The 62802-nt window shown below is 37.2% G+C and overlaps 6 protein-coding genes across 9 annotated transcripts; 2 read left to right on the forward strand and 4 right to left on the reverse strand.

Annotated features, from left to right (window-relative positions):
* Positions 1-770: 770 nt before the first annotated feature.
* LOC116165642 (membrane-associated guanylate kinase, WW and PDZ domain-containing protein 1) lies at positions 771-12595 on the reverse strand. The gene is made up of 4 exons (XM_031480249.1): positions 12153-12595; positions 6222-7842; positions 1625-1997; positions 771-1121 (listed from the first exon to the last, which is right to left on the reverse strand). The coding sequence occupies exons 1-4, from the start codon at positions 12359-12361 to the stop codon at positions 946-948; spliced, it is 2379 nt and encodes a 792-aa protein (XP_031336109.1). The 5' UTR covers positions 12362-12595; the 3' UTR covers positions 771-945.
* Positions 12596-17438: 4843 nt separating this feature from the next.
* Positions 17439-20091, reverse strand: LOC116165242 (solute carrier family 41 member 1-like). 4 transcript variants are annotated; one of them, XM_031479509.1, is made up of 7 exons: positions 19779-20091; positions 19641-19726; positions 19112-19533; positions 18795-19020; positions 18568-18747; positions 18226-18517; positions 17439-18176 (listed from the first exon to the last, which is right to left on the reverse strand). In XM_031479509.1, the coding sequence occupies exons 3-7, from the start codon at positions 19138-19140 to the stop codon at positions 17470-17472; spliced, it is 1434 nt and encodes a 477-aa protein (XP_031335369.1). In that variant the 5' UTR covers positions 19141-19533; positions 19641-19726; positions 19779-20091; the 3' UTR covers positions 17439-17469. The 4 variants fall into 4 exon arrangements, with proteins under 4 accessions (XP_031335369.1, XP_031335367.1, XP_031335368.1 ...); XM_031479507.1 differs by lacking the exons at positions 19112-19533; positions 19641-19726 and having other exon boundaries at positions 19858-20091; XM_031479508.1 differs by having other exon boundaries at positions 19112-20091.
* Positions 20092-24779: 4688 nt separating this feature from the next.
* On the reverse strand, positions 24780-27604 carry LOC116166040 (solute carrier family 41 member 1-like). The gene is made up of 5 exons (XM_031480862.1): positions 27265-27604; positions 26397-26721; positions 26173-26352; positions 25830-26121; positions 24780-25774 (listed from the first exon to the last, which is right to left on the reverse strand). Exons 1-5 carry the CDS (start codon positions 27315-27317, stop codon positions 25065-25067), a joined length of 1560 nt encoding a protein of 519 aa, XP_031336722.1. The 5' UTR covers positions 27318-27604; the 3' UTR covers positions 24780-25064.
* Positions 27605-34289: 6685 nt separating this feature from the next.
* Positions 34290-47589, forward strand: LOC116165806 (protein unc-79 homolog). The gene is made up of 39 exons (XM_031480497.1): positions 34290-34873; positions 34989-35108; positions 35160-35321; positions 35372-35542; positions 35593-35862; positions 35915-36147; positions 36201-36415; positions 36471-36706; positions 36754-36895; positions 36942-37242; positions 37297-37459; positions 37509-37873; positions 37922-38077; positions 38205-38322; positions 38374-38546; positions 38769-38917; positions 38961-39300; positions 39349-39550; positions 39639-39830; positions 39878-39985; positions 40196-40695; positions 40749-40890; positions 40936-41246; positions 41293-41839; positions 41896-41985; positions 42053-42379; positions 42429-42609; positions 44737-44877; positions 44925-45079; positions 45132-45226; positions 45274-45525; positions 45573-45683; positions 45736-45852; positions 46047-46211; positions 46262-46434; positions 46478-46721; positions 46767-46907; positions 46960-47082; positions 47339-47589. The coding sequence occupies exons 1-39, from the start codon at positions 34771-34773 to the stop codon at positions 47531-47533; spliced, it is 7929 nt and encodes a 2642-aa protein (XP_031336357.1). The 5' UTR covers positions 34290-34770; the 3' UTR covers positions 47534-47589.
* A 3994-nt stretch (positions 47590-51583) lies between these two features.
* Positions 51584-56847, reverse strand: LOC116165845 (conserved oligomeric Golgi complex subunit 2). Its single transcript, XM_031480539.1, has 6 exons — positions 56737-56847; positions 56458-56685; positions 55859-56406; positions 52518-53010; positions 51984-52435; positions 51584-51936 (listed from the first exon to the last, which is right to left on the reverse strand). The coding sequence occupies exons 1-6, from the start codon at positions 56782-56784 to the stop codon at positions 51669-51671; spliced, it is 2037 nt and encodes a 678-aa protein (XP_031336399.1). The 5' UTR covers positions 56785-56847; the 3' UTR covers positions 51584-51668.
* A 497-nt stretch (positions 56848-57344) lies between these two features.
* On the forward strand, positions 57345-58936 carry LOC116166114 (E3 ubiquitin-protein ligase RNF220-like). Its single transcript, XM_031480955.1, has 2 exons — positions 57345-57483; positions 57533-58936. Exon 2 carries the CDS (start codon positions 57610-57612, stop codon positions 58630-58632), a length of 1023 nt encoding a protein of 340 aa, XP_031336815.1. The 5' UTR covers positions 57345-57483; positions 57533-57609; the 3' UTR covers positions 58633-58936.
* The last annotated feature ends 3866 nt before the right edge of the window (positions 58937-62802 follow it).

Below are 62802 nucleotides of genomic sequence, written 5' to 3' on the forward strand. Positions count from 1 at the left end.
AGAAGTTTATTTATTTATTTAGCCTTTATTTTGAGTGGGCGGGGTTTCAGCCAAGGCTGCTCTACCAACCCAACCCACTATACATTTACAAATATCCATGCCCGAACCCGGATTCGAACCAGGGAGCCTAGCACCACAGTCCAGCTTCAACTTAACTGCGCCACACGAGCCGGCACAAGGAAGTTGCAGGTGCCTTACCACACCCATCGACTCCAAGAGATGGTTCCCCTAGAAAACGTCAGAATGTAAAGGCGGATCTTATTGATCAAAGATATATGATGGCCTCAATAGCTCAGATGAAATAGGCGCGAGGTACTTTTGGTGGTGGTCCAATTATTCAAAATAGACATCTCAAGGACTTTCAGCCACAGACCCGTGTCGAATCTCTTAAAAGCATGGTTAGAATTATTGGAGGACTTTTTTTCGCCCATTTAACCGTTCCTCTATCTGCGTTAGTTTGAAAGATCTCCAGGTTAACATCAGAGAAAAATATGATAAGAGGAGACAGGAAAACAGACTGAATAATCATGAAAGAGAATAATAAAAAAGTGACAGATGGTAATAATAAGTAACACTATACATTGCAGAAATGTGACAGGGCGAAGTAGATTTAAGTGAAGGATAGTTTAGATTAATATTGTAGGTAAAATATCGCTTTAACTCTGGTGACATTTTCTTTGGGTTCTACCACTAGTTGCTTCCTTTATTCATCTGTTACAGCTACAGGCTGTAGCATATACAAAACCATCTTTAAGTTACAACTTACACAATAAAAAACATATTCATATAATTATTTTATACAGTCGGTTACAATTGTAAACTATTTTAAAAAAATAGTATTCTCTATAACAATTAATATAATACATAGTTGAGAGTGTGGTACTTAAATTTTTAAGTATGATACATAACATAATGCTTACGGTTAATTTATAGTCTCAATTTCAATCACAGATCTGGGTTTGGCGCAATTGTGAGTGTTACAGACAAACCAGATTCCTTTATCAGATTCACAATATCTCCATGACTGAGATTCATTATGTCAATATGGTTAACTGCAACAATATAATCCCCTACACGTAAACGGCCGCAAGTTTCTGCTGGACTGTCTTCAATTAGTCTGCCTGTGTATAATACAGTATGTCAATAATCATGTTGATAAATGTAAAACTAAGATGTTCCCAGGAACGTAGCTAGAAACTTGAGGTGGTGGGTTTACTACTTGGATTATCTATATTATCATTACGTAATTTCTATATTAAGAAATCGAAATGGATAAGCCAAATAGTTGCAAAGTGAACCTGACCAACCTGTAGCTACGTCCAGGGATGTTGGACTAAAACCACGGGGGCCGCCATGATGTGCACTCACATGGCGCGAAATTCAAATTAACTAATAAACAAGCACTAACCCAACATTAACCTCACGTTTTCTAAATAAATTACTGTGACACATGTCATTTTCCAAGGCTGCAATAATCTCAAAACTTGAGCACTAGGAAAATTCCCCTAGAAAATAACTAAAACGTGCACATCATGGCCGCGCCCATGCTAGGGCCATTTCTACCCCTATGCAACTGTTTGATCAGCAGTCAATCTTAATTTATAAGTTCGTGACTAAAACTTACCAATCGTGGAACCAATTTTGTTCACAGAAGATATAATAACAAAACCAAATCCTTCATTTTCGTTCCGATTTACGACAACATCGTAAGTCGCTGTAGGATGAGGCACCGAATTATACACAATGTTTGGCGAATAATCGTTCACACTTAAATTGCTAACTGCCGGAGTATAAGATCCATTAATGATGGGGAAAGTACGGCGTCGTAGTACCAAATTTACTTGACCCCTTGCACCTGCGGCATTCATAAGTTGAACGACTTGTCGATGGGAGGCCTTTAAAACCGAATATCCATCTACGCTGACAATTTCGTCACCAGATCGAATGCGACCATCTAGATCTGCAGCTCCTCGTGCCACGATATGGCCCACAGCAACCTGAAAATCAAAAATAGAAAAATTCTCTCTTAAATTTGATTATGTAATATAATAACTTTGTATGCGCTACTATATCCAAAAAAATGTAATGCGTAAATTAGATTCGTAGCAAACTTTTTATAATATTGGTTTTGGATACCATAAAAAACTGCAAAAATGTCCAACCTGTATAAGTATACAAGGGCTACTTAAAAAAGAAAACACGCATCGAATTTGGTGAATTACAAATTACCATTTGATAATAGTGCATAATACTTATTCGCTAATTCTCAGACAGGCCAAGTAATTTGATTTAATCTATGTAAATAAGGAATGTTGACTAGGTCATAGAGGAGATCATATAATTTAAATTATACTGTACACCCAATGGAATAATCAATTCCACACAATATGGCAGCACTGAGCAATGACAGGTGGAACAACTATAAATGAATAAACAATATTTAACAAAAGAAATGATAATAGGGAATTAACCAACATCGTGTATTGGTATGTTTTGTGGGAGGATGTAAGCTATTTTTGTTTAAATTCTCCAGAACATTCCATACATTGCGCATGCGCAGCAAAACCCTGGGCAAAGGGCTCTGCCCAGGTGAGACCGCATTTCCGCACCATTCAGAGGAATTGTATGAACGACAATCTTAACAAACCCTTTCTAGGTTAAAACGCTGGACCAGCTCTTATTCGCAAGAAGAATAGGACTGGAGCACAAAAGGCAATGATCAGGAAGCGCCGGCTCAAGGGTAAAACGTCGGGCCAAACGGGCCCTGCATCAAAGCCTAAGGCTGTGTCTCTGAGCCTAAGTGAGGTGCATTATGACTGCATTGAATGCAGTTGCTGACGCGAGAGGGGGGGACCTCTTCCTAGGCTGGCAGAGTTCCACTAGAATCCACAGGGTGCCATTTAGGCCGAATGCGAGGACCAGTGAACCTTGGACTGGTTGGAGAGAACCCTCCCTCTTATTAGGCCCTGGGATGGCGCGTCTCTGAAAGTTCAAAGCCACATCCCTAGGGTAACCAAAGTAATGGCGGTGTTATACAAGCTCCCGGATGACATGGCCACAATCTTGAAATTCCTCCAGAAGCAAAATCCTGGTTTCAGGACGAGCCTATGGAGGACGCAAGAAGGGTCCTCTCACATTAGGTGTCGATGAGGCATCCTATCGAGCACTCCCGTGGTAGAACCTTAAAGCGCACGCGGGCGTCTCGCATCTCACATCCATGACGAAAGTGAGTGAGCAAGAGATAAGAGGGCTGGCTCCACTGGAGCACTGGGACCCAGTTCCGTTGCGTCCCTCGTTATCGACCTTGAAGGGCCGTCGGGATTACTTCCGGCGCCCTCAGAGACCAAGAATGGTGTTGATGAGCTTTCGACTCGTGTGGCAGTTCTAGGCTCCGACCAGGGGTCCAAACCGTCGGCATCACTAGATGATGGACGAGGTAACCTTCTCATAGAGCAATTTGCAGTACAGTAAGGGGACGACAATGGCATGGCTTTACTACCTATGATCACAGATTTATTATTCTGTGCTATGATGTAGGAAGTCGGCATTGCTGCTTAATCCTTCATTCATTTCTCAACGAGATAGGTATGCCTATGCATTCAATGCGAAATCTAATAGTTCGCAATGAGAGCAATTAAATATGATATGACATCCCACTGCACGCGATATATGAAAATAAACTTATGTTCCACAATTTACTTAGTAATTTAGTATGGTATTTCCCAGTCCCAAGTCGGTTCCATATTATGCCAAATACGATATGTGAGGGGGTGCCTTACGGTTCGCCCCTGTCAGTAGGGATGGTGGGCGTCCCGAAAAAGCAAACGCCACATTTCTTTCTAAAGTATTTTAATTCGGCGATCGGTAGACCAATTTTTTGTGTGTCTGAAATGACTAACTTTTTGAAACAAAAATTTCATCGTTGTAGAAATAAGTTCAATTGAATAATTTTTTATGCATCTTGCGTCGGTGGTAGACTTTGTGTTTACTCGTACTATCAAAATGGCAGAATATCAACTTTATAGAAATGAGTGCATAAAAAATGTCGCTGCCTCCTGGACTATAAGGTAGACCATGGTATAATAAAGGTAGACAGTCAAAGAAATCGCATCACAATCAACACCCACACAAGGTCGGAGCTTGTGAATAATACCAACACCATATGACAATACACAGTAGCCCTTTGTTCTAAAAATAACTGTGCTTTAGGATTTCGCAGGTTTATGGTACACATAGCTTAGCAAATTGTTTCTTGGCGGGCAATTTTTATTTCGTGCTTTTTTCCATTAAAAATAGTTCATTTTAGAAGTAGGGATGTAATTACAAACCAGTGTAAAGTCTACTATTGAAAAGAATATATCGAATCCATTTTTCATCCAATTAATTATAACTTGTGTACCTACATAATAGTATATCGCGCAACGAGTTTAATGGCACGACGCGAAGCGGAGAGCCTTTAACGTTGCAAGTGCTTTAAAGACCAATTATACACGTGTATCTTACAGTATTTTTTATTATACCTGCAGTATAATTTAAAAATAGGAAATACAATGAAATCATATTGACGTTATACTCGAATACATGTCTAATTAAGTGGGCTGGGTGTTCGTAATTTCACGATTGCCATGGAAATGTCACTTGACGTTTGCTAATAAAAATCATCGTATTTGTGAATAAAACGATTTCTGTTTTAAAAGATAATACACCGTCCATTAAATCGCTTGTTGTAGAATCTAAACAAACGTTGGTAGGTGTAAAATCCAAATCCAGTAAAGCTCATTATAAAGAATATGAAAAGTTGTTTCCATGAATGAATAGGAAGTTACTTACGAATAAAATCTTAAAAGCATCGATAATGCTGGCATCTATGAAGGAAATGTCAAAGGTATTTAAATCTTCTATCGTTTGGTGCATTCATTCAAAACTTCAAACTATGCTGCGATTAAAATGTGGAACAGATTTGGAAGCATACCCTAAATTACGCGCGTTTGTGAAAGCTTCAACCAAAGGATAGGTACAATCCAAAGAAATATTTTGCATTTACAGAAAGCGACCTAAGAGGATCTTTTATTTCACCCAGATGACAGTTTCAAAAGTCATACCTACTTGAAGTATCGTTACTTAGCAACTTTAAAGCACGTGTGTTTTAAAGGCCTTTTTTCGCACGCATTTGAGTGTTTAAAACGGGGATTGTGATTCAGGTATAATAAAAATCAATATTTTATGCTAGATTTTATGTAGTAATCTACTCCAAAATTTTTAGATACTTTAGCATAAGTAGGTATCTACCATATTTTGAAAAACGCTTGCACTTCCTCAATTATAGTTTATAGCATTTTTAAAGGTGGTCTAACGATTTCTTCAAATTTTTTGGCATATTTTGCGTTATGTTCTATACATTTTTTTCACCTAAATCATAAAAATTCAAATTCAGAATCCCGATTTTAAAGTTCTGCGTGACGTCATGCACCAACTAGCATAATCTTGTTTTCTTTATTTACATCCTGACTACAAAAGTACGTGCTTGTTGTAAATATAGCGAAAGTCTCCGAAAGTTTCCGAAGGACGCGGCAAATTTTCGAGATAAAAACAAGATACTTTTTAACAGTGCTTTCAGACAACATTAGCGCCATCTGCCGTTATCCGTCTGATTTTGAAATGGTAACAATATAAACTAAAGGCAATAAGCTCCCCCACCACTCTGGCAGCGCGCTCTTAAAGAGAACATAGTTTCACAAACTGTAAAACAGGATTTGCATAGTTATAACACAAGGAACAAAAAACACATTTACATAACTTTCCATAGGCTCAATAAAACAAAGGATGGCGTATCATATTATGGGATGAAGTTTTATAATGCATTACCCACGAAAACTAAAAACTTAGATTCACTATCATTCAAAGCTAGTGTAAAGGAATATTTAAAACGTCGAGCATTCTACTCACTAAACGAATTTTTGAACAATAGTTTCAATGACTTAGATTGCTGGCTCTGTTTGTGAAGATGTTGCTATTTGTTGTCTAAATGTATATTTATTTTGTCCTTTGCCATTTTACCTAATTGTCATTTGTCTAAGAAAATAGAAATATTTTACATTTATATTGTATTGGTAGATATTTATGGTCCATTATGTCTGTGATAAAATGACGTGTGAAAATACTTGAAGGTATAAATCACCAATAAAGCATACATACATACAAATAGTAAAAAAAAAACGCACCTGTGATCTATCTTCTATGCCGCCAACTATTCGAAATCCGAAACCGATATCCTGTCTATTAAGCGTAATAGCGGTTTCTATATACTCGGGCGTGTGCTGCATAACGGGCCACCATTCTTGAAGATTTGCCTTTTGCATGGTAATGGAATCGTACACGTTACCATTTTCGGGACCATTTGCACGATAGGCGTGGCACTCAAAGCATGTGCAATCGTACCTATGCAAAACAGGAACGTGATAAGAGTATTTAGGATCATTTCCCATTAGGTAATCTACGGGTTGATTGTTATGGTTTGGTGTTTGCGTTAGATCAAATTCATCTTCCACGTCGACATTATCAATGAGGGAAAGTTGCAAACCGGTACGTAAATCTTGATTATAATGATCGTTACTATAATTGCACTTAAATAAATCGTTATTATTCGCCAACTCCTTCACAGGTGTTTTTGACGGACTTCTAGTATCTACGAGGGGAGTTTTCGGCCGGCTAGGTAACACTTCACGCTGTTGCGTACTGTAAATATCGGCTGTTGGTGTTTTACTACGGTAAGCATTGCTCATGTCTCGATTAGCAAATCTATTGTCTAGTTTCCTCGGTTTGTTTTTCGTGTTTGTCATTTTATTGGTCGAGGAACCACGTTGAACACATATAGTAGCATCTGCATTATAAGGACAGTTCTTTAACACCTGCACAACATCATCGTGAGACATGCTGCGCAGATTAATATCGTTGATTTCTAATAGAATATCGCCCTCCATTAGGTTTTTACAACGTTGACGATCGAGAATTTTTTTTACCCGTTGCCCACAAGCGCTATCTGCAATTGTGAAACCGAACCCGAGATTGCCTTTAACTATTCGAACCTTAACTTCTAACTTGCTAACGGGCAAGTTGTTGATTCCCTTTATTAAATCATCGATATTATCTTCAGTCTCCTGCACATTTTCTTCGTTGTCATCTCTTTCCAAGAAGTTGTAGTTAGTATCTAAATTTGCCATCCTTTTGTCCGAAGCTAGACTTTGTAAATTATCGTCTACTGCTATCGTGGTTACTACTTCAGTGTTCGGATCGTTGGGATCAAACGGTAGAGGATATCCGCGACACACTTCTAAAGTAACTGTGGAGCCAATAGAAATGGATTGGAATAGCCGAACGATCTGATTATGTGTATAACCCAAAACGCAAGTATCGTTGACGTAGACAATTACATCACCAGTCTGCAACTGACCATCCAGCCATGCCGGCCCTTTTGGAACGACAGACTTAATTTGCAAAAATTCGTCAACCCCATCGTCGCCACCAATGATGGTAAATCCTAGCCCGCGAGACGATTTTATAAGCGAAGTGCAAAAGCGCTGACCGCACAGTTCGGTGGGATCTTTCGTAAATGACGTACAGTTCGAACGACCTGAAGCTTCCGCCGCAGCACGTTTCGCTTGTAGGACAGGATTTTCATATTGTGTTCTCCGATTTACGTGATCTATAAAGTATGTGCCATAATGTGGATCACTGATTTTTTCCCAACCATACGGCAATTCGTCGTCCATGCAGTCTTCTAGAGATTTTTTTTGAAATTTTGAGAGCCTGGGGTCAAGCCAATGTGATGTACCCGTCGAATGGCTGAAAATGTTAATACTTTATTAATCCAAGTGTTGTTGCAATATAAATGTTTTGCTCAAATAAGTCTTATTTTCTAAAAAAGCAGGTTTATTGTATGATAAAACCCCATTTTTGTCACAATGGGTTTAGTTATCTTTAAAATTCGGAAAAAAATGATCACTTATATCATGATTCAATCTTTTCAAGTAAATAAAACAACGAGTAAAACAACTTTTGAGTTTGTCAAAAAATCGGATTGCGCATGCGCAAAACAAATTTTTTTGATTCGACATTAGTTTTACTTTTATTCGAGGTGCTTACATACAAAATTTCATGCAATTCGGTTCATAACTAACGGAAATGTCAAAAAAATCGCATTGCGCATGCGCAAAACACATTTTTTATTCGACATTAGTTTATTTGAGGTGCCTACATAAAGAATTTCATTTAAATATCTTAACAAATCAAAAATTTGAAATTGCGCATGCGCAAAAACAATATTTTAACAAATAAAAAATTGGGGTGGGCAAATATAAAAGTTGGGTTGCGCATGCGCAATTTTTTTTAAAAATTCATCGCATAGTTACCTCTGAGGTTTAAGGAATATATACTAACACAGAAAACTGGACATTCATATGTTCTTTGTAACAAGAGTTATAAAAGAAACCCTTTTTGGAGGTTTGGGCAGTAACTTTTTGGCCCGTTGGTCTACGTAACTGAAAAACAATAGCGACCTTTCTTATATCCTGAAGAACATGTGTATCAATTTTCAAAGCGATCTGACGTTTCTACACAGATAGACAGATGGACTGACAGACAGGAATACAAAATTATAAAAAGAATTGTCAATTTCAGAATTATCCTATATTTTCTTGGTTTAAGAGATACAGACAAATGCGAGGGTTACTACGGAAAATTGTGTACACTAAATTAAAACATTTATTGTATTAACTGCATTAAATCACATTATCTTGCATTAATCGCACAGATGAACTGAATGATTTGAACTACATAACTGGCTGTTCTCAATGTCTTTCTTAGTTTAGAGTCCGGTGCAACCACGAACTTCATAATATAAGTTAGAACTGCTAATGCTGATTGACAATGACAACTACATGGGGGCCAGCCATCGAAATGTGCATTTATCTTGGCGCGAAATTAAAATTCAACTAATAAACTGATCACAACGAAATATCGAAGGATCTCAGTAATTACAATTCACTTTTAACGACAATTTAGTTTTAATCTTACATAAATAAATACATTTTATAGTCAACAAAAATGCCTCAAATTTCATGTCTTGGTCATTGAGATAATGCTCTTAATCTTGTTCCCATAATAATCTGCTCTTGGTGTTTTTCCCAACGATCTTGGCGTATAAAGAGTGATTTTGAGATGTTTTGATCAAAATCCATGTGGTCGCCATAAATAGATCAAATTCATGTCATTGAGATCATGCTCTTGGTCTTTTTCCTAACGATCTTGGTGCATAAATAACAATTTTGACATGTTTTGATCAAAATCCACGTGGTCGCCAAAAATGCATCACATTCATGTCTTGGGCATTGAGATAATGCCCCTAGTCTTTTTCCCAACGATCTTGGTGCATAAACAAGGATTTTGACATATTTTGATCAAAATCCATGTAGCCTCAGAAAAATAATTTAACATCTTTGAATCACACACATGCGGTTATCAAATGTGGACGTGATGTACTCTTTCAAGATAATGCGTTTGAAAGCTTTTACAACTCCAAATTTATGTGTAAAGAATAATTTTGGGTACATTTTGCTCTAAAACTTTTGACCTATACCACAGAGAAGAGTTATATTGAATTATTACACATCTAAGAGTCATAGGGAATAATCTAGCGAAAGTCCGAACTCGATACATGACCTAGGGAATGAAATATGTTGATTTCTATTATATTGAGCCCGCAGTTTTTTCTGTTCCCGATTCACTCGAAGCCCTATAACTTTTGTTCCTCTTGAACCAGCTTCCTGAAAATCAATAGCATCCGTCCTTAATGTCCAAAGTACCCGTACACCAAATTTCAACACAATCGGCCACTTTTAAAAAGAGTTAGAGCGCACACGGACGGACGGACGACAATACAAAACTATAAAGGATCTGNAGTAAATAAAACAACGAGTAAAACAACTTTTGAGTTTGTCAAAAAATCGGATTGCGCATGCGCAAAACAAATTTTTTTGATTCGACATTAGTTTTACTTTTATTCGAGGTGCTTACATACAAAATTTCATGCAATTCGGTTCATAACTAACGGAAATGTCAAAAAAATCGCATTGCGCATGCGCAAAACACATTTTTTATTCGACATTAGTTTATTTGAGGTGCCTACATAAAGAATTTCATTTAAATATCTTAACAAATCAAAAATTTGAAATTGCGCATGCGCAAAAACAATATTTTAACAAATAAAAAATTGGGGTGGGCAAATATAAAAGTTGGGTTGCGCATGCGCAATTTTTTTTAAAAATTCATCGCATAGTTACCTCTGAGGTTTAAGGAATATATACTAACACAGAAAACTGGACATTCATATGTTCTTTGTAACAAGAGTTATAAAAGAAACCCTTTTTGGAGGTTTGGGCAGTAACTTTTTGGCCCGTTGGTCTACGTAACTGAAAAACAATAGCGACCTTTCTTATATCCTGAAGAACATGTGTATCAATTTTCAAAGCGATCTGACGTTTCTACACAGATAGACAGATGGACTGACAGACAGGAATACAAAATTATAAAAAGAATTGTCAATTTCAGAATTATCCTATATTTTCTTGGTTTAAGAGATACAGACATCCATCCTTTTCAAGTCATTTAACAATCCTCGCTTCACTTCCCATTGAGAGAAAAGTGTGTTTCCCTTATGAAGAAGCCATAACATGAATAGTACAATGTTTAAAACAAATAATTGACACCAGTACTAAGTAATCACCTCGGTAATCACCACTCAACAATCATTGTATTGTACTGATGACACTTGCAAAAAGGGGAACAGTATGATCAAAATAGACACTTCAAGGTCACCCACCCTCGCCCAACTGCCATCAAAGCAAAACTACTATACAGGGTGGTGACTTGCGTAACGCATCATAGGGATTTCAATGTAAAATTCATAACATGCAATTATTGGCTCCCCAAATTATTTTAGAGCAAAAATGTATTAAGGTTTTTTGTCGAAAAAATTTTTTTACGCCAATTAACCGTATTAGTTTTCAATTTTTTTCATATAAAGATGGAAAATTGGAAAAATAAAACCCGCATCTTTTTCAATAATCTGTGATGCCATGGAATTTTATAATACAAAAACTACACCAATATCTGTCATGCCATGGAATGTCTGCTATAAAACAAATCAAATTCTATAAAAAAGTATTATATTTAGAACAGCGAATTCAACATACAGAAAGACCAACTTACTAAAAACGGTTTCCTAATATAACAATTTACAATAAATGTTCGAATAAGTCACCATTAACTGCAATACAGTAACCAAGTCGATCATAAAATCCATTCCGAACTGCTGCTAATTGATAACTGGATATCTTTTTGTCTTAGAAAATTCCATGGCATCACAGATTATTGAAAAAGATGCGGGTTTTATTTTTCCAATGATTGGCGTATAAAAATTTGTTCTACAAAAAACTTTAATACATTTTTGCTCAAAAATAATTTGGGGAGCCAATAATCGCATTTTATGAATTTTACAGTGAAATCCCTATGATGCGTTACGCAAGTCACCACCCTGTATACAGTCTGACAAATAGTATCTGTTTTGGCGTTGCCTGTTTAAACTAAGATCTATTGTATTTTCAAAATCAGACTGGACACTTCAGGCGGCAGAAAAATGAGAAGAAATATCTCTAGGAAAATACTACTTGACTTGTTCCTTTGTGAACTAAACCACATAATTGTACGTAAATAGTAGAGTAAATACTCGAGTAAATAGGTACCTATCAAAATTACCTAGGAAATTAAAAAACCTTTGGAAGTATTGGAAATCGTCTATCTGCAGTCTTTTGAACTGCATGACTCTTGTATGTCCCTGAAAAGCATCAAACATTCTTGCATCACTAGAATGCCCTAGCCTATTCTCCCAATTTTTACATAGTACACCATGCCTTTTGCGATGTAGTGAATAAATACTTAATCACAATTCTCTACTTGCTTACGAAAAACGACTAGATAGGTCACTTCCTAATGTAACTGCGATATGAGAAATAGTGGGTCTGTGGAAGTCAGTAGGTACAAGTTAATTGATTAGATGTATTGGTTAAGGATAGATGATATAATAATTTCTCTCTTACTCTATAAAATAAACCTCCCCGTTGTCTGTGTAGGCCTTCTCCCATTTCGAGGGTAGTGGTCCCAAAGAATCGACATCCTCGTTGTTGATATTGTGACTAAAATTTTCTTCTTCATTTTCAAAATATGTACTGCTCCCTGGTCGTTCGCTCGGTTCAGTTCCTACCATTAGAAGATGGGATAAATTACTTTTGTCGCTTTTATGACTCATTCTTCTGCTTAAGAGATGTTAATTTCTATCACTTTCCCATCAAGTAGCTAACACTTGATGATGCAGTCATGTAGAATGGGTGCACTTGCATATTTAATGTAATTATAATTAATCACTTTTTGCGCGATTTAGAATTTTTATTAAAGTTCCTATACTCGCTACTACGAACAACACTGACCTTGTTATCTCCCAAAAGAAATAAACAGATTGGGATGGGATTAATTACAACTGTCAGAAAGTTATGTGGCTCAACGTACGGTCGACGATTAACAGTTAAACAGTGGAAGTAACTCCCGCACCAACCGCGGTCAAACAGACGTTTGTCTAAATTGTTCACGTCATACGATGCACTGTGCATCTTTAGGTACCTTTACACTATCATACTTCTCATGTGATTTGTCATATGATAAGTAACAAGCATTTAGATTTCTATTTTTGGTATTATGGCTGTCATAAGACAAATCATAAGGAAATAATATGGAAATAATACCTTATAATACGTAAATCGTGGAATAGGGATGTTTCTATTTCTGCATGACAAATGACATGACTTATTTTAAATATCCAAGTGATCCCGTCCTTTTATGGTTACTTTTCGCATTTTGCTGTTGTACTTATCTGAAAAAGCTGAATACTTGAGTAAACCAGTAAACTTTTGATTATATCATTGATTATAGGTGTGTATAATCAATGATTATAGGTATATTAGTTACTAATGAAAGAATAAATTAGATAAACAATAAATCGAGCAATAAATATTTACGAGTATATTGGTATTTGGTTGTCTGGTTGTAAGTGATGTTTTCAGACACACAATTGTCAAATAGTGTCTTGATTGGTAATTAACCCCTCAAATGTTTGGGGTAATCTTTCAAATAAAGGTACACTCATCCTTAATGTCGACCAAGGGGACGACTCTGTTTGCTTTGTTAATGAAACGCATAACCGAGAAATTATTTTTAAAATAATTGTTAAACTTTTTTCGTTAAAAATGTACTATGATTTTTGAGGCACTTTAGAAGTTCACCTATTTGTGCTTTACAGGTGATTTTTTTGAGTTCTAAGTTAGCCTGAAGGTACTTTTTTGTTGAATACTTATTGTGATAATTAGCGATTTATTTTAATACAGAAGTTAACCGCACAAAACTGCTTATTTGCCAATTTATTTAAAATTTTGCGGGATCCCGCAAATGCCGGGTTCCCGCGGGATTAACATCTAACGATCCCGCAAATACCGGGATTGAGATTTTGCTGCGGGATTGCATTCCCTAGCTGTAACTTTTGAACTATAGTAGCCCAATCTTGGAACTGTTTGAAATTATGGATTCTACAGGCCACGTTCTATAAGAAAAATTTTTTTCCGGGTCGATCTGAGACAATTTTTTTTTCGGGGCAAAAAAAAGGCAGGCCTTCCTTTTTGCCAAAAATCGACTGCATCAAAATTTCTCGGCAAAACACTTTTTCTTATTAATTTGGGTGCGTAGAATCCAAATCAATTCGTACTTTTTCGATCAGACTTCTCAATCAAAAGTTATAGATTAGAAACCAATTTCGAAAAAAAATTCAAAGGGCTGTAACTTGAACTAGTAGCCCAATCTTGGAACTGTTTGAAATTATGGATTCTACAGGCCACGTTCTATAAGAAAAAATTTTTTCCGGGTCGATCTGAGACAATTTTTTTTCGGGGCAAAAAAAAGGCAGTGTGTTTTGAACTAGTAGCCCAATCTTGGAAATTGGAACATTTTAATTTAGAGAAGTTATATAGGTTTCGTAACTTCTTGTATTAAAGTCATATGAAAAACCTGTTAAGTGTAAAGTAAAACATTAAAACTCATACGAAAAATATGTTGGTAGTAAATATCATATAACATATCATATAAAAAATCATGTGAGATATATTATAGTGTAAAGGTACCTTAAAGATTATTTTTCAAAAAATATAAGCAAAAAATATTTTAAACCTACAAATATCCTAATGCCTCCGCCGAATTGGATACGCATTTTTGTACAAAAAAATGTTGTTCGTTCCTAAGGAATCGAACCCGAGCCGCCCGAGCAAGCATACAGTTGGTATGAAAGGCGTTCGGATTCACGTTCAACGACCCGTCCCATGGTCAATTTTAATGGAATTTTTCAAAAATGTATTAATAAATGGATACAACTAAGTTTGTATATACCACAAATTCTGTCAGTGGGATTTTGGATGTTTTTCCAACCATTTCAAGCTGCGATGGTGCGTTATCACTTCGAAAAGTTACCCTTCCAGACAACCCTTGAGTTTCTTCACAGCCGAAATTCCTGAAAGTCATTATCTTGTGCGATCGTGGGATGTTTCTTTTTGCAGGGTTTAGTGCTGTGCTTACATAAGCGATAACCTTCTCTTTTCCCTCTTGTTATTAGGTTAATACTGCCCCTAATCCGGTAGAACAAGCATTGATTTGAAAACTAAACTTCTGGTTGAAATCAGGACAGGTCAGAATTGATTCTTCTTTTCATTTTTGCAAAGTGGTTTGTTGAACTGGGCCCTAATTAACACCCTTTTTTAGAAGGCTGGTCAGTGGGTAAATCAGCTGTGAAAATTGAGAGATGAATCTTCGGTACAACGATGCCATTCCTAAGAGTCTTCGGATTGCTTTTACCGTTCGGCGTAGTTCAATCTCTACTATAGCCTCGGCTTGTTCTGGATCTGGTTTTATACTGTCTCGGCCAGCTCAATGATTTATAGCAAACATTCATTTATCTCATTAGGTAGGTATAAGTTGTAATTGAAATCCATAGACTTCGCAGATGGGATAGAACTAAACCAAATGTCCTTCAAATGTCTTACCAATGACAATGATGTCAAAATACGCAAACGCCTTTTTTTTATCCCTAGACTTCTATCCAAAAGTGTTTGGAAAGTGGCTGGTGCGAAGTGTAGGCCAAATGATAAGATTTTGAATTGCAATCGTCTTCTGCCGGGGACCGTAAAGGCAGCTAGTCTCTCAAGAGAGGGTGAATATACAATGGTGATAGGTACCTATACAGACAACCTCTGAAAGATGCCCGATGTACTGAGAGATTCTCCTTAGTTACTCCTATGGGAGGCGAGTGGGACACTGCTTGTCGGATAATGTGCGACCGGGGTAGCCTGTTGGCAATAAAATTGTTCTCGCCGTTTGAATCGCCAGGCCTGGACGACGTCACACCAGTTTTTCTATGGGGGGGGAATCAATGCAACTGTATGTCTGTAACTAATCTAATAACTAAAGATACCAGGGTAAAACACAACAATACATGGGACTTTGTGTCAGACTGTGGTCACACGAGATCGCCCATCGCAGGACCGATTTTGTATAGGATTATCAAGAAAAAATCCGCGTAGGCATACTTTCTCACCACTGTAAATCAAGCAAGCACCTGCAGCGCATAATTTGGCTGAAGCATCTTCCTATAGAGGATGTAATACAGCCGAGGAGACAACTCACCATATTTTTTGTGTCCAAATGAGAGAGTTCATATTGGGGAATAGCTGTACCTACTGGCCGAACATGGCCAAGATTCTAATCGTGATCTAGCCCCTTCCCCTGCAGGTGTCCACAAGTTTGTTGTTGCGGAGAAGTAGAGTCTTTGAAGAGCGAGTGCCAGAAGCCCGATGAGAATAAATCCGTCGCTATCTCCTCGGAAGGCACGTCAGGAGTCGATGAGAGGAGCAATCGTAGATCCGTACCCGCACAAAGCCCGACGAAAAACCGTAACCGTCGCTTCACTTTATGCCGCAGCTAAGAATATATTCCTTCTAAAGTGGATTGGTCGACAGAAACCGACATCAATACTTGTACCCAAAGAGTAACCATACTCTTTGCTTGTACATACGGGTAGGGTAGTGCGAGGAGTACCATCATTATGCCCAGACTTATTAGCCGGAAGCCAATCCTTGTTGCTATTAAAGAGAATATCGACCTAGTAATCGATATAAGGAAGAACTCTATTTGCGACACGTAATAATAAAAACCGTAGGACGAGAAAGTTGTGCTACATCAATGAGAATATGCTCGTTATAGGAACACCGGCGCTTTTTCTAGAAGTTCTTGTCCAGACAATTGTGGTGCCGATAATGTGTCACCTGCACTGCTAGCAATGGGCTAGACGTAAATTTAAACCAAGTCCAATGTCCCTTCAAAACCCAAATATCAATTTGTCTAAGACGTGGATGTAATTTGCTAATTGACCTTCGACCTTTTATCTTCTCCTCCTAGACCCCCTTTTTCTCTGGTTCCATTAACATAGTGGCGCACAGTAGATCTGGGGAGATTATAGGAAAAGTGGTAGCTCCTCGCTTGGCACGATTTGCGACTGCCTGGTTTACCACAACCCTTCAATATACCCCTCGAGCTGACCCATTATACGTTTTTCTTCTGTTTTTTTGGACTGGCCTAAAAGATCACCTTCGATTCGAATTTGTAAATGAATTTACTAGGATAACAGGGTGCAAGATTTAACTAGGCCACAACCTTATCTCATACACAATGCATTGGCCAAAAGAACCGCGCTCGATATCCACTTTTGTTCAAAAGCCTATTGTCGTAATTTGCTTCCCGAAGGCTGGACTTGACAAACGTGAAAACAGATGTTAACAATAATTTCACGTTTAATTTTAATTCACATGTATGTACCTAACTTAGGAATCTTCTCGGAAAACCCTCTTTAGTTGCTAAATTAATTATTTGATTTTTTTTTTAAATTTTATTTTGCCTTTATTTTTGAGAGAGCGGGGTTTCAGCCAAGACTGCTCTACCAACCCAACCCACTATACATTTAGAAATATCCATGCCCGAATCCGGATTCGAACCAGGAACCCTTAGCACCACAGTTCGGCTTTAAATGCATATTGAAAAAGTAAGATAGATTGTGAACGCCAAGGCAATCACCAGAAATCATTCCGCTCAAGCATTTCTTTTGACATTTTTTATACGCAATCAAATGGAAAAATGTTTCTATGAAGACACAATAAATATAGATATCATTTGTACCTATATGAGTGAAACTACTCCAATGTATAATTATTATATTAGTATCACATATTATTTACTGATAATAATAAATAGGGCATAGGAGGTAAAATTTATTTAATCTCCTAGTTGGGAATCATTGCCAATAACCAAGTGAAGAAACTGGAACGCTAGAGCTAACAATGATATTCCCAGAAGGTCCCCCATAGATGTCAGATAAGGTATGGCCGAATTATCTGGATCGATTTTGCGTTTCCACATCCAATGTATCATTATATACGCAACGTACAGCAGCGTAGCCACTTGGACTACTGCCGCACACAAATATGCTAACACAAAAATTGTACTAAGAGACGTATTTCCTCCCTTTATGTGAACAATAGTGTACAGGAAAATAAGGTGACCTGGAACGACCATTGTCATCAAAACACGGGCCGTTCGTGAATGCGCTTCTTTCCCACAAAATCCACTAACAGGAGATATAAAAATAATTGATTCTTCCTCTGTTTTTAAACTGGATGAACAGAGCCCCAATTCTTGCTCTTTGTGTAACGAAGTTGATATTCGACTAGCATGAACAGCGACTAAGTTGCCACCGACCCCGTTCATTAGTGGTTGAAATCTTGCTATTCCCTCAAACTTTGAGACCATAATATCTAAAATGAGACCTCCCATTGAACTAATTAACATAGCGCCTAGTATTGGAGTCCAGCCGTGGTACAAAACTTCTCGTGTGCGTACATTATGTTTTGCCACCCACACCCAGCAGGGTATTACCGTAATATAACCGACGATTATGAACGGTGCAACCCAATCTCGCTTTCCTTAAACAATATAACTATAATTATACGATGATGGAAGAAGACAACTTACCTATGCAATCATACAAAGCCGTAGACACCCACGATAATAAAGCTAGCGAAGTAATATCTCCTAAGCTTGCGGCTATTGGCGTCGCCACGTTATCTGGATTAATATGGCACAATCGAGATAATACAACAGCGCCTGATGTTACCAAACCCAAAACAAAACTTGCAAGTGATACAGTTAACAAACTGCTAGCACAAATCAAAAGCACATGCGCTAATTCAACTTCGTTGCTTCGAATCCCACCCATGATCACAGCGACCAGAGATCCCAAAAGCCCAACTACAATAGCTTGGCACTGAAATGTTTCAAGTATGCAAATATGCCAATATAGGGTCGGCTCCAAACCTGAGTAAGCATCAAGTTTGCAGTAATCATATTCCATTTCTGCTTAAAAGAATCCATGCGTCCTAAATTAGCATGCGTTGACAATCGCGATGCTAAAGTCATTTCCAGGTTTCCTTTTAATCCGAGAAGTGGCGGCGTTAAGATGACCAATTCAGTTATTTCCTCGAATACAGGCAGATGCTAACATAGAACATATGATTCAACCAATCTACTAAGATGAGACTTACTTGTATTCGATCCAATACTAATCCTGCAAAAACCATTCCAAATCCAGCTATTAAAAATGGTATAAACACTTGTATTGCAACGGAAAAGTAAGTTTCTTGCATTTGAATTTCATTCTCTTCACAAGTACTTGTTTCAATAAGCGTTTGTGATAATTTTCTTATGCCATCATTGGTTGTGGATGACGAAGGGTCCGTTACATTTGAAGAAAAACCACTGCTTTTTTCGCTAGAGAAAAAGATTGGCTATGTACCTGATCGTGCACACCTACCTACATTTTTTTGTATAGGGATCTTGCTTGCGTGGTTCCTTAACTTACCTTATTCGATTTTGGTTTAGTTTGTTCATATCCTATAGAAACCTAATGTCATCTAAGAACTTTGTGCGTATTTTGAAAAACCATTAAGTTCATAGCAGTCACAAATAAATGCTCTGAATTCTGCTACAAACGAGAATCGCTTCTGAACAAAATGTTTGCAATTTCTATAACACTAAGCAGCTAATCAGAACTACTGCTGTATTTCCGATATTTGTATACATAACGTGGATAGGGATTAGTAAATGCCTATATGCAAAGCTGTAATAAACTACTTATCTTAACAAAAGTGAAAGATAAATATTCTTAAGTCATCATTTGCGCTTGGAATTGTTTTACGAGGTCGGATTCGTAGAAATGGTGTTCAATCGCTATTTTGTGTTTTGTCAGATCAGATCATTCCATTTTCGGCCACTCGCCCTACCCTATACGCATAAGTACAACATTGAAAATGAATTGAAAGTTCAGACTATATTTAATATTCAAATAAATATGAAATGGTATTCTTAAATAAAAGTGTTTATTTACACACCTGCTGTAGTTTATAACTCCGCTGTCATTTAAAATTCCCAAACTCAAAACCTAGAGACTCACTCATCAAAAAATATGCCTTTTCGCCTAAGAACCAAACTATTCGAATCAATAACGAACACAGTAAAAGGTTACCTACCAGTGACCAACGCCAAACGGTACACCACAAGATAATATACTGGGGCCATTGCTATCCTTGATGTACATTATTGACTTACCACGAAATATCTCTCACGAATTCATAGTGTCTACTGGGTGCCGATGATTCCATGTTAGTTTAAGATCGAGGTATAGCTAATCGGGCTAAAAAGCTCGACCCAGTGTTGAAACTGAAATGCCTTGCTGCACTAACACACATGAATGTTTTCAAAACTATGGTAAGGTAATTGTCTGGGTCCTGACAACTCAGAATGTGTCCAGTTTGTTGCCCTACGTCTGAACCCTAAATTAAATTTAAATAGCTACAGTGATTAAATCACCTCCAAACTCAGCTTAATATATTCATTTTACGAAGGTCGTATAGACATGTGATTTGTTACTACTGGAAACGCGTACTTCGCTATTGTCACAGTCTGCTGCATTTTTATTTAATAATAATATGTTAATTAACTACCCATAGCGGATGTTACAATTAAAATAAAATTTAATGAATCTTAATAAATAAACCATATCCCCACTATACCCATACAAAGCGGGCAGAAAGGGTCAGTTTAGATTATGCACTTCCACTTGTCCCGTAAATAATTCTAATGTAAACCAAAACAATTATAAATTAAATTGCATAACCAATACCTTTGATTACAATATTCAAAGACTGTATGGTTTTAGGAGCATTCCACCGAGAACAATCGCGAGAATTTCTTCATAAAAGTCCTACCGCAAGGTGCTGCAATGCATGGTGGAACCACAAAAATGGTCAGAGTGTCATATAATTGTGTTGTGTTTTCTATAATTTTTATTTTGTGATTACTTTACAGTATAAATAATGACCGTTATTGCTTGGACAATTTAAAACTGAGCTTTCCGATTGCGCAATAAGCTTTCTTAAAATTCCTACCGAAAGATATCGTATACTAGTGCAGTATTTGATATTTTAAATGCGAAAATGACGAATCCAAAATTACTTTTTGGAAAATAACTATACACGGGAATGTAGTTGGGTTGTAGTGAGCAGGTATATCGCAATCGATTCAAAGTAATGATTCTTTAATTACTTTTGTTTGAAAGGTCATATTCAAAATTTGTTCAGCAATATTGTTTGTAAATTTATAACGGGAAATGATGACTATTTTTGTTGTCCGGAGAGAATGAATTTTTTTTCGGATTTCTAAGAACTAATTTTCGATTCACATTCACATTGGAAAACTTTCAGATACAAAATTTCGTCGAGATAAACATTTTTATTTGCGAAAAGGGCACATTGAAAAATTTAAAAATGGCATTAGTTCAATCTTTCTATGTATGAGGACAACAGTAATGAAGAAACTACAATTTAACTACTACATTTAAATTTTTTCAAATTAAAAATACACATTTATGATAATTTCAGCTAAATAAAAGAAGAGTTGCAATTATATAATTATACACAGGGTCCTGCAACAGTGCGTCGGTCTTTCCTACCTCATACCATTGATGATATTAGTGTGTATAATCAATCCTTATACTTGGTAAAACATATAAAGGAAACCTTTTGTGGAAATGTCAACTACATATAGATGGTTGCGCGCCTATAGAAATTATTTTTGAATGTGCTGAGTGTTCCATTTTTACGGTGTAAATAAATAACTGATTTGTTTAAAATGGAACACTGTATATCTTTAGTTGTTTCGATATCATTTATTAACTTTTACATTGACACCCATTCACTTTTTGACTTTTTGTCATGTCATCTCATTAATTTTTTTCCGAATAATTCCGCCATATAAGCAAGCCTCACTTTCATGAATCGTAGCGTCCGTTTTTCAAGTTAAGAAATAAAATTTGAGCAATAATGTTAATCCTAGTAAAAGGCGACACTTCGATGGTGAGAAAGTTAGATTTAGTGATACAGGGTGTTCACAATGAAATGATAAAATTTCCTGTTTATAAAAGCTTTTTCAATATTTTTCACAAGAGTACTTACCTACCTCTTAATTAATTACGGGGGGCTAATTTTTTCGGACCTATGGGCGCACACAGTATACCGCAAAATACCCCTATTGAATTATTGAAGCTCATCAAGACCAATTACACTTTACATTAGGTACCTACCAACCTACGCCGAATTACGTTCATCATAATTACCAGAATATTGCTGTAAGAATTAGGTTAGTAGTAGGTAAGTACTCAGTAGGCCAGTGGTGTTCCCATAGATATGGTATTATCCATATACGCCGTACACCTACTCTCAAGCAATTTTTAGACATACAGCGTACTATACTCTCAATCAAGGTGCCACATTCCTTAAATATTTCATAAAACTAATTGCATATACTGACCTGCCTATATCTAATACGTTAGTACCCAAGGAATTACTAAATAGTAGGTACTGTTGTATATTATATTATAATGTATCCATATCCATCAGTGTATAGGTACGTATATTTGCTAGTTTTCAAATGCCGCTGGCCGATATATCAAAATATAGACGTGCTTAAACTTTAAAGCAAAGAGTAGTTACTCTTTGCTTAAAGGTAGAAGGCTTGTTTGACGTTTTGAGATAATCTTTATTTATTTATTGTTTCTCTTTTGTTCTGGGCCCAATTACAGAAGAGGTGCCCCTGCATAAGATCTTAAGTTGTTCTATACTACTCCGGTATTTACTTTACGAATTAGAAAAACTGCAGGAAAACCCAATCCGGAGTAGGCGGCAGAATGCTCGAAACTAATCTAAGGAAATTCCCATCCCTGCCACAGATGAAAAATTCTTATTTCAGCCCAGGTTCGAGCACCCTACCTCGGGCTCTGTAGCCCAACGCTCTACCACTGAGCTACACAGTCGGTGCTATACTCAAAAATATACTCAAACAGAAGTACAAACTACTGATGTACTAGCGTGTCTTGGCTAGTATATTGTACCTACTGTCTATACCTTCCCGCACGCATCGGATATGACCAGTTGTGATCATGATTACCTATTCATCTATGAACTTTGTTGATACATTGAGTTTTTTTATCTTGTTCATTGCAGGTTAGCTCCACGGTAACCTTGTTACCTGTCGTCGAAGTGTATTTATGTTTTCGTTTTTAATTTCTTCATGGTAAACTAATCGTACTAGACATTTCTAATTACACATCATTCGGCCACTTTTTAATGGAGATTTCGAATATGGCATTCCGTTTTTGATAACTTTCAAGATGACGGAAAAACACATGGCCACTTTGGTTTTTCTTATGGGCGCCGTTTTGGATTTTGACATTTTGAGATTACGCTTTTTTTTTCTTTCCAACGATATATCACACATGGTGGTTCCAGTATCATATTTTTCCTAAAAAGACAATTTTCATTTTCTGGGAAGAGTGCTTTGCAAAAACAAAATGTTCTTTTGTTGTGAACAAAAGGTTGACTTATTTCTAGTAGTGTCATTTACGTTTGTCCTAATTTTATTGCGAAAGTATTATTTTTTTTTAAATTTGAATTGTAATTTTCTTGCAAACGAATTGGGTTCAATTCTGTTTGGCGATGAAAATCGAATTTTCTAAACACAGACGGATGGATCAAACTGTCAACCTTTTGTTCCCATTAAAAGAACGTTTTGTTTTTCCAATAGCACTCTTCCTAAAACAATAAAAATTGTATTTTTAGGGAAACTATGATACTGAACACCACGTGTGACCAGAAACCACAGAAATTCGCAACTTTACCCCAATTTAACCAACTTTCTAGATCTCCATAGTGGCACTAGAAAAATGGACACCGTGTATAGAAAACTATACCAGACTAGATCCGCGATATGATATGATACATCATAATCTATACATTTGTTAATTGGGTGTTAATTACTAATTACTTTTTATCTATACTTGCGCCAATTCCATCCGTCCATCAAAAGTTTGAGCTGGACCTTTGAAGCTGCTTTTTTTGTAATTATGTTGCGTAGGGTAAGCGAAGTCCCCTTGATAATTTAGATTTCAAAGAAACTTTAACGGCATATATTATGACATTATGCAGAGGTATATGCATTAAAAAAAGTAGCTTGCTTACGCTTTTAGTGGCAGTAGGTAGGTACCTATTCATGTTCTGTGTATCGAAGCTTATGCGCAAAAAAATCATCTGGAGACAATCACACGTGGCTTTCCTACTTGTAGTAATAAACATCAATTACGCCAATTACGAGCTTATAAATGTGTATGTACAAACGACAAATAAATTATTAGATAAGGTACTTACCGACCAATAATATACAGGCTGTTTCACGCAGACACTTACCTAAAAGTATATTCAGCTCTCACTGGTAATTTAAGAAAACTGGCACATCAACATAGTTTTTTATGATCTATCGAAAGAAAATATTGTTTCACTTCCGGTTTTACCGGATGTGAATTTACATCGTTTGATATCACATTCTGGTTCTGGTTTTGGAATTCTTTAGGGTTACAATTCCGATTAGATGGGCGAATTGAGTATACCTAACTATTTTGAAAAAAAAATCAGTTTTGTGTTAGTTCTCGAAAACATCTCACAAAATGCACAGCACTGTTTCCTAATTTCCTTTGCAATTTTGTATCTTCCATGTGCCGCTATGAATACAGTACAGATAATAAAATATAACCGGCAGTATCAATAATCAATATTATTGATTAATTTTTATTATCGATAATCTATAGCGAATTTCTATTATCGCGCAGCCCTATTCTGGGTATCTATGTATTTGATCTTCATATTCTTTTGACAGATTATATCGTGGTGCAAAGTGCGCGATGTGCTGTTTCGAAGGTCAATTACATAAACTACAAATTGTATGGGTCCCAAGATCAAACCCTGTGGAACATCATGTACCTACTATTGTGTTGCTACTCTATTGTCACATGATAACTGAAATTAGGCATGACTATCACTGCTTATCTACCGCACCAACTCTCCAATTGCTGTTGCCTATAAGAAAAGAACTATTTCTGGCATCTTTTAGTAACATTTTCAATGGGGAAATAAAAGCATATGTGACAAAAAGAAATATATTTTCAAAAGATAATGTAACAGTGTATATTTTGGATATTAAATTACAACCTTCGATCAAACATGACCGAAGATTACAACACACTAGCGATAGTGTCAACTGAATTGGTGTTACCTAGCTACGCCACACTGATTCAAATTAGGCAAGGCGTAACAAACAACGATCTATTGTCAATTTAAAATTGCTTGTTAAATACATCATTCAAAATATAGATGGAATAAAAATGTAATACAAGCAATGTAATAACTAATAATGTCATATACACGCACTTATTGATCTCCTAGTTGAGATTCGTGGTCTGCTACTAAATAAAGGAACTGAAAAGCTATCGCCAGAAGGGAAATACCTAAAAGATCTCCCATTGATGTAAGATAAGGAATGGCCGAATTGTCGGGATCGATTTTACGCTTCCACATCCAGTGAATCATTATGTACGCAACATATAACAATGTGGCCACTTGCATAACTGCTGCACACAAGTAAACTAACACAAAAAGTGTACTGAGAGTGGTATCGCCACCTTTCATGTAAACTATAGTGTATATAAAAATAATATGTCCTGGTAAAACCATAGCCATTAAAACTCGCGTGGTACGGGCGTGCGTACCTTTTCCACAAAACCCAGTTACCGGTGATATGAAAATAACGGTATCTTCGTCTGCTTTTGTGTCTGAAGTAAGTATCCCAAGCTGCGCTTGTTTATGTAAGGCAGTAGATATGCGACTGGCTTGAACCGCAACTAAGTTTCCGCCAACCCCGTTTATAACAGGTTGAAACACGGCTATACCTTCAAACCGGGAAACCATGAAATCCAAAATGAGACCGCCCATCGAACTGATCAGCATGGCACCCATTACCGGAGTCCATCCATGGTACAAAACCTCTCTTGTATTAACGTTATGTTTTGCTATCCACACCCACATGGGAATTGCTAAAGTATAACCGGCTATTATAAACGGCGCTAACCAATCTTGAGTACCTTGATAGACAACAGAAATTAAAGCAACTACTTTAGCGTAGGTATATCTGCGTACCTATTGACTCATACAATGCCGTCGATACCCACGACAGGAGAGCAAGAGATGTTATGTCACCTAAACTTGCCGCTATAGGAGTTGCAACGTTGTCTGGATTAATATGGCAAAATCGAGATAAAATAATAGCACCTGCCGTTATTAAACCCAAGACAAAACTTGCTAATGAAACGGTGACTAAGCTACTAGCACAGAGAAGGTAGGCATGGTCTAATTCAACGTCGTTACTTTTTATTCCACCCATTACAACTGCAACTAGGGATCCTAAAAATCCAACTACTATGGCTTGACACTGAAACGGAGAAAACTAATAAATCAATCTAGCAATTATACCACACCAAACCTGAATAAGAGTTAAATTTCCTACTATCATACTCCATTGTTGTTTTGGAGTATCCATGTGCCCCAAATTTGCTTGAGTAGACAGTCTAGATGCCAGGGTCATTTCTAAGTTTCCTTTGAGCCCCAAGAGTGCAGGAATTAAAATGACTAATTCGGTTATCTCCTCAAACACCGGCCAGTGCTGCAAAAAGATATTAAACCATACGATTGATACATGCATCTTACCTGTATTCTATCCAACACAAGCCCCGCGAACACCATTCCAAATCCAGCTATGAGAAATGGTATGAACACCTGAATTGCGATGGAAAAGTACGTTTCTTGTATCTGCACGTCGCTCTCGTTGCCGTATATTTTAGTTTCCACGATAATGTCCGGAAGCCGGCCACCCTCATTATCATTACCAGTTGAAGTCGAATTTATTAACGTTAATTCCACGTCTATTGGGCTGGCATCTAAGGCACTTGAAGGACTTGGGGTTTCGGATGACTTTGCACATTGTTGGATATAATTGAGGCTATCCATGACTCGAAGTCCATAGCTCTTTTTACTGAAGGAAAATATGCGTTAGTAACAGTTGACATCATTTTATCAAACGTGTTCGTGGTACTTTTTTGGTAATTTCTGATAACGATTATACACATATCCTACTATAGATAAATAGGTCCAGACATATGCTGTTATGTCAGTGTTGGAAGCTTTACTAGGTAAGTAGTCTAAAAATTACGCAATTTTTTAAAACGATTGTCAATGTGTTTTTTCTAAAGCTGTGAATATGAGCTGTTTTTTAGTAGAAATGAAAGGAAAATTGGTTCTAAATTATCTACAATGAATCTAGTATTGGGGAATATATACGACATAGACTAAATCAGTGCAACTAATTAACCAATTATCTAATAATCAGAACAATAACTTTAACAACTTTGTAACACTGATCTCATACAGAAAACGCACATATAAACCCTCTTGGACATTGCTTTATTGTTCGAATAGGTATTGTAATTGATTGATGCAAAGCCAAGGCGATGGGGTTGTACATGTACAAGAGTATCTATTTCAGGAAGCAAACGTGAAAATGAAATCTGTTACTGACCTTTTTGTATCTGCTGTGTAATTATATTTAATGCTAACAAAATAGTACCACATAATTCTGGATGGATAAAAAATTCATCAGTATACCTCTGCATTAAAGTGTTAATTTTAGATATGGGTATACACTATGCTATAGATGCGAGTGATATAGTAGGTACTTAACGTAACGTTTCTGTAGTAAGAAAAATTACTTAAACTGTCCGAACAAAACCGTACAAGTATATCGCTTTCCCTATTAAGAATGCCTTAAATTAGTTGAGTGGGCATAGGGTAATTTAATTGCGTTTGCTATCAAATACGTGGAGCAACAACTTGATTATATAATGTTGTTAACCATATGTTAGCCAAACCAAATCTGCAAATTAATTGTTCAACTGAAATGCAAAAAAACATTTTCAACTACACAATTATATAAGCATTGCAAATTGCCAGTATAAATGACTGAACGCATAATTAACAATAAAGAAATTACCTAAATATTATATGTTATTATCTCATAGTAACATATTATTATAGAATTGGGTAGGCTTCCACAGCCTGATATATGATGTCGGCTACATCATGTGCATAACTGGCATATTGATCGTCGTCGAGGTTATAAATTTAGAAAGCGTCGCGGCGTTACCCATAAACACCAATGCGCGGAATGCACGAGCGCGCATCCAAAATTGAAAGACTTCGTAATTTTGGCGGCAACAAATTCGACAACTACATGAAGATATATGTTTCCTTTGACAATAATTATAAATAATTGCAAATTTCCTTTGCTATTAAAAATGAACGAAACGGAAATAAATACTGGTAAATGTAAAAAACAATTTTATTATTAAATTAACAAAAACTCACCGCATCGATGTCATCTACAAACTTTTCTTGTTTTAAAGATCCCGATTAACATTATTTCTGTATTAATATCCATTTTTGAGCCACATTAAATTAAAGCAACCACAAAACACGGTAGAAAACTTAGTGATGGTAGGGTGAAAATGTTTGCCAAAACCTTTCACATACTCAAAATTCTTAAAACATTCCGCGATGCTGTCTTACTCCAAACTACTTTCTGCGCAATTGTCCAGCAATAGCCACACGTTATTATAGTTATTATGCTATTACGCCCTCGTATCGTCGTGTAGACGTGTGAAATGGTCCATGAATTCGGGACGAACAAATGTAGTTTTCTAATAACCAATTCTTAAACGAGAGTATCCGGACGGTTCACCTGACATTCCAAATTTCATTATCAAAGTTGGCCTTCTGCAATTTTGTGTAAAAACGGCCGGAAAGGAACTTAATAAGTAACATTGACGCTTCTATTCGGGTCGATGACGTTTATTTACAGCACGTGCTCCTTGCTAATTACCTGTTCAAACTGCAAGTAAAGGCCGATCACAAAATTTGACCTAGTTTAACATGCTTCAAACGGCGTAATGGTGCCATATTTCCGGATCACTTATAATCTATTTTAACACACGTTTGCCATGATAGAGCGCCCCTCGTCTTTCTAGAAAACGGACTGGTGAAAGCAAAATTCATTTTTGATCACAAATGGATCTGTGACATCGCATGTTAAATAGGTATGTCGTAATGGTACCCACATGTTCTTTTGAAATACATGGTTTCGCTTTCTCGATTTTTTTGTGATATTCCTCAATTAAATTAGACGTTTAGTAAGCATAAAACAAACACTCCTCCAAGAGGATGGAGGTGCTGTTTTTCCAGCTCCTATGTACAAGATGAACCGTGCGCGCAACTGGAACATTTTTGTTGTTGTGAATCTTCGCCATTTTTTAATCCAGTGGAGGTGGAGTGTGAGGAAGATAACGCTTTTTTAGTTCTTTCAAGAATTTGTCCTCCAGGGTCGTAGCCAGATTCGTTAGTTCTTAGCGCGACCCTCGAAAGTGGAGCGCTTATGACTTCATATTTCCGTCCGTCTCTCTGTCGTTCCGTGCTATACCTCAGTCCCTAGACCTGATATCGACTTCGAATTTCCGTTATATGAAAGCTTATGGGCTTCACGTGTGCAACTATCATAAATTAACTTTGGCATTCATCACGTCTTATAAAACGGTCAAAATTGTTTCTTATGCACCAATTTTGTTGGAAAAGGATCTCGATTGCTCGATGACATGTATATTTTTGGTAAACAAAATATTTTTACCCAAAGGATGTCAAAATCGTAATTTATGCATCAATTTTCTTGGGGAACTCAATTGCTTAATGCCCAAGAAGTGGTCCATGTGTATTTTGTGACCAACAGATTTTTGGGCAAAAAATGTCAAAATCTTTATTTATGTACCGATTTTCTTGGGAAGAAGAACTCTCAGCGACTTTTGGTTTTCCGTTATATTATTATATATTATATTATTATTATGGGTTTCAGATGTGGAACTATCATCAATTCATCACTATACTCACTTTATTGCCCAATATGGATCTAAATCCTTATTTATGCACCAATTTTCTTGGGAAAAAGACCAAACTCGATTGCACGATGTGTTTCGTGTCGACTTTAAAAGCAGCCTCCATCTGCCTACGCGAGTAGTTTGCGCTGGAAATACCTCCGGAGTAGTGGTTTTGTTCTTGCAATTCACATAATTTGGTAGCATAACGTTTAATTGATTTAATAAATAAAAATAATAAGCACATTTTCAAAAGCTTTTTAGCTTTTCATCTTACGTCTAAGAACACGTGTGCCAACGTTAGTTAATTTCGGTGTAGTGGACTGGCAGATAATTTATGAGCATGCTACATTGTACCATATTAAGCAATTTTCAAGAGCGGGTAAAGTGGTTTGCCCCCCCTCTGGCTACGGCCCTGTGTCATCTCTTATTAATTTGCAATTTGTAAACATATATCAAACAAACTAACGTTTGATAATAAAATGTGGACATTTTGGTTCCCGTACGAGTTCTCCAAATTATATATGTAAGCGGAACTTCGTGAAACATGAAAACATCACGTTTTATTACGGCTCGCTAAGGCAGCTTTATTATACCAAGGGGTGCGCGAAGGAGCGCGGCCCACATATGAGGACTTCGTACGCGACATCCAAGAAAGACGGTCGATAAATAGAGCAATGTATCGAGCCATTGTTACTGTTCAACAGGGCCGGCACTTCTTTATTTTGACGTGTGGTGCTCTACGCCCAGAAGAAACGATTTTGAAATTCAATGTTTTTATTAATTGGATTAGGAGGAGTAAACGGGGGATGAAAAGAGAAAATAGAATAAACAATATATTGCACATCTCATTACATTGCCATCGAAAAAGTAGAAGCACGTTGCGCAGATCGCGAAATCCACTCCTTCATCAGGGGTTTTAAATCCAACGCCGCAGTATAATCCCGATGTACATGGAGAACGGCTACATGATTGAGTATCTTGCCTTAAATTCGAACGCAAATAGGTCTTCAGCCTGCGAAGTGCAGAAAAAGATCTTTCTGCCGTACAAGTCGAAGCAGGGATGGTAAGAAAAGAATGTGTCGTTTGTTGCGCGTGTAGTGCTAAGCACCACCACTTTGTTTTTCCGAAGAAAAATTGGTCTAAAGTCTAAATTGCATTGATAACATGTACCTACATAACTTTCCATTGATTGTAGGATGATTCGCCCCCGAAAATTCGCCTCGGTAAGTTCGCCCCCGGAATATTCGCCTCCAAGAAAACTCGCCCCCAAGTAAATTCGCCCCCGGACTATATTCGCCTCCGTAAGATTCGTCCAGAAAATTCGCCCCGGAAAATTCGCCCCCAAGAAAATTCGCCCCCGGACTATTCGCCTCCGTAAGATCCGCCTCAGAAAGATTCGTCCCAGAAAATTCGCCCCCGGCAAGTTCGCTCCAGACAAATTCGCTCCTGGAAGATTCGCCCCCGGCCATTTCGCTCCCGTAGGATTCGCCCCATAAGATTTATTAATCCTCGGAGGTAACAGGGCCAGCAGTTCATACAATGAATTTTGTTTGATTTTAATTTTTTTTGTAATAACTGTCTACATAAAGGGGGTAGAATAATAGCACTCAAATACCTGGTAACTAAAATATGAATAGCTAATTAAAATAAGGATGAATAAAGTAAGGGTGCATTGCAAAGAATTTGACATCCAAAGGAAATAAATCCTATATTCACAATGATTTAATGACTTCTATTATTTCAGACATGACATATGGAAAATCCACCTTAACTCTTGTATTACAAATGAAGGTAATATATAATCTAATTTAAAGGACATTTTTGATTGACTGAGTTGTTAGCTTCTTAATTTCTTCCTAACAGAACGTTTGATGGCTCGTTTGGTCATTGATGGTGTATTTGTTTTGAAACTTTTTATATTCCTACTTGTTATATTTTGGCGCGAATACGAACTTTGATTTTTGGTTAACGATTCTACGGTGTTTTTTTAACTTTCGGATCAATACTTGGCTTGAACACGGATTTTGAGTTTGGTATAAACCCGTGTGAAGAAATAGTTTTGAGTATTGAAGAAGATCGGTTTCACGTGGTGCTGGTAAGTTTTGTATTATTTTTTAATTAGGTAGTTAGATTTACTTAAAAAAACGAATTTTGTGCACGATTTTCTAAGATTTTAAATATTACAATCCTAATAGACGAAGACTTTATTTTATTGTATATCAAACACAATGTTTCACCTTTCGTAATACAAAAATCTGAAAATCAAATTGACAACAGCAAAAAAGGAACTCTTTTGGCAGTAATAAAAACGTGTCTGTATTGTCATTTTTATACATAATAGTAGGACACAAAGTATATACTAAATTCATTGTCTTTTTAAGGTCTAAATTTTTGGTAAATGGTCAACGTTCAAGATTTTTTGATCTCAAGTGGATACTTTGGACATTTTAAAACTTTTATGGCATTTGCACATTGTTTACCAAAATTCTCAAATTTAAGGCTGATCCGACGGGCTGAATTTGGAACGAGTACAAGAGTAGGTACCGTAGCAGACTAATTGCTACTTAACTAATAAATATATAAGCAAACTTTTTTTTATATTTTAAAGAAATGGGATGTTTCGAGTTAAATTTTTTTAGATTATTTTAATTATGATTTGATACTTCAGCAAACTTAATCAATGTTGGTGTTTTTCAACACAAATTTACATCAAATCTGGACCAATTTTCAAATGTAAGTCTAAAGAAAAATCATTCTTAGTTTGTACATTGATGCCAAAAATATTTCAATACATCCATAAATGGCTGAGTAATTAGACTCCTTTGTAAACGCAATTTGTTGTAAAATGTATTGTAAACATACGGTTGGCGTTGAACCGTTGAGATACGAATAGACGATTGAATATGAACAATTTCGAGTTGTCAGTCTCGCCATATTGAATTCCAAATATAGTAATTTTTGCAATTATTTATTTAATTAATTTAAACCAACCTATTACTTCCGAGGATTAATAAATGTTATGAGGCGAATGCTACGAGGGCGAATTTACTTGGGGCGAATATTCTGGGGGCGAATTTACTTGGGGCGAATATTCCGGGGGCGAACTTTCGGGGGCGAATTTACCGGGGCGAGTCTTCCGGGGCGAATTTACCGCACAGGCGCACACCCTTCCATTGCAATGTTTAATGGTAAATAACACGTTCTCAATGAAAATACTATAAACATATTATATGTACCAATAGATAACAATTTACAGTAGGTACTACCATTGTATTTGTATTTAGTTTATAAATACAATGGTACTACGTAGCTTATACGTATTCGTCAAATTCATGCTATTTAATTTGTCTAAATTCTCTAAAGCCTTGCTATGATCCATTGAAAAGGATGCATGAGGGAATTGTACTGTACCACTATAATAGACAAAGTTGACACTTTCTTTCTTTAATTTTATATATTTCCGGAACAATCGAAATGGCGAAATTTCGAAACAGGTCTCCTGAACAGAAATCCGATTTGGTCTATATTTTATATCTATATTCTTCAGATTCATTAGGTGTCTGAATGGGCTATTGCGATCAAAATCAGGTATAGGTAGTATTGTGTTATTCACTTGAATTTTAATTAGAATAACTATAGTCAATAGTGATGGAACTATAATGACATGTACATATACCTACTCGGCTATTAACACTTTATATAGTTTAAATCACTCCATAGGTGCCTTAAAAAACTCGGTTTGTTCAGAAGATGAGTCTTCGTCGTACTCTTGATGTATCAGATGCAATTTCACTGTAGAAGGGTGGTGTTTCACCCTCATCTTCCATTCTTCTTGCACTTAATTGTCTTGTTCTTGCATGCAAAAGTATTTTATATTCTCCCAATGATGGTAACGTAAAACCTGCCAATGTTCGGACAGAAGCAGAGTTTGGTTTGAAATTTGGAGAAATAACATTTCTAAATTACACATAGGTACTTACTAAACATGTAGGCACAGAATGAAAGATGTTGAAAATACCTGCATGTACCGTAGTTGAAGCTGCAGACATACTTAACAGAAACCGCACTGCAATAAATATGAGATTTATTGAAAAAGTATAAAATTGTTTTACAACAGAGTAAAATTGATATTCATAACTCGGTATGATGAGTGGGAAACTTTTTCAAAATTGCGTGGTATAAGTTGTAAAATGCATAGACACTAACAGTAACGATAACCAATAACGCGACACCAAACACCCAACTTAAAAAATTACCATCAATCACACCTGATGCGGAATTTCTCGATTCGCCCATAGTATTTCCTTCGAATTCCGTTCTGGTCATACGCCGTTCTGCCATCATTCTTTTCATTTCGTTCAGCCTTTTGCGCAACTCGTCAACAGTTTCCTCATGAGGTGGATCTAGTCAAAATAATTAGTAGAATTTAGTATGAATATGAATATAGATTATACCTTCCACCATTTTCGTCTCTTCTATTAGTAGAACGTTTTGCTCATTATTGATTTAGAAAGCACAGATGACCAACAGCATCCGCGTTAGGAAGTGAGAGAGTGCAACGCATAGGTACACTTCGGAGCAATATTGGATTTGGAGAGTGCGCGCATTGTGTACCTACGATTCAGAAAATGTCTTCTGGAATACTTACAAATTTATCCACTTTAAACATGTTCATTAACTGAAATAACAACATACATGTGAATCTGTTTGTGCCAAGGGGAGTACGTGGTGACTTACTAGAAAATGTGATAATAATTGGACGTGAACTTAAAGAACAGAAGTGCGTAATATCGAGTGGAAGATTCGCGAACATGTAGCATCCAGATATCGTACAGAACATCAAACACTTCATGTACGCAGCAACAGGTCTATTAAATTTGCGTTCTCATTTAACGTTGCGATGTAAGTGATAATAGTTTTGATGTGTAAGTAGATGATTTGAATTCGCGAGTGTTCAAAGGGTGTTATATCGATCTGTTATGCGGAAAGCGGCTCAGATGCTGGGGCCTGGCACGTGTCTGTGTCCCTCTGTTCTTGTAGAATCCTTCAGTTGTCCTTTATTTTCTACCACTATTGATTTCTAATGGGATGAGGAAGCCGCCCCTATGTTGAAGATTCCCGCACGTTTTAAACAATGTGACCTCAGTGTTTCCCTTGCGTTTGATTATTGTGACTGCATTGTCAACATGGGTACCCGTTCTGCTGCATGTAAGCAATTCTTTCTCTATCTATCACATCACCCTGATGTTACTCTTAGATAAATATTGTGCTTCTATTACTGATACTACTTCAAATCTACTGTATAAATTCATATTATTCTTAGTTACAGTCAAAATTCGCAGCCTCTACGACTACCACCTTCGTCTTATGCACGGAATTATGCCACCCCCATCGGGGGTGGATATAGCCAACACTATCAAATACTTCTCGCAAACTCTTCTTAGTAAGTGGATTTGTACACGTTAGGCAAAAACAACACTAATGCACATTTTAGCTGTTCTTAGAGACGTTCCTAACTCTCCTCTTGAACTCCTGAAGAATCCGAAGATGGATTCCGTACGTATGGGACTCTACCCAAGTTTAGATTACAAAGGTCTATACAACTCTTTGATTCCTTTAATTGAAGTCGCTCCACTTATGCAGTATGGTCTCCATGGTAATGAAGGTGAGGAAATTAGTTTCCCAATTAAGTTCGTATTTTTATAGCTTTTGGAGAAGCTGTTCTACAATGTCTTGGGTGCCTTCTGCCATTTTTGGAGCATGATTTCATCGACAACCTACCTTACCTCACGGCTTCCACTATAGCAGTTTTACCCAGCAGTCTTCACCAAGACATAGTTAATTCATTATGTTTCTACATCTTACCTTTTACCATAAGTATGTATAGAAACAGTTATCAACACGCTTAAATCTCGGTCCACTTCTAGCTCGAAATAGTGATAGAGAACACGAAGTTTCCCAATCTGTTTCTGCTGTAATTATGATGATATTTCAGTACTCTTCTAATCCAGCTCATCATTGCCAACTACTTGAATGTTTAATGACTCTAAAGCAATCTATTCTTAAGGATATTTTAAGCGTTATTGCATATGGAACAAGTACTGCAAGATCATCCGCCGCAAAATTATTATTTTATTACTGGCCCGCTTTTAATGCAAACCTTTTCGATCGCAAGGGACTTATTTGTAAATTGGGAGGTAATAATTCTGTGATTTTCGTAGTAAATAAATATTGCGATATTTTTTGAAGGTGACTCTGCACCTTTTGTTTGTCAACGGGAGATGTGTCCAAACGCGGGAAACGCTGAGGCCGCAAAAGTATGCTACAATCACTGCATTTCAATAACATTTGCAAGTGACAAACCGCCACCATTGTACTTATGTATAGAATGTGCAAACGAAATTCACAGGGAACATCCGAATCAATCGTTCTTCGATATTTTACATCCTATGCAGCAGGTTTCTATGGTGTGCGAAAATAAGGTTGAACGAGGAAATAATCTCAAAGGTGCCTTATAATCATTATAAATTTTTAGAATTGTCGATCGACGGACAGATCGGCAGTTTCAATGTGTTTTTCATCAGAATGCGCTAGTTACAATGGAAACCGCCCCATACGTTATTGTCTGCAATGCCACAACAACAGGCACAATAACAAAAGAGGGGGCGACCACATAGTTCATAAAAGTATACCTCCTACATGGAGCATGGATAAACAGATGCAAACTTATATGATTGAGGCAATAATAAGGTACCCTCAAACATTAGTTCGAGGCTGCATGATAAATTTATTTATCCTTTTACAGTCTACTAAAAGAATCAAAAATACCAACACACGAAACGAAGGAAAATTCCGAAGTAAAAACTATTGTACCAGCAGTTGATAACATTTCGATAGAGGAACGCCAACTTTTGGGCCGATATGGAGTATGGCTCCTAGTGGGAAGATGCACGCCAACCGAAAGTACACCGATTGATGTTATGGGGAGAATATTGGCAATGTTATTTCATTGGTTCCATATAACGGCATATACATACGATGGTATGTTCCGGAATCATTAAACCCGTAACGAGCTTTAAGCGTTTCAGGTCAAGAAGAAAGTACATTAGAAAAATTAAAAACCGAAAACGTGTGCGGCTGGTTAAAGGATTTAAGCAAATCTCATTATAAGCTGTTTATATCGTGCCTTTTACCACATCCGCCAGAGTATGCTAGGGTTGGAGGACATTGGTATGTACTACATCTACGTGACTAATGTTTCTTATGAAAGGTTTAGGGACACCTTAGCATCACGCACATCGCACTTAAAAGATGGTCTAAATCGTCTATTCTGCCTGATACCATACGAAGTAATTACTCAAGAAATATGGGACTACATTATGCCCCATTGGATGGAAGCCATCGTAAATGATGTCCCAGAGAAAGAGCTGGCCGAATTAAAAATTATTTTAAGCAAGATTTTAGATGTAGATATGAGCCCGTTGGGTTTCAATGCCTACGAAATGTACCATTTTCTCGCCGTTCGATTTGAAAAAACCACTGCTAAAGTTCAAGAACAAGCCTTGCATTGGCTTCAAGTAACTAAATAAATCAAAACCCTTCTAAGAACGTTAATTGTTTATTAATTCTAGACACTGACCATGTTGGAGTTAATTATTCCTTTACATTTGTTGTTTTCAATTTTTGGAAATGGAGTTAATGTTATGAAAAACGGCGTGCAATTGACCGAAGATGATAAACCCGTAAAATTTCATAAGTCGGAAACAACTGATGATCCAAGATGTAGTTCAATATGTGAGAATTCAACATCGTCTCGGCAAAGAGAGATACCTAACATTTTTAGCGCCTGTAGTGGAGGATTGTGATTCGGGAAATACATCCCTCTCGGATGACGAAGGCCGATTATCCCAACATACTGAGTTTGAAAGTGATGCGGAGCATAATTTGTTTTGTTGTATAATTATGCTGGACATTTTATTGAAACAAATGGAATTGCAAGGAATAGAAAAGCATACCGGTTTAAACTACAACCTTTGCAAGGACGTTTGTAAATTGTTGAAATGTATGGTTACAACAACGTGGATTGGAAGTCACGTTTGTACTACTAAATCCGAGTGTGGTTACTGTGAATCTAGTATTATGTGGCACCAGCTCTGCTTGCAGTTAGTCATATACTTATCGCCACAATATCCAGCGTATCCACCGGATGTAAGTGTTGCGGTAATAAAATTATGAGTAAAATTAAATTATTTGCAGCCCCCATTGGAAGATAATGGTGAAGATCGCAATAGTAGAAAAAGCCCTCCAGAAAATGATAAAAAGGAGACAAAGTCTGAAATGACAATGAGCATTCCACTACCGGAAGTACATTCGGTTGGAGGAGTTCTAGTACATATGCCACACGTGTGTTCTGTACGAAACGTAGATATTACTGATCCAGAAATTAGGCCGCACTATTTGGCTTGTGTACTTATAATTAGCATGCACATTATTTAACTGTTAATTGATTGGTAATATAAAAATATGAATGTTTTTACAGATCATGACCGCCACAGTTGAAACTGTATCGGAGCAACTAGATTTAACTGCGATTATTCCAACGGAAAAAGTTGTATCTGCAGTTGCCAGAGCAATTACACTTTCCGACACGGATGCCTGTAAGTATCGTATTTAATTGTCAAACCTGGCCACTATATCATTTATTACAGTACCAAATACTCCAGATGTAGCTAAAAACCAAACTCAAAATGATATGGAACAGACCGTTGAGGTTGGACCTGATGACAATCTAGAGAATTTCTGGCAAACATCATTGGGAAAGTTTAAGTTTGTGGTTACTGATTTACCAGAGCAATTACAATTTATCTACGAATTATTAATGGTATCCATCCACTTTATCTTGTATTACCAATTAGAGTTAAAGAATATAGCTTATGCATGCAGCTGTCAGAGTTAGGTACTTACTCATCCAATCGATTATGCCTGCGTTTTTTATTGCACAACCAAATCCATACACCCGATTTGTCTGAGCACGAGCGGCCAATGCCGTAGTATTACCATATTCCTCATTAGCGTTGTTTTATAATATTGCTCACTTTTATAGGAAATTCCAAAAGTACAAAAACCAGATATCCTATACTACATGCTGCAATGTCTGAAAATTTTGTGCTTACATGGCGATACTTGCACGAAGGCTTCGAAGGAACAGAGAGGCTTCTTTATTTGGTGCCAAGAAAATTTGCTTATAAAGAAGTATGATTTGCCGCAGTCGAATATCTTGATACGTTAATTTTAGCTTATGGAATTTGTGCAATTCCGAGCACTCCCACATTTGTCAAGAGGCCGTTCCGCTTCTTTTGCACTGTATAACATTACCCGCCGGTTCTGATGTTTTTTGGAGGGTTGTTCAAGAGGAATTCCACAATACTGACTGGAAAATTCGTTTTACAGCGGTCGACCGTGTGACAATCATAGCATGTTTTATGGATTCGACACCTCTTCGGAACGTACCAGCGTTGCAAGCAGCTTTAACAAATGCATTTTGCTATTTGATATCCAGCATGGATGACTCCAACGTATATGTAGCACAAAGAGCCGCGCTTTATTTAGGGACCATACATGATGGTGCAATTAAGGTACGTTAAATGGTTTCGATTTACCTAATTATATTACACTCCGTTTAGAGTCTTTTGATGTGTTTGGAAACACAGTTCGACAGTGTGATCGTTGATCGTCCTATGGTTCTCCAATCATTATATCAGTTACACAACTCTTTATGTGAAAGAAGGATACTTAACTGGGAGTTTTTCCTTAACAGATTTGATACTCTTTTCCTGGAAGCACAAATAAACCTGGAAAAAACTGGTGATATTTCTTACCTGAGAGGTATTGACTTTCTGTTTCAGGTGTCTCTATCTATCGCACACTAGGTACGATTGGGTAGGTATTAGCAATGACAAAAGTGATTTTACAGATTTGCGCAATTCTGACATGAATAGTGAATTTTTTATAAGAAAGCTGCACAGAGCTCAGGAAGCACTATCACAATCTGAGGGTAGCGGCGCAAGTTCTAATAAGACACTTAGCGCAAGCTTCGGTACAAAGTGGCCTTACAAAAGAACAATGTCCGCACCAGCTTCCATTGTTCCAAGACACGAAATAAAAGGTTCATTTTTGCTTATGGTTAAATAGATTACGAACGATGTATTTCAGAATCAAAAGAAAAAATTTACAGTCGGCAATACTCCGCCCCAATTCTTAAACGGAAAAGTTCGCGATTTGGACTCGGTCAGTTTCTAGGCACTAGTAACAGCATCCCAGGTAGAAACTAGATATAGTGTCTTGCTGTAGTGGACGCATGAATGTAAGTTTCTCATGTTTCTTATTAAAAACACTTCACTAGACGAAGTTCTTCGCTTTTAAAGAGACCCACAGTGCGCATTCCGTTCTATCTACTGTTTTACGTATGTAGTTAATACTGCATGGATCAGGAATAGCTGTTACGCTGTAATGTTACCAATTGTTTTCCAGATGGACATGTTCATTCGTTTAATGTGGTCGACGATCAAAATTTAATTGGATTCTTACACCGAGTTATAGATTTTGAAGAGGCAGATAAAGAGACTATGCATTTGCTTATCTTTTTACTGATGCAATTTTTATCACGATCTGATCAAGCGTACCCATCAGACGAAAAAGGAATTGCAAAATCTCAAGCTATAGTATTAAGGCATTTATTCTTACTACTGGGCTGTCGACAAAACGAACGAGGCATCTACGTACCTCCGCAAAGACTAAGAACTTCGCCTGCATTTAGTGCTTACTTGTCAAATCTACCTCAACTTTTAGACCAAAATCATGTCATGGGCCGACTATTGCTTTCCAATTCATTAATAGTTCTACAATACGCCCCATCTCCTCATTATTTGGCCAATAATATTGATTACCAGCAACCGACTTACAGTTTATGGGCGTTAGAACCGCACTGTCGAAGAAATTGGCTAATGTCATTGGTAGTTTTGTTGTATAAGGTACGAAATGTTTCCTAAATATTATACGCAATAACAGAGACAATTCCTTACAGTATCAATATAGCCAGCAGCCACATTGTGTACAACTGAATGCGTTAATTCGAATAGTATTAAATACTTTAGACTCTCAGTACCACCACTGTCGACGAATTCCTGCCACCGTCATAATGGGAGCTCCACCGTCACGATCAAGAGGTAATGCGCTTTAGCGTGAATGTCTTTCTATATGTTGTCTTTCAGATGTAAGTCAACCGTCGTTAGGTATTGACAATGAGCATGAGCGATTAATGACGCCCCCACTTTCTCCAATGTATTCCCTTGATGGGCAATCGGGACACATATCCTTGAACTCAAAAGGGGGAAAAATGCAAGTTATTTACGCGAAACCATCCTCAACCACAAGTATGGAAACCCATTGGGAGGAAATTATACAACAACCTGAAAAAAAGACTCGAAGGTCTGGCGATTATGACGTCGATGATTCGGAATCAGAACTCCTTGCGATTCCAGAAAGTGATGTTTCAGACAGCACATTACAGGGCAGCGGTCAGGTTAGAACATCTCCCAATATCAAAACTCTGGGTTATACTGTTGTAGGATTCATTTGAAGAAACTCCCGATGAGACTATATACACTTTGCAAAAACTTACAAAACTGAACGTTACAACTAAGGTTCAAGATAATTACGAATTTAACGGACATACCATCAAAGGCTCTTCTGACAAACGACCAACTTGGTTTATCGGAAGCGAAGACGATTCACTGAAGCATCCCGACGGTAAACACTGGGATTTAGACGAAAAGTCATTAATGTTGCATCAAAAATGGTTTTCGTCCGATAACTCAAAAAATTGTTCTAAAATTACATCATTAGGGACTAGTAGCTTACAAAGTACATTAGCTGTCGTTACTGGCGTTCCAAACCTTCAAATGAGTATGGCGAAAACTGTTACAACTGATTCTCATAAGCAAGTCACATCAACGTCGATTGAAACGCAGCATATTAGTAAACCAACAACAACAACAAAATACCAGAAAACCATGGACAGTGCAATATCAGACTGTGACGACTGTTACAAAAATGCAATTTTACCAGCACCGTCGTTAGAAAGATTATTACCTATTGGAGCAAATAGATCGCCAGGTATTCGCATCAATTTAAAGTTTATCAACAAACCTCATAAAGCATGTTTTTTTAAGTTATAAAAAGTTCACCACAAGTTATTTATGAGGATATAAATTCTAGATCACCAGATTCTCCACTTTCAAAAATGGATTTAATTATATTGGGTAATATTAATTACCCCTACCTTCGTTTGCAGATCGCGCATACTTGCTTAACTTGTACACCTTTCAGAATCGCCGAGGGATTCTGTTTTCTCACCAAGCATAGAATCGCAATTGGAAATTCCACGGCAAGAACGCTTATTGCCCATCGGGCAGCATAATAGAGAAATTTCGCAGTTAATTGATAAAGTACAGCAGGCGCTAGGAATTAGTGCGACATCAACAAAAATAGATAACAGAAAAAGTTACGAATTTAATATACAGAAAGATTCGGAACAAGAAAAGCCTACTCAAACTCACAGTCCTAGGAGATTAATTAAACAAGTTGCTTTAGAAAGTCCTCCTAACCAAAACGGTCAAGATACGTATTATAAAGACGCAAATTTAGATAACAAAAGTAAGCTTTTCTTTTAACGATGGTTATACCTGTATATGTGATTTTTAAGGGGAATTTATGAATCAAAAACAGAAGACCAGAAAAGCCGAGACCTTTACGGTGGGAATTCATTCTCTAGGGGACCCTAGAAAGCTTGGATCTTGGTTCAGTCCTCAGATGTCACCTAGGTTGGAAAGATGTGATTACAAACCGAATTCGTTTCGATCTGGGGATGAATGTATCACTGAAAGGTAGTAGGGTTCGTAGTGTTACAACCTTGGTCTTGGATCTAGGCTTGGGTCAACCTTAAAATTTACAGAAAGAAAAGTAGTTTTCTGTCCTTTGACCCAGCCTCTGGTGCCTGAGCCGTGATTGTTTTCTAAGTTTGGAAATGGTCATTAAATTGCGCCATACTCAATATTTTCGCGCTTCGTGTACCTATATCCAAGGACCCGGACCGAAATGAAATATCGGTTCCGGCTGTTTATATTTAAGCGGAAATATTTATGACGGTTCCCATCCGGTTTCGGTACTAGAAAAAAATGTGCCAAATTCTTGACAGAAAAGCTTCCTAGTTCAGCTCAGACCAAAAAGCGCTCCTCACCATTTAACGTCTTCGCACCCTTTTTTTTTTACTTTTGTTTGTGTTTACTACTAATACTTATTACCAATAATTCATTTATTATCAAGTCAGTAAACTCAAAGCTCCTTATTCAATTCAATCGGCAGGTAAGAATACGAATGGCATTTTACAACTTATCCGTTTTACGAGGGTACGACACCCTCATTATGTTGTCAATGACCTTCTTTCTTGTCAGCGGCCTGGTGCAGATGTTATAGATGGGCCAGTTTTCTTTACAAGTAATTAAGCATTATAAAAACTGGAGTATATGCACATGCACACTGATATTTTAACATACGTATTGATATTTTATCGTAAGTCCTTTGCGTTAAAACAAAACAAAAATGCAAAGACTGAACTTCTGCAATCGCTCATTCTAAATAATAAACGCGCGCTAAGCCGTTAGACAGTTTTTTAACTTTGAAATTTTTTCTCCGCTTTTTTCTAACGACACGTAGCATAATTTTGTTGTGCACAAAAAAGAAAGTCTTTCGAATAATTTAATAAAAGTATTGCCTTGTTATTTGAAAAAAAAAGTTGTCAATTTTACATCATTTGTAATGCCTAATGTAGGTACTCTCGCAAAATTTTAACGAAATCATAGTAATTTTTTTAGTTTTTCAACTTTGACATTTTTGTTCTCAGTTTTTTTGTAATAAAACCTGGCACAATTTTTGTAAGTTGTAGAAAAATAAGGTCTTTCGAATAACTTAATAAAAATTTTAGGTTGCTATTTGAAAAAAAAGTTCGATGCCGTTGCGGTGCTCTACATTTTTTTTTTTAAATCCGGCTCATTATTTTTTGTTTCAGTATGCCTAATATACATATCCAAAATTTAAACAAAATCCGTCAAGCGGTTACCTCGAAAAATTGCAACGTACGAACGTACATACAGACGGAAAAAATGTTATTCTTTAAAAATGATAAAAATGATCTAAAATGTCGACATTTGATGAAACTTTATCATGTCCAAAAAACGGTGATCGCAATAGCCACCTAGGAAGCTAAAAATAACGGTTCGGTTTCGCGCATTTTTTCGGTCCATCATCCAGTTCTTTTCGGTTCTAGTCTTTTAAAAAGCATGGCATTAAAAAAATTCAATACAACAACGTAATTTGTTAATTAATAGGTGTGAAAAAGAAATAAAAAGTCATGGATACCAAAACGTGACGTAGCTAATTTACAACGACAAGGGGAATAAAGGAGGAAGAGGGAAATATGTATTTAAACTTAATTTATTAATAAAAAAACAGAAAAAATACACGAAAACTTATGTAAAAAAGTTATGCATGGCGTTTTTTATTTTTATTTTCTAAAACCTCATTGCTCCTTTTATTCTTTACATTTACAGTAGCGGCTAAATTATCGCCACCGCCACCCGTACTGCCTTCAATTTCGACACCTTATTAAAAACTTATAATCCACCGATGGCAATCATAGAGTAATATTTTATCGATTTTCAGGACGTGTTTGCCGGCGCGTCCTTCAACTTCCAATAACCTGTTAAGAACCGTAAAAAAACCGAAAAGAAGGGTTACGGTTCTCAATAAGTTTCTATTTCTGAAGGAATAACTGTTTTGGTTCGGTTTTCGTTCCTGAAAAAAATGCCGGTTCCGGTCCGGTTTTCGGTCCGACCCGTGTCCCTGCCTATAGGTACCTACTATACTTCCTAGCATATAGGTATACTAATACGCGATTGATATTGCATATTATTTGTAATAAATTGTTGAATATAGACACATACCAAATATTCCAGATGTTCTGAATGTGGAATGGTTAAAGAAGAGTACAGCGATGAAGAGATTGGACTATGCATAGTAACATTAGGAACATTCATCCACAGAGAACCATCGCTTGCAGCGCCAATGTTGCCTGAAATATTAAACATTGTGGCAAAGTAAGTGTTATCAAGCTGTTTGATAGGGCGTTAATTTTATTAACTAGAGTAACTACAAATGCTATGTACCCATGGCAAAATGAAAGTAATATACACTTGCCAGGAGGAGCCGTCAGTGTTGCCCATCAATTTTTACGTTGTGTTTTGCATCAACTTGCGCCAAATGGAATTTTTACTCAAATGTTTCAAACACAAGGGAACGGTATGAACTTTTCCTTTTCCACATGAACCATACTGCAATCAAACTTTTTTAGAAACTGCTCGGATACAATTTTTCAAAAGCTTAACGCAGGCTTTAACAGATTTCAATGAACTAAACCCAATAGCACCGTTACAATTTTTGTTAGAGGTAAATTAAAGAAATCTAAGCCCCGCCGATTAATCACAGTATTTAAGGCACTTAATTCCAAAAAAGTTCTTCCAGTAGACACCTTGCCGATCATTTTAGAAAACATCGCATGTTATTTCGATTGCTTGCCATTAGAAGCAAGTTTAAGCTCAACCGTCACGCTGTGGAGTTCAGTACTGATGCAACTTGAAAATTTGTATAGGCGAATTTTATTTTTTCTAAGTAACTTGGAGGACATAAAACCGCTTTTGAAGATTATGGTGTCTGTTTTAAAACTACCATCGATAGCCCAGTTTAAGGTAAAAGTCTTGTATTGTAAAGGCGTAATTTAATTGAAGGTTTTAAGGGCCTCCTTGAACCATTTTCCAAGGTTCTAAGCTGCGCCATTGAGTTGCACATTATACAATATAATTATTTGGTCGACTTGTGCTACCTCTGCAACAGAATTTTCACCAAGGTAAATCGTGTAAATTTGACTGACTTAGGGATCCGTAATCATTTTATTACAGGAACGCGATAAATTGATACTTAGTCGCATGGTTGTTTATGAATTAGTACAAGCTCTAAAATTTAAAGTTTCAATTCCAGATTCTAATCTACTAATATTAATCAACTTGATTCTACAGGTAAGCACATTACCTATTACCTTGGTACCTATATATTTCGACCTCAAATCCCTTTTCGTTCCTTACAACACGTATGCAATATCATTTTTTTAAATTTCTTTTTTGGAAAACTCCTGGAGAAAAATACTTCTAAAACACGAGGGTACCTACTGAGTATCACTTCACTTCATTCAGATTTTGGTTTATATCTTTAGGATGCAGGTGGATCCATACCAATTAACGTAGTCCTTCAAAATTCCTTGCCGCTTTATCACGAAACTGGGCCTGTATTCAATACGAATATTGGAGAGTGTATGCGGATTCATTTGGGAGATGTCGTAGAGTTTTTAACGGATTTCCATACATTAGCAAAAATGAAGGTAGGTTACCTTCCTAAACCGTTGGTAAAATAATTCGTGCTGTTTTTCAGAGTTACTGCAAGGGTATCAATGTTGGTTTAAATGAAGATACATTAGGAGGTATTATAAAAGGCGCAATTGCTCAATATTTGGCGTTAGAAATTACGAAAGGTAATGGAAGAGACAACCGAGCCGTAACCAAGTACTTTCCCTGGTTGTATAATGCGTCGTCCACCCAGCAAACGTACGTTTTCACATTACTACAAATTGTTGTTACGTTATTTTAGGTCTCGCGAATTTATCGAATGTATTGGTCACATCCGTCTGCTATCTTGGTTACTGTTAGGTTCTTTAACACATAGCTCTTTGCATGGGATAGGTGCTAGTCAACACTTATGCCAACCGATACCCCAAGAAGCTTCGTGTCAGATTGCTGATCACATACAAGTCATAATGGCCGGGTTTGCAGAACAACCCAAAGCCTCGGTGCTTCATATGTCCTCATTGTTTCATGTTTTTATTTTATGCCAAGTATGTAGTTTTTAAACTTTCTTCATTCTTATCTTACATTTTAAGTTATGGACGGTATACTTAGAACAAGGATTAAATAACCTTTTGCCGATTAGCGAAACCTACAACATTATAATGAACATTCTATTCGATTTTTGGGGAAAAGTCACGCCATACATTTTGCAACTGGTGCAACAATCAAAAATGGTGAGCAATAACAAGATGTTGCGACATTTCTATCGTAATCATCGCTTTGTAGCTCAGTGAAATTGTAAGTCTGCATTTCTTAAGTATGTTAGAGGCATTACTAGAATGTCATTCAACTTTAGTTGGGAAATTACTACCATTATGGACACCAGTTCTTAGCTCAAACCATTTACAAGTAAGTTACGCTAGATGCCTTCAGTGTCCTATTAGTTTTGTCTACCACTATATCTTGAACCAAAAAGGTATCTATATTTAAAAATGCAGATAAATGTTTGAAGAAACGAAAATCACGTAGGTAAGTTGCCTACATCGTGGGATCATCAATAAAATCGGATGGTTTTGGTTCCCTTGATTGCTACCAAATTATTTATTTCATGTTTAAGAATGATAGCCCATACCTGCTATTACATAACGATCATAAATAATTGCAGTTGCCTGGACATTTACAAGTTCGCCTACAAAATTGCAGAAATTTTCCACCAAACGCATATTTTGAAGTGCTGCCAAGTAAATCAAAATTTCATTTAAACAATCCGATACTATTGAGATGGCTGCAAAGGTTACAATTCAAAATGGGACAAATAGAACTTCAATCCTCAACAGCAACACAATTCTACTCATTGTAGCACGTACTGATTTTTTGTTTATTTACGTAGTGAAAAGTAAATTTATTTTCCAAAAATGCGATGTATTTCTATTGCCTTTTCATCCTACCAGCCTATACATTTACACAGTTAATAAATAGGGGATTAACTTGGTCATTATGTGGAAGTATTTGAGCATTGTTCGGGTCTTTTCAGGCCTTTTCTGTGTCAAGTCCTTTATATGAGAAAAAATCTAATAGGTATACGAATAGATTTTTAAAAATTGACCCACACAAAAAGGTTTATTCAATGAGCTCATTTTAGCTATAGTTATACGCACACTCCGTTCCGTTTATACACCCTACGTCTAGGTACACGCTAGTGCCGGATGTAAAGACCTTGAGGGCTTCCAAAACCTTATACAGTATAAAGGGCTCGTTGTTATACATGAATTTATACATGGTATCTACATATAACTACAAGCTCAAATGATGGTTGTTTGCACGGCCCCAATTTGCAATCCAATAGAGAGGAACTATATATCGCATTCGAGGTGGGTTCATCGATTTTCGCCAGGATGGATCCAAACGCACTGGTGGCAATAACTCCAGAGAACTGAACAACCTAAGCAAATTCTCTACTCTGTTTCAACTGAAGCAGTGGATAATGCTTTATGCTACTCAGGCATGTAGCTCTGAAGAATTGATGGGTGGGTGTATGCACGCTTGGCACACTCTTGATCAAAATTCATTCGTAATAAACCTTTGGATGCCATGATGAGCCATGAACTTTAGCAGTTATCCGCCTAGGATACTTCGCGGCTGAAAATAGTAACTACTGAGCTCCACCACCATGACAAGGGGTATCCCATGAGGGGATGTGAATTTACTGTTAGATCTCTAAATTATTCTACGCTTCCGTAGAAAATCTGTAAAAGCTCCTTTATCATTCCCCTCAAAAAGTGGTAGGTACTCAAATATCGTTTCAAAAGATCTCGAGCCTTAATTTGGTACTGCCTTTGCAGGAACGATGAACTCTTAGGCATCGGGGTACCAGATGATATCCCTTTTGCCCTTACATCTGGAAAACATATCTCTAGTGGGGGTTTGTGTTCGCTTTGAATAAATTATTAACGGATAATATAAGATATACCTAAAAAGCAGCAGTAATAAATATCTCTTAGCAGCAATAATAATGTCTAAACCAGAGCTGGGCAGTATTCGATTTTGTAAATACAATTTAGTATTCAAATCCTTTAAAGTATTCAAATACTTTGTAATTAAATACTTTTATGGAAGCAGTATTTGTATTTTTAACTCAAATACTTTCACAAATATTTAGTATTCGAATACTTTGCAAAGTATTTGAATACTTAACCTTCCTTTTTTTTACCAAAAATCGACTGCACCAAAATTTCTCGGGAAAACCTCTTTCTGATTAATTTTGGTGCGTAGAATCCAAAACAATTCGTACTTTTTCGATCAGACTTCTCAATCAAAAGTTATAGACTAGAAACCAATTTACCGCTTACCCATTAGTCCGTTGGCGTTCAAGAAGGGGTTACCTGCAGCGAGGCTGACACCGTCCTCCGTCTGTCCATTGGTACATGATTCATGATAAAGGATGGCTTGACCCCAAATCGCTCCAAAGGCGACTTGACGTCCTTCAGAGCGTCCGCCACCATCCGGTATGGCTTTCTCCATATGTCGAATTTGGCTAGAAGGCTCAAAATCGACTGAATACGTGTTTTTGGCTGGAAGTCCAGGTTCGCTGCCTGACTACCAGTATGGGTACTGGCGGTGGCGAGTACTTCCGAAGTAGCATCCCTTGTTGCCGCCGCGTAGTTCGTATCGGGACGAGATTCGGCGGTTGTGATGCGTCCCTTCGGCGCCACGCTTACGGGTCCTCTCTCGGCCGCCTTTTGAAAGAAGACGCGTAAATATCGCGCATGGTACACGTTGGCACGTCTCTTCACGGTGAGACTATGCCATAGACGACGCCCAGCGGACGCCGAACTTAATTGGTGGACGGATGTGAAACGAAAACGCCACGGGAGGCTAGGAAAGAAGCTGAAGTGCATGATTGCAGTGGTGGGATGGAACGACGCAACCTTCCCGGAAGCGGTTGACGAACTTTCCCCCTCCCAAACCCGTGTTGATCAAGGAGGCGGCAATGACGAAGGAAATCACCACGGTTACCGACAAGGAGGTCAAGGCAACGGGAAACTCGCTACCGAATCACCGAGCTCCTAGACCAAAATACCGGCTAGGGTGGTGAAAGCGGTGACAGCTTATATATGGACTAACATCGCCAGCGAAATGATGAGAACGGGTGTCTACCCGGATAGGTAGAAAAAGGGCCGACTAGCGTTGATGATTCCTAAGGGTCTTGGACTATACAGGTATAAAGTTCTAAAAATGATAGGTGAAGGCAAAAATTTAAGACGTGGTATGTGATAAGCTGTCCCCCAAACAAGTCGGATTCAGGAGAGGGAAATCCGCGAGTCATGCCTTAAGATTAATCGTCGATAGGATAGGATGTACATACTTACGATGTAGTAGTGAAGATACCAACTGCGAATGGAGTAGAACTTATGACGACCCCGAGTAAAAGCGACCGCGAAAAGGACGAGGCGACCCGCAAGCTGCTGAGGACGAGTGGAAACTGGAAAACTAAACTCACCCTGATGACTGGGAAGATAACCGCGACTACCTTGGCAGTGATGGGGCAGAGGATACCTCTAGAACTGAAGATTAAGGTCCTTGGGGTATGGTTTGACATAAATCCGTCCACACTCCATGTCCCAATGTTGGGGGTATGATGGCCGATATCTATCATGACATATGTTGAAGAGATTTGGTACCTGGCCCTGAAACGGAACGCGGCCATGAAGCGAGTTAACAACAAACAACGTACTGAGACTATTCTCAATAAGAAGTACTTAGTGTATCTATCGGATAGTACAGGGAGTACACATCATGGTGGTAATTGGAGTCCCTCCACCACAGCAGTGGGAAAACGTTCGGGAGTCTTGGGCAAAGACACTAATCCCCGCTGTGAATGGTTTGGTGACATGTGCACGCTATGAGGCGAAGTATGCGGTGGTTTGGTTTGAGGCGTTCCGTGTGAATGTTGCTGGTGTCTTCGGAATTAAGATTTACGACCCGGAAGGTCAGCCAGACTCATTTAAACGGACTTTAACGAAAAGTCTGCATTACTGGAGCAATGAGCACTACACCCACAGCTGGCATGGAGGTCTTGCTGGGTTTCTTCCCTCTTCACTTAGTGATGAAGAGGGAAGCAGTGAGGAGAGATGGCTCCAAGTCGAAGGAAGGGGTGGGAATAGGCACTGAATTACGCTCAATCCTCTTAGGAACCACTTCTAAGTATTTCCAGGGTGCGCAGATGCCACTGATGGGGTGCGCGCATTTAGATCTACTCGGACAGTCAGGCAGCTCTCCTCAACCTCAAAACTGCTCATGGAATGCCACACAAAACTTGAAGAAATAGCCAGACGTCATTGTGTTACAGTGTGGGTGCCAAGCCATAAGAGGATAACCTGTAAGGTGGCTGATCGCCTCACTAAGGTCAGCACCAAAAATCCCCAAATTAGACTACAACCCTACTGTACGTGGGGCACCAGCAAGTGTAACTGGAGAAGTGGTAAGAAACCAGTTCAGAAAAGAGTGGAAATGTCTATGGGAGTCTGCCCCTGGATAAGAAACTAATCAGTCTGGTCACTGGACAGACAATCTGCTGCTCACAAAATCTGGGTGAGGCTGTAATAGCACTTCAGCAAACCAGCTGGAGAGCATTCTCAGATTTTTTAACAAACTGCCTCTCTCGAAGTAACACAGATCCAAAGGGGAAAAAATGTAACATTTTTAATCCAAAATGTTCAAGGCTTCTATTACCATTCATGACCGGAAGGGAGCATAGATATTTTGATTACCTTGACCAAATCAGTGTTGAGCTCTTTATCAAACCCTGTAAATTTTAAGACAAAAGCACATCGTAGTAAAGATCTTTTATAAAACTTTTGTGTATACACAGTCTTATACTGTGCGTGGGGCCATAAATGATTACGTGAACTTCTTTAGGCATGTTCATATATTTGGCAACGAAAGAACACTTTATAAAAGTATAAATAAGGTACAAAGTGTATTTGTATTTAGTTTTACTTGTGATCTAAACGTGACGATTCTTTAAGCAAACGCTGTAACATCTGCTGACTTCCTGCCAATGAAAATGGATTCAATTCATTTACAAAATATCCTACGTCTATTTTTATTTGTTCTCGAATTTTTGCCTCATCAGATGTGGCATCTCCACTTGTTTGACCGGCTGATTCATCTACAAAGTTAAGAGATCGATTTTTCAAGCGACGAAGAGATTCCTCAGTTTTACACACCGAATGTAATACTTCTTGGACTAAAGACAAATACCTTAAAAATGTGACATAGTGAAGGAGCATAATGTCAATCATACTCACTGAGCGGCGAGTTCACCTATAATTCCATCGAGTACATTTACAATACCTTCTTCCATAAGGGTGCGGAAGTTATCATGAAGTTTTATTATTGGTGATACTGTAACCAGCACATAATTACTAGGTTTCTGAGGCACATTCCGATTTGTCCTTCGATAGAGGCGTGGTATGGATGTCACCTGCTGAAGATGTACAGCACCTTGTTGTACTTTGAAGTGTATTAAGTGCTTTTGTAATTTCAAGCACAACTTATTTAACATTGTTACATGTATATTTAGTATCTTAGACAGATAGGGACGCACGTCAGGCGTAACTAAATTAAATATTGTACTGTCGTAATCTGTAATGTTTGTCGGTGGGCTCAGCAAGGTTACCAGTTTCTTTATATCCATCAGTGCATATACTATAAATTTTTCCAATTCCTCTGTGTTGGAGCTTGCCGCCCCTCTCCATTTCTAAACAAGAAAATAATTTCACAAAAAAGTTACAAAATGTTCTAAAAACCTAAGCTATTGTGCAACTACAGAAAGAACTTACGTTTAAAAATCCGTTAAACCATGTCATATATCGAGACACCAATAACATCATTAGTTTAAAAAACTGATCGACCAGATGGGTTAAATAGACAGATTCGTTGAAACACTGCTGTATACCAATCCAAAGGGCTTCTGTCAATTTCAACTTGAAAGACTCGTGTCCACTTGCCAACTGTTTCCATTCTGCCGCACTAAAAGTCGTGGGCTCAATCAACATTTCCGTTTCAAACTTAATAGAAATCTGTTGCAGGACAATCTCAAAATATACGGGCAAGTTAAAACGTTTCATATGGTCGTGCAGTGACTGGTTTGTTGTAATATCTCCAGACATACGCAATATCTGGTGCAAAAAGTTCCAAGTGTCTTTGTAACGCCTTTGAAATAATTCGGGATTACCGGGTGCGGTAATGTTGGGTAGGTTATTACGTATTTGCTCGTCGACTTCCACCCAATAACTGTCCAAAATGAACTTGAACCCTCGTAGGTCTGCATTTCTGGAAATAAAATATGGATTACACATTGTGCTTCGTCACCCTCATGCTGGTAGAACAAACGTTGAAAAAATTATTAATTATTAAGTATGTACATTTGAATAAAACTTGTAATGGAAAATAAAAAACTTTTCAATATTCACCAAAGGACACATTTAGGGTCAGTTTTTGGTCAAAGTTTTGAGTTTTTGTTAGAGTTTGGGACAGTTCCTCGAGAGATTTAAAGTTCTCTGATCACGTTTTGGTGAGGAACTTATAACAAGAAAATCTGTGGGCTGCGTAAAATGCCCTTTTGTAGGAAATGGACGAAATTCTATGGGGAAGTAATGTTACTCATTTCACGTTAATTCAGAGAAATTTTGTCTAAATTTGTGGCAATGCTTGAAATGTTGGGAAAATTAAGGGAAATGATTTTTACGCAATGAATCTTTGCCCCCTAAAATAAGCCGTAACCAACCCGGAGGGGTTGATCATGATGGAAATTCTTGCCCCCCTGTAGGAAGTTTCGAGGAAATAGCTGGGAAATGATGAAATTGGAGGAAATATTAGTACATTTTTGAGAAATAGGAGGAAATTTCAAAGGAATGAAGAAATTCTAGGGAAAATATTTTGAGGAAGTAAAGGAAAATCTGAGGAAATTTAGAGGAAATTCTGAGGAAGATTTTAAGGAAGTAAGAGGTTTCTACATATATGATTATAGGGAAGTAACTTTACTCATTTGGGGAAATTTAAGGCAATACTAGAAATGTTGAGGAAATGAAGGGAAATGGTGGGAATTTTTAGGCAATGAAGGAAATTTTCGTCTCCTAAAATAAGTCGTGAACAACCCCTCGACTATAATAATCAATGATGAATTTCTTTTGAAAACATTATGTAGTTCTGAAAACAACCGAGTGTGATGTTTGTTATGATCATTAATTATTGTTCTTCATCGGGGCCGGCTCAAGACAAAAGTTATATACAATGGCGTAAGGAAGCACTAAAATTTGCGCCCCTGGTCACCGCGCCAAAGCCTAAATAATGGGAACTTTTGGCAAGCTGCAAGCAGGTTTTAAAAAATATAGAGGTTGATACATATTGTAACGTAAATTTAAATATGTGATTTATTTATTTACAATTAATTAACAATACATTTATAACAATGTTGAAACGAATTGATTTATAACATCCAAATATTATTTATCACTCACATTAACACAGTTTATAACAGTGGGAACTATTTATTACTTCGGTGTTGAAATTGGAACTTTCCTGAAAGGCAATTTGCTTATATAGCCAACTCGAGTATTCTCGAGTGCTCCTGAATGGTCTTGAACAATCTAGAACAAAACACATCACATTTCCCGGAAAGATTGCATCACGTCCGCCTTTGTTCTTTATCGCCGATTACAAATCTTTCATGGCGCCTTGAGATCTATCGGGATTTCTTGAATATTTGCTGCATAATTTCTTACTATATTAGGAATTTTTTCAATTTATGTTATATTGTTTTCGTTTGATCTTAAAAATAGAAAACGCCGTCTGTATTTTACATCCGTGATTCAGCAGTCATTAAATTTGAGTAATTTTGCGCCCCTTCTTGTCTGCGTCGTAAGCGGGCGGTTACACTTCTTACGCCTAACGCCGACCCTGTTCTTCATTCAACCATCCTTCAATAAATTTTAAAATAATAGCGTTTATTTTCAAAACTCGATAACCCGGAAACGATTTAATTCAGGTACATTATGCTTCCTGCAAATTTTGCTTAAAATTGAGAGAAGAATTGAAATATCAAATAATACACAGGGTGTTCCATTTAAAAAAATGCAATTTTGGTGTGCTACGCCTTTATGACCAACCCTGTATAATTTAAATTATTACTGCCTAGTACACAATGAAGAACCCTAAAACTATTGTATAAAGTTGTATTCCATACCTTGTACATTTTCTCCGATAATTGACCGTTTCCAAACCTATCAGCGTTAAGTTTCAAAACTCGATAACCGGGAATCAATTGTATTTGAATGCATTACTCTCTTACCAATGATACTTAAAATTAAGAGAATTTAAATATCGAATAATACACAGAGTGTCCCATTAAAACAAATGCAATTTTGGTGTGCCACACTTTATGAGCAACCCTGCATAATTAACTTTATTACAGGCAACTAGACATTAAAGAACCCCAAAACTTTTAGCTTTTTTCAATACCTTCTATATTTTCCCTGATAATCGCCCGTTTCCAGACTTATCACCCAGTATAATAACAAAAGAGCATTATTGTCGAGATACTTGCAGGAAATAATGGCGTTTTTTATGTAATAAAAATGACATTAAACAAACTTAATATTCATTCTGTAAATCCACCTTGCAAAACACATCATCTATTCTAGTGTAACACAAAATGGACATTTATTATTAAACGTTTGTAACATCAATCACTTTCAAAATCCAGGACAGCTGCTCCCTCCTTTCAGATTGCAGCGTCCAGAACTATGAAATCTTGACTACGGTACTAAGGGTCCCTGGTTCGAATCCAGGTTCGGGCATGGGTATTTGTACATGTATAGTTGGTTGGGTTCGTAGAGCAGCCTTGGCCTACTCAAAAATACAGGCAAAAATAAATAAATAAAATAGGTAAGGATTATCCAATGTCAATTAAAAAAAAAACCTACCAAATGTGATGTCAAGACTTCTGGAAATATGTTTTGGGAAATGGATACACCCTCCATCAACACTTAATTACCTACCCTTACTGTTCTACTCAACCTTGAGGTAGCAAATTGCTCAACGCTTACAGAACCAGATGTAATGCAATGGGGCACTTAATCTCAACATTTGTTCTGCTAGCATTAGAAACGTCATTAGGTACCTTTGCAATACACCCAATAATACGCCGAATTCCTCATTCAAAAACTTAACCGCCTGCTTGTAAAGCTCATTCACATCTTGGCCATGACGATCCAAGTTTTTTTGCGTGAATATTGAACGTAAGCCTGGCGCGGCCACATGTTTACGTACGCATTCGTTCGCAGCATCTTGTTTAACCAAATTCACGTACATTCTCAAACAACGCACTATCAGAACCTCATCTTGTCCCTTTAAAGCAGTTAGAAATACCCCGTTGACCAACTGCACAAGTCTGACAACCAAATTTTCGCCACTATTTCCAAGCACCACGGCATCAAGCTGTAGTTCTTTCAAATGCAGGTGTTGAAAAGAGTATTCGTTAATAGCTCTTTCTAAAGTGGTCACATCAGGGTCCCTTTCCCATGATAATATTACTTGATCGATATAGGCAGATGACGATGAAATTGCGATTTTTAAATTTAACACATTCTTTTCATAAGCCAAGGATTCAACTTTGTTTAAGTGGTCTTTAAAATTCATCTTGGCACTGGTAATAGCATGATGTAAGCTCTACAATTAGAAATGATGGTAGATACCAGTTAAAAACTAGGGAGCACTTACCCGAATTTCTTCACATAATTGTGACACTGGGGAGGAAAGTTCGTCTATTGTCACCGACAAATGAGTCAGATTTTCCGCCAAGTTTATAATCCCTTCTGTTTCAGTCTTTAAAATATCTACCATCATGGAATATAGTTTTGAACCGTATTCCTTCAATTCCTTTCGGACAGAGAGTAAATCCGCTTTTTGTGTGCATTGCGACAGGAACTCGTCTGTGTTAAATGTCGGCTAAAAGGACCATATTTAATTAAAAAATGGTTAATATATCTATGTGAATACCTTAAAGAAAAAGTCTGTAAAGAATGCCTCTCTACTTTTTAAATCCATTTTGATTATTGAAACGTATCCAAAGTTGCCAATCGAAATCAAAATATAACCTATTTATCAGTGGCGCAACAAGAAATGCGAATCGGGGGGCTATGTGAAGGTGGCGACTGAAACTGCACACACATTCTATATATACATGTAGGTATTCCATTGATCATCAATTAAATTCGAATACGACTGTACACCACTTAAGGGAATGTTTTTACAAGTAGCGAAGGAGAAGGAGGGGGTAGTAAATATACACGATATACAAAATGATTAATATGTCAGGACATTTATCCATTATTCCACTCCAAGTTCTTATTTCTGTGACCGTCGCTCCTACGCCTTCTTTGGTAAGAAACGATCTGCGCCATATTTTTTGTATCACTATACCAATCTTGAACAAAAGCTGCTGGAATTGTTGTCTTTTATGACTTTTTACCCCGGACCAAAATGTAAATGGAAGTTTTGAAGAAAAATCATACAGACGAACCAGCCCCTACAAACGGTACCTACGTGTGCCGCCACTGCTTTGACTGTGATAGAGACGGCCAACTTCGTAGCAAAGGTAACTATTTGCGCTTAACTTCAAGCAAAACTATTTGTGTTTGTGTTACTTTTAAATTTCCAAACAAATCTTTATTTCTCTTTATTAATATTTTGATTTTCTCAAATAATACACGTTAAAATGATTTACGTTCGGTGGCGTCTGAAAAAGTGAGAGCTTATTAAAAATTGCGAGTTCCTAACCTAAATTCCGTTTAAGATTCAAACTAATCTGAAGACATCATAACATGCAACAATATTTATCCTGTAAATATTATTGACACAACAATAACTTTGATGACTTGTTTGTTCTCCCCCATTATGGAAGAAGCAAACGAAATTAGTGGATTAGAAGGCTCGAGTGTATATGAAGAACCAAGTCGTAGTTGTCGAAATAAAAAGAAGCTCAAGGAACCATCGTGCTGCCCGGTCTGTAGTGTAACATTACGAACCGCCGAATTTGATACACACGTTGTGTCCGAAATTGATAAGTTGGGCAAAATTTCGTCTAGTAAACACAAACCAAATGGAAAAAATACTCCCTCTGCGTCGTCCATGAACGGTTCAACGAAAAATAGTAATAAACATTGGGAAACATATCAAAAGGTGAAATCCAATAGGCAAAGTAGACAAAGAGTGAAATCTCGAAAACGACGGCTGGAAGAGATCATCTGTCCTGTCTGCAACTTAGAAACGAACGAAGATATTAATTTACATGTGGAGATGTGTTTGCGCAGATCTGAAAATAATACAGTAGACAGCGACGAAAATATAGACGTTGAGGGGGGTTTTGATGAATACGAGTGGGCCGGTCAGTCTCGTGTGCGAGCAACTTCTCTTTTTCAAGGAGGAGTATCTAGTTTGGGTGTTCCTATAGCTTCTACAGATGAGGATGAGGATTTGGTAGTAGACGGTGATGATGCTCAAGTTTATGGTGCCGCACAGTATTCGGAACGAGACGTTATTATACCAGGAGATGATAAGGAACAGGAAGCTCTGCGAAAGGCAATTCTCGGATCTGAAAGCGTTAAGCCGTGTAAGGAAGCATCACCTAAAGCCGAAACTGTTAGTGTTGGAGGGGATCCAATAATTGAGGCATTAAAAAATCAGATTCGAGAGTTACAGCATCGTGAGCAAATGTGGGACGATACCTATAAGTGCTTAATATGTATGGAACGATATAAAACGCCAGTAATTTCGGTATGTTGTTGGCATGTTCATTGCGAACAATGTTGGCTTCAAACACTGGGTGCTAAAAAGTTATGCCCTCAGTGTAATATGATTACTTCTCCTGCCGATTTACGTCGTATTTATATGTAGAAGTCTGATTCTTGTGACGCTACTACTGTGATATTAAAAATGGAATCTTCCTTTGATTAAAAGTTAATGTAACTATTAGAATATTTATGTTTTCGTCAGTATTTTGTTATATTAAGTAGCTTCACTACATGTACTGTTTTTGTCGTTACATTACCGCTATCAATTGTCCCAGTGTGAAAGTTTTGCACTAAGCCGTTGTTTATAAATTAATGCATATAGCAAATACTTGCTTTATGTATCTATCATTGTGTACAATAAATGTATATCCTTGTATAAAGATAACTTATTAAATTAATATTTTGTATGTAGAGACTTTTGTATTGAACCATATACATCCAAACAGAGCTGGGCAGTATTCGATTTTGTAAATACTTTTTAGTATTCAAATCCTTGAAAGTATTCAAATACTTTGTAATTAAATACTTTTATGGAAGCAGTATTTGTATTTTTAACTCAAATACTTTCACAAATATTTAGTATTCGAATACTTCGCATAGTATTTGAATACTTAACCTTCCTTTTTTACCAAAAATCGACTACATCAAAATTTCTCGGGAAAACGCTTTTTCTTATTAATTTTGGTGCGTAGAATCCAAAACAATTCGTACTTTTTCGATCAGACTTCTCAATCAAAAGTTATCGACTAGAAACCAATTTCGAAAGAAAATTCAAAGGGCTGTAACTTTTGAACTAGTAGCCCAATCTTGGAACTGTTTGAAATTATGGATTCTACAGGCCACATTCTATAAGAAAATTTTTTTTCCGGGTCGATCTGAGACAATTTTTTTTCGGGGCTCAAAAAAAGGCAGTGTATAACCTTCCTTTTTTACCAAAAATCGACTACACCAAAATTTCTCGGGAAAACACTTTTTCTTATTAATTTTGGTGCGTAGAATCCAAAACAATTCGTACTTTTTCGATCAGACTTCTCAATCAAAAGTTATAGACTAGAAACCAATTTCGAAAGAAAATTCAAAGGGCTGTAACTTTTGAACTAGTAGCCCAATCTTGGAACTGTTTGAAATTATGGATTCTACAGGCCACATTCTATAAGAAAATTTTTTTCCGGGTCGATCTGAGACAATTTTTTTTTCGGGGCTCAAAAAAAGGCAGTGTATAACCTTCCTTTTTTACCAAAAATCGACTGCACCAAAATTTCTCGGGAAAACACTTTTTCTTATTAATTTTGGTGCGTAGAATCCAAAACAATTCGTACTTTTTCGATCAGACTTCTCAATCAAAAGTTATAGACTAGAAACCAATTTCGAAAGAAAATTCAAAGGGCTGTAACTTTTGAACTAGTAGCCCAATCTTGGAACTGTTTGAAATTATGGATTCTACAGGCCACATTCTATAAGAAAATTTTTTTCCGGGTCGATCTGAGACAATTTTTTTTTCGGGCCTCAAAAAAAGGCAGTGTATAACCTTCCTTTTTTACCAAAAATCGACTGCACCAAAATTTCTCGGGGAAAAACACTTTTTCATATTAATTTTGGTGCGTAGAATCCAAATCAATTCGTACTTTTTCGATCAGACTTCTCAATCAAAAGTTATAGACTAGAAACCAATTTCGAAAAAAATTCAAAGGGCTGTAACTTTTGAACTAGTAGCCCAATCTTGGAACTGTTTGAAATTATGGATTCTACAGGCCACATTCTATAAGAAAATTTTTTTTCCGGGTCGATCTGAGACAATTTTTTTTCGGGCCTCAAAAAAAGGCAGTGTATAACCTTCCTTTTTTACCAAAAATCGACTGCACCAAAATTTCTCGGGAAAACACTTTTTCTTATTAATTTTGGTGCGTAGAATCCAAAACAATTCGTACTTTTTCGATCAGACTTCTCAATCAAAAGTTATAGACTAGAAACCAATTTCGAAAGAAAATTCAAAGGGCTGTAACTTTTGAACTAGTAGCCCAATCTTGGAACTGTTTGAAATTATGGATTCTACAGGCCACATTCTATAAGAAAATTTTTTTTCCGGATCGATCTGAGACAATTTTTTTTTCGGGCCTCAAAAAAAGGCAGTGTTTAACCTTCCTTTTTTACCAATAATCGACTACACCAAAATTTCTTGGGAAAACACTTTTTCTTATTAATTTTGGTGCGTAGAATCCAAAACAATTCGTACTTTTTCGATCAGACTTCTCAATCAATAGTTATAGACTAGAAACCAATTTCGAAAGAAAATTCAAAGGGCTGTAACTTTTGAACTAGTAGCCCAATCTTGGCACTGTTTGAAATTATGGATTCTACAGGCCACATTCTATAAGAAAATTTTTTTCCGGGTCGATCTGAGACAATTTTTTTTTTCGGGCCTCAAAAAAAGGCAGTGTATAACCTTCCTTTTTTACCAAAAATCGACTACACCAAAATTTCTCGGGAAAACACTTTTTCTTAATAATTTTGGGGCGTAGAATCCAAAACAATTCGTACTTTTTCGATTAGACTTCTCAATCAAAAGTTATAGACTAGAAACCAATTTCGAAAGAAAATTCAAACGGCTGTAACTTTTGAACTAGTAGCCCAATCTTGGAACTGTTTGAAATTATGGATTCTACAGGCCACATTCTATAAGAAAATTTTTTTTCCCGGTCGATCTGAGACAATTTTTTTTTCGGGCCTCAAAAAAAGGCAGTGTTTAACCTTCCTTTTTTACCAATAATCGACTACACCAAAATTGCTTGGGAAAACACTTTTTCTTATTAATTTTGGTGCGTAGAATCCAAAACAATTCATACTTTTTCGATCAGACTTCTCAATCAATAGTTATAGACTAGAAACCAATTTCGGAAGAAAATTCAAAGGGCTGTAACTTTTGAATTTTTTTTTTGGAACTGTTTGAAATTATGGATTCTAAAGGCCACATTCTATAAGAAATTTTTTTTTCCGGGTCGATCTGAGACCATTTTTTTTTCGGGCCTCAAAAAAAGGCAGTGTATAACCTTCCTTTTTTACCAAAAATCGACTACAACAAAATTTCTCGGGAAAACACTTTTTCTTATTAATTTGGGTGCGTAGAATCCAAATCAATTCGTACTTTTTCGATCAGACTTCTCAATCAAAAGTTATAGACTAGAAACCAATTTCGAATGAAAATTCAAAGGGCTGTAACTTTTGAACTAGTAGCCCAATCTTGGAACTGTTTGAAATTATGGATTCTACAGGCCACATTCTATAAGAAATTTTTTTTGAAATAATGATAGTGGTGGTTAGAAGTGGACTCTGATTCACGCGTCCTTATCTGAAAAAAAAGAAAAAGAAAGGAGTACCTATATAATTGTTTCTTTTTAGTTTTTTAGTATGGTTTGCGTTACCGGATGGTGTAAGGGGGATTGTCAAGGAGTTCCGAATTCCTGGGGTAGGGCTTCCAGTAGTTAGGCTTAGGTTAGGAGTATGGGAGAGAATTTGAATTTCTTTTTAGGTTTCCGGGAAGCGGGTTATCTGTGGAGGATTTATTGCAAGGGATCTTTAGGATTTCTTTGGTGGATGGGGTGTCGCCGTGAACCCTGCTGTGCGCAAACCTTGTTTGTAGGGATGTGAGTATGTGTGTGTTTGCATGATGGGTGCTTAGATCGCAGGGGTAGAATGGGTCGAGGGGGTTTGGTAAATGGATCGGATATAGTTGACTGGTAGCTTTTACTCTGGCAGTTCGATTGGAGAATGGGCTCTGAACCCAGTTGCGAAAAAAAGGGGGTAGGCACAATGGGCCTTTGGTGTGGCTAAGTGCTGCCCGGTCAGGTTTCCTGCGAATAGAAGGGGTCGGTCGGTAAGAGGATGTCCAAGGTGTTGAAAGTAGTACATGGGTTGGATGCAGCAGTTGTAAATACTGGATAACAATGTTATTGCGGAGGTCTGTTGATGTTGTCCGGCCCAGGTGCTGTGTTTGCGCCCACTTTTTTTAGTGTCTACTTTGAGAGGGGGGGGGGGGGGATTGGATGCAGAAGGGGATCGATGATAAAAGAAATTTGTGTTCTGGGACGTCTTCACCTCTTGATCTCGAAAATAAACTAGCAGGTGTTCAACATACTTTAAGCCAATAAAAAAAAAAACCACCAGCTTAATCTCGAGATCATAGTTGGGAAGGTCGGGTGATTGTCATGGTTCTTGTAGGTGGCTGCCAAATAAATCTGCCTTGCCTTTGTCCATGTTGCCTCCTGGGTATGTTAGG

Source organism: Photinus pyralis, unplaced genomic scaffold (genome assembly GCF_008802855.1).
Source record: "Photinus pyralis isolate 1611_PpyrPB1 unplaced genomic scaffold, Ppyr1.3 Ppyr1.4_LG3a, whole genome shotgun sequence".
In the NCBI taxonomy this organism is placed as follows: domain Eukaryota; kingdom Metazoa; phylum Arthropoda; class Insecta; order Coleoptera; family Lampyridae; genus Photinus; species Photinus pyralis.

Excerpts from the sequence above, each read along its gene's own strand:
- LOC116166040 (XM_031480862.1), bottom strand. The coding sequence starts at position 27,317 with ATGTGGTACTATTTTGTTAGCATTAAATATAATTACACAGCAGATACA. Across the intron at positions 26,722-27,264 it reads TACACAGCAGATACAAAAAG|TAAAAAGAGCTATGGACTTC; the intron begins GTCAGTAACAGA and ends ATTTTCCTTCAG. Across the intron at positions 25,775-25,829 it reads GGCATTGTATGAGTCAATAG|GTACTCAAGATTGGTTAGCG; the intron begins GTACGCAGATAT and ends TTGTCTATCAAG.
- LOC116165642 (XM_031480249.1), bottom strand. The coding sequence starts at position 12,361 with ATGAGTCATAAAAGCGACAAAAGTAATTTATCCCATCTTCTAATGGTA. Across the intron at positions 7,843-12,152 it reads GGGGAGGTTTATTTTATAGA|CCATTCGACGGGTACATCAC; the intron begins GTAAGAGAGAAA and ends TAACATTTTCAG. Across the intron at positions 1,122-1,624 it reads CAAAATTGGTTCCACGATTG|GCAGACTAATTGAAGACAGT; the intron begins GTAAGTTTTAGT and ends TATTATACACAG.
- LOC116165845 (XM_031480539.1), bottom strand. The coding sequence starts at position 56,784 with ATGGATTTAAAAAGTAGAGAGGCATTCTTTACAGACTTTTTCTTTAAG. Across the intron at positions 56,407-56,457 it reads AATTATGTGAAGAAATTCGG|AGCTTACATCATGCTATTAC; the intron begins GTAAGTGCTCCC and ends TTCTAATTGTAG. Across the intron at positions 51,937-51,983 it reads ATAGGTGAACTCGCCGCTCA|GTATTTGTCTTTAGTCCAAG; the intron begins GTGAGTATGATT and ends CACATTTTTAAG.
- LOC116166114 (XM_031480955.1), top strand. The coding sequence starts at position 57,610 with ATGACTTGTTTGTTCTCCCCCATTATGGAAGAAGCAAACGAAATTAGT.
- LOC116165806 (XM_031480497.1), top strand. The coding sequence starts at position 34,771 with ATGTTGAAGATTCCCGCACGTTTTAAACAATGTGACCTCAGTGTTTCC. Across the intron at positions 35,543-35,592 it reads CATCTTACCTTTTACCATAA|CTCGAAATAGTGATAGAGAA; the intron begins GTATGTATAGAA and ends GTCCACTTCTAG. Across the intron at positions 45,080-45,131 it reads GTTTCAAACACAAGGGAACG|AAACTGCTCGGATACAATTT; the intron begins GTATGAACTTTT and ends AAACTTTTTTAG.
- LOC116165242 (XM_031479507.1), bottom strand. The coding sequence starts at position 19,910 with ATGGAATCATCGGCACCCAGTAGACACTATGAATTCGTGAGAGATATT. Across the intron at positions 18,518-18,567 it reads CAAACTTGATGCTTACTCAG|TGCCAAGCTATTGTAGTTGG; the intron begins GTTTGGAGCCGA and ends GAAACATTTCAG. Across the intron at positions 18,177-18,225 it reads GGCTTTGTATGATTGCATAG|GAAAGCGAGATTGGGTTGCA; the intron begins GTAAGTTGTCTT and ends ATATTGTTTAAG.